The sequence below is a fragment of the Cucumis melo genome, chromosome 9 (genome assembly GCF_025177605.1).
Source record: "Cucumis melo cultivar AY chromosome 9, USDA_Cmelo_AY_1.0, whole genome shotgun sequence".
Taxonomy (NCBI): domain Eukaryota; kingdom Viridiplantae; phylum Streptophyta; class Magnoliopsida; order Cucurbitales; family Cucurbitaceae; genus Cucumis; species Cucumis melo.
This window is the reverse complement of record NC_066865.1, coordinates 21,044,769-21,110,985: the sequence shown is the minus strand read 5'-3', so window position 1 is coordinate 21,110,985 and position 66,217 is coordinate 21,044,769. Positions and strand designations below refer to the sequence as shown.

At 27.9% G+C, this 66,217-nt stretch overlaps 3 protein-coding genes across 4 annotated transcripts; all 3 read left to right on the top strand.

Moving 5' to 3' along the window:
* The first annotated feature begins 31,301 nt into the window (after window positions 1–31,301).
* Window positions 31,302–34,512, top strand: LOC103504624 (F-box protein PP2-A14). The gene is made up of 3 exons (XM_008468999.2): window positions 31,302–31,926; window positions 32,049–32,167; window positions 33,867–34,512. Exons 1-3 carry the CDS (start codon window positions 31,606–31,608, stop codon window positions 34,297–34,299), a joined length of 873 nt encoding a protein of 290 aa, XP_008467221.1. The 5' UTR covers window positions 31,302–31,605; the 3' UTR covers window positions 34,300–34,512.
* A 3,314-nt stretch (window positions 34,513–37,826) lies between these two features.
* LOC103504622 (F-box protein At4g00755-like) lies at window positions 37,827–42,323 on the top strand. The gene is made up of 6 exons (XM_008468998.3): window positions 37,827–37,994; window positions 38,346–38,499; window positions 39,327–39,740; window positions 39,835–40,013; window positions 40,315–40,433; window positions 41,520–42,323. Exons 2-6 carry the CDS (start codon window positions 38,373–38,375, stop codon window positions 41,800–41,802), a joined length of 1,122 nt encoding a protein of 373 aa, XP_008467220.1. The 5' UTR covers window positions 37,827–37,994; window positions 38,346–38,372; the 3' UTR covers window positions 41,803–42,323.
* A 3,009-nt stretch (window positions 42,324–45,332) lies between these two features.
* Window positions 45,333–54,081, top strand: LOC103504621 (probable transcriptional regulator SLK2). 2 transcript variants are annotated; one of them, XM_008468997.3, is made up of 11 exons: window positions 45,341–45,534; window positions 46,128–46,742; window positions 46,880–47,401; window positions 47,605–47,736; window positions 48,000–48,048; window positions 50,749–50,963; window positions 51,055–51,123; window positions 51,625–51,725; window positions 52,203–52,296; window positions 52,408–52,477; window positions 52,866–54,081. In XM_008468997.3, exons 2-11 carry the CDS (start codon window positions 46,545–46,547, stop codon window positions 53,831–53,833), a joined length of 2,418 nt encoding a protein of 805 aa, XP_008467219.1. In that variant the 5' UTR covers window positions 45,341–45,534; window positions 46,128–46,544; the 3' UTR covers window positions 53,834–54,081. The 2 variants fall into 2 exon arrangements, with proteins under 2 accessions (XP_008467217.1, XP_008467219.1); XM_008468995.3 differs by having other exon boundaries at window positions 45,333–45,534; window positions 46,128–47,401.
* The last annotated feature ends 12,136 nt before the right edge of the window (window positions 54,082–66,217 follow it).

The window sequence follows — 66,217 nt, the reverse complement described above, 5'->3', positions numbered from 1 at the left end:
AAAAACCACGGAGTAAAAATATGATTCGTAGCAATATTTCAATATTAAAAAAATTAACATTAGATAAATTCATAATAAGCTTAAAATTTTTACGAGTATATATATTGAAACCGGTATGAAACTAAAAGAAAGTGAAAGATAATTTTTTTTTAATTATTAGTTTTCTTACTTAAGACTAGTGTACAATTTTAGGGTTTTTTTTTTTTTTTAATTTTTCTCATATTTGATTTGATAAATATTAATTTTTTAAATTAAAAAGATTAGTTTTGCTATATGATCATTTTTCTAGTGAATAATGAAATAATACAACATATATTCAGGTGTTTTAGTATAAAGAATCATGAACCATATAAAGTAGCAGTATAACATTGTAAAAGAGGATTATTTGTTTTGATGTAACATGTTCTGTTTCACATTATCTGTGAGTCATACAAAACTATAATAGATAGTTTGTCCAAAATAAAACATATGACAAAATGTAAAAATGATCAAGACATATGATGGTTGAAGAGTCTTTTCTTGTATGTTTCCACATTGTATTGATATAAAAAAATTTAATTTACCTTTAAATATTTTTAAACAATTACTAAAAATATAATCTTAGATTTTTTTAAAAAATGATATTAACATACTATCTAATATTTACTTTTATATACTGTGTCTTATGTCTATCCACACAAAACTCGCAATCAACATTTTAATAAAAGAATTAGTTTGGTGAAACAAATCTCGATATATTTAGTAATACTCTACTCAACGTAGTATAAAGTCCAAAACATTCTATTGCTCGACTTAGATAATATACATTATTTGAAGATGCATTTTGGGTTTAGTTGTGATTTTTAAATTATTTTTATTTTTATTTTTATTGTTTTTCTTTAATTTGTTAAATAACATATTTGATTTGGGAATAGTAAAAATAAATTGGTGTTGCGTCAAATGTTTAACACTCTACTATCTAAAAAACAAATTGATTTTTTTATTAAAAAAAATATTAATTAGAATCCATTTTAATTCAAATTTTAAAACACATTCTACAAATTACAATTTTTTTATTAAGATTGCATAATTGACACACGGTCATAACTAATTTATATTTACAAACACATCCTACGATTTATGACATATCAAGTGTGTCCTAATTAAATTAGGAAAAAAATTGTTGTTACAAAAGAAAAACTAGTTTTCCCTTTGAGGAGGGCATTATTTTAATAAATATTCTAAAAGAACATTGCTTTGATGTATAATTTTTCAAAATGTTATATTAATATAATTTTTTCCTTTCAGAATGACATCTAAAATACTCCATGGAATCTAAGGATGACCATGAAACGAATGACAAATTTTTTAATTATTAAAGGTACATTTTTTTCTAAATAAATGTAAAGATATATTAAATTTTAGATTTTTCCTTCCTATTGTTTTCAGTTAAAAAGAAAAGAAAATAAAAATTAAATTTGGTGTAATTTTAATATAATTGCATTGATAAATTTATATTGTAATGAGTATGAATCACTACAACGTTTGTTTTCTATCTCATTTATTTAAAATTATGAATTTATCATATTTACTGTTATCATCGTCGCTAGACATAATATGTCATATTTATGGTTACTTTTATATTGTTTCTGTTACTGATCTAGCGACTGTGAGTTATGGGTCTACCACGTTTTCGTTGCGCGTCTCTGATTTTTTGACTATATAAATCTTTTTTTTCGATATATATATAAAGTTTTGCAAAGTTGTTAATTTTCTTTTCCATGATATTTTAAGTTTTAAATTTATCTTTAAAATGTTAAAAAATAGTAATAATTCAGTGTTTGGAAGGTTATAAAAATTTATAATTGAATTTTTGTGGGATTTTCTCAAGTTCTCAAGAGCTTCTTATTTAAACAAAATATATCAAATGAAATTGAAAAAGATATCTCATGTTATTTGAATATTATCTCAAAATGTCATTTAAACGTTAGGATATATACATAGCATATTTAAACATACTCATTAACTCCAATACAAAAAAGAAAAAGAAAAAATCAATCTATTTCTTAAATTAAGTTCTTCAAGCAAAATAAAATAATAAAAATTGTGGTACCATACTTTTGTTTTTATTAATAAACAAAACATGAGACAATTTTTAAATGGAAAATTATTATGGTTAATATCAATTCTATTTGATATTTGATGAATATCAATCTCTTTTATATTTTATTAATGGTTTTCTTTTTAATGTGAAGTTGAAAAATCCAACTTCTAAATTAAAAATTAATAGTTGAAGATCATATTGTATCAATTAAAATATAAGTTGAGTTTGACATTATAATTTGGTTTTACTTCCTCCCATACAAATAATAGATAAGTTTTGAATATATTAGAAATGATTATTGCATAACAAAGAACTGTTTATGTAAAAAGAAAAAAGGATTATTTGAAGAATAGTAGAAGAAAAAAATAAAAGAAAATAGAGATATAAGTGTTTGGGTGTTTGCTTCAATCGTTCATTCTCCATGTTGGCCTTCATTAATATTCTTCAAGATGGAACCACCACCGGTTGTTTACAAATATTACAAATCTGATTTATATTTGGAGAATTAAATGTGTTTAGGCCATTACATATTAATATCATCAATACAATTATTTTAAATAAATAAGAAATACTCAACTACCTAAAACATATGCTTTTAATTAGTAGATTAATGAATAAAGTCTAAAAATTTTGTTTGAATAAAAAAAAATGAAAAATAGTTTAGAAAATTTACTTTAGGTTGATTGTAAAATCGAGCGTAGAGACAGAATCGATGAAATTTATGACCACATAGTAAAGTAATCACAATCTCATCCTCCACGTATTTCGTTCTGCATAACCCACACCTGTATACCACAAAAAAGAAAAAAAAAGGTTAAATTTTAAAAAAATATTTAAAATGATAAAACTTCTGAAAATACGTACAAATATAACACAATCTATCTGCTATTAATCAAGATAGATATATATAGTGATGTTTGCTGTATTTTATTTATATTTGGATTCATTTTACTATTAAGTCTAATATACGTCTTTAAAAAGAATCTAATGTAAAAGACTAATATATTAAATGTGATGATACGTGATCACATTTAAAATTCTAAAATGCTAAAAAATAATTTTATTTTGGAATGATTATAGAGATGTTTTTAAGAGTTTTGATTTAATTTAGAGAGAGAGAGAGGGAGAGGGAAATGAGGAAAGGGTTACTTGTGATCTTTAGAGGGTTTGCAAAACCACATTTTCTTAGAACCACTTTTTGTGTATTTGGTGGAGGGTAAGAGGTCGAGAATGTCCACTTCTTTCTTTTCGCTTTCACTCTCACTTGATTCTTTCGTCTCTTCCTTTTTCTATAACATTCAAACAAAGAGAAATTTAATGATGATGATGATGATGATAATAATAATAATAATAATAATAATAATAATAATAATAATAATAATAATAATTTTTATATTATAATATATTAACAAGTGATTTGTTTCACGAGAGCTTAAGTCAACTAAGGATCAAAAGATCTCAAAGTTCAAAATCTATACCCTTAATTTGTACTTGATCCTTTTAAAAATACTCTTAGATATATACAAATAGGCAAACTTTATATATACTATAATCAAATTAAAAAAAGTTTGAGATATTATAGAATAAAAAAAGAAAAGAAAAACTTATGAAAAAACAAAAGTAAAATAGAAGATTATTAAAGAAAAATGTAACCTCGAATTGGGAGTGAAGATATGAAGGCCGTGGGTTTGCCATTGTTTATGTCTCACCTCTTAACCAAAAATCAAATGTTAATTTAACTTTTCCAAATTTATGGATTTTTTGTTTTGGTTTCTTTAACCTTTCTTCTTTCAGTATTTATATTGGAAACTAAATACTAAGGACCTGATTTCCACATGGGAATGGATTTAAGAGAAAACATATGTGGAATCAAATATTAAAATTATTATTATTAATGACAAAATTATATAGTGAGATATTGTTTTATTGCCTTTACGGAAATTTATAATTATTAAAATAGTTATGTTAATCACGTCCATATAACACACATCTATATCTATATTCATATCTTACGTACCAACCATTTAATTAGAAAGTACCAACTTTTTTCTTTTTTTTGGTCTCTTTTCATATTTATATGTGAAGATGCATCTTTTTTTTTTTCTTTTATCCATGATTTTTGTAAGGCTATATTAACAATGCATAATGATATATATAGTTACCATTTCCTATTTTACACAATATATATACCTTAATATTATAAGAGAATTTCTTTATATAGAATTTTTTTTCTACAAATCGAGATAGAAGATTTGAATCACAAACTTCATGATCAATTAAACTAAGTTTTCCTTAGGGTTTTGGGTTATAAAAATATATAATAATAAAATAAAGTAACAACTATTATCTTATTTAATAGGTTTTGTGTTTGAATGTTGCGCGCGTATGTATGTATGTATATATATATATGAATTTTAAACATATGCTTAAACAAAGATTTGGTGTTTTTCAAATCACGATTTTCTTTGGACGAGTACAATTTAAATTAATCAATATTTTGTTGATAAATTTTATTTACCTTTTTAGTTATTTTAGTTTTAAGTACAAAAATTTTAATTAGTAGATAAAAGTAAAAAGTAAAATGAAAAATAACATTTTGGTTAATTATTTTAAATGGTAAAACTATTGGAAATATTTTTATCAAGTGACTATTTGTTTGTCTCACTGTCTACCGCTATTTATCACTAAAAAATAGCTCACATGACGTAATTCAATTTACTAAATTGTTCGAACAAAAAGTTAAAACTTCAAATTTTCCTAATAGTATATTTTGAACTGAAAATACTTTAGTAAAAAAACCATGTCTCTTTTAGAATGTTTTATATGAGTGAAAAGATTATTTATTTTCTCCATCAATTTTTGACATATAATTATTTTTCTTTCAAATGAGACACGATCAGGAATCAAATTATTGATTGTATCATCCAGATCTTTTTATATCCAGTAACCCATTTGTTGTATTTCAATTAGAAAGAGAACTAAAAATCTTTGAGATTAGTTGTCTTTATTGTATTGATCTAATTGTTTTCTTTAAAAAGAAAAAGAAAAGAGAGAGAGAGAGGAGATTTCTACATTAGTTAGGTTGCATATCAACATAAAACTATTGGCACACACAACCTTTGCTTAAATTTTAATTAAATATATCATTGAAAAAGTTTTTGTTTTAATGCAAATTAAAGGTTTTAGAATAAATTGAAATATGATATATAGTGATTGTACAAATAAAATAATTAATGTACTTGTATACATTTGGTTCTAAGAAGTACGAATGATAGACTCATATATTCCAAGAAAAAAAACCTACAATAATATTGATTTATTTGAAATCTTAATTAACCATTCTTGTATTGTGTTGAAATTAATTAGTTTTGTTTAAATATGCTAGTATATATACAAGAGTAGCAAAATTTTAGATTTAGACCTTGATAGATAATGATATACTTCTATCTATTATTATCTATCAATACATTGATAGAAGCATATCATTATCTATCAATATCTATCAATATCTATCATAGATAAAATCTAAAATTTTGCTACTTTTTATAAATGTTTTATAAAATTTGTCATTTTCGATAATTTTCCTGTATATATATTCCTTTTTTGAAATTAGTAATTTAATGTTTTATGAAATATTTTGTTTAAATAAGAAGCTCGTGAGAGCTTGAGAAAAATCCCACAAAAATTCAATTATAAGATTTTATAACCTTCCAATTACTGAATTATTTCTATTTTTTAACATACTAAAGATAAATTTAAAACTTAAAATATTGTGAGAAAGAAAATTAACAACTTTAAAAGCATGATCCTACTAAAAGAAAAGATGAAGTGTATAAGATCAGCTCGAGGCATAGCATTATCAACCATGTGTCCCTAGCATCATTTAAACAAGTAAATTATGAAGAGAAAAGGTCAAGTAAATTATGAAGGAAGCACTTGTCCCTATCATCTTTACTAGTGCAATTCTATCTGATGAGTTGGTTTCTCCATGCTTGCAAAATTTGGAGCATCACAATTGAAAATAAAAAACTACCTAAGATTGCTAGAGAAATGGGAGATTATTTTTTCTATTGGTTTATCCTCAAGGTCAAGGCAAGACCTTTGTAATAGGGGCACTCTTTAATGTTTTGTTGAATTGGATGGCATCTTGACAGCCATGTGTGTTCTATTCTCCACAATAAAATGATTGTTGGTTTAAATTTTTGTCAAGATTATCCTCCTTATTTATCTATCATGAAAACAAATATTTGATATTAGTGAGAATTTTGACATCAAATTTAAGGTTGGATTTCGAATCCCCATCTTTTAATCGTGAGGAGAGGAATTAAAATATGTTGTGCTTGCGACGTGGCAGAGAACAAAAGGATTGTTTAGTTAGCAAGACAAAATATTTAATTTGGAAATGACTATGTTACAAAATATCCGATAATCATCGTTGTTGCTTGTAGAATGGAATTAGTAGGAGTTTTCCCATTTTTATCAAAGACCATTTAGGGGCAGTCTCCCCTTATTTAATATATAGGATGAAACTAAATTTTCCTATCAAAGTTCAAGTATCATCCATCTGAGTAAGATTGTGTTGCAAAGCACATAATGTTTTTCATCATTACTTGCAGAAGAAAACCAATTTCGAAAAAATTTCCCTCTTTTTATTAGAGATTATAAGAGTCTTTAAAGTTTTTCACTTATGAAGAGTTTAAAGTTGAAAGACTTTGAGATCAAGATCTAAGTTACAGGATCACTGTCTTTTATCGACCTACTTATTACCATCAGTCTTAAGGACTAGAGATGATGTTTTATTAATTTGTAAAAAAAAATTCTCCAAGGAGATTTTCAATGCAATTTAAAAGTCAGATTACGGGTCAAGTTCACTAATTGCCAGTTTTTGTGGAAAAGTAAACCTCCTATTTTATATGCTTTGACTTATTTTCTTCTTTTGAAAAGAATAATGTTAAAAAAAAACTATTAAAATAAGCATGTCTTATTAAGCATATACATGCATACGTGCATTCATCTTTTTGTTTTTAGTTATGATGGTACTTGTTTATCCCTGGCCTCTAGCATTTTATTTTGTCATGTGGTGATTGTATATCCCTGACTCTTGACACTTTCTGTTATAGAGGTGCTTGTTTATCTTGCTCTCTAGCATCTTATTTTTGTTGTGCTGACGCTTGTTTATCACTGGCCTCCAGCGTCTTTATCTTATCTGGAAGTGCTTATTTATCCCTGACCCTTGACACTGTTAATATGTTTGAAGTATTTTATTCCAACAAAATAGTAGCTACACCTTCGTCCACTTTCTAATCCTACAAAGTTATACGAAGGGGGGCATGATGTAGCCACCTAATTTTTTTCCGACCTTATCTAAAATCAATTTAATTGATAGATTAATTTTTGCCATAATTTGACTAATTTTTAGTTTTGTGATTAATTACCTTTTTCTTAAAATAAGCATGTCTTTTATATAGTATTTAATATATATAATTAGCATTTTATTTATTTATTTATTTTCTTTTTATAGCATTGATTATTTCTCCTTCATCTTTATCATTGCTTCTTTAATATGTTCTTGTCTTTTATATAATATTTAATATTTTATTTTATTCCCTTCTTTTGTGGTCAATTTAATATGTTATTACTAATAAATTTTTAAGTTTGTTAATATTTTAAATTATTTTTTCTTTAAAAGCATCCGACAATGGAATCTAGAAAATTTTAGGAGTATAATTTCTTAGAATTCTTGAGGTGAGGAAATCGATTCTTTGAAAGTTCGATATCGATCTCTAATATGTTTTTTATTAAAATCTTAATATGTTATTTTGTGTTTGTATAATTTATTATGATGTTTTTTTACTCTTATTTCTACTTATCTAACATTTCTATTAAGCCTCATTTTATTTTCTATTAAAAAATTTCAACTCTTTCTAATTAAGATTTCAATGTTTCAAAATTTTTCTAGTTTAAAATTCTCCGTAGATTAAAAGTCTTTCACAAAACTCCTTTTCTAAAACCACTAAGAAAATTTTTCTTTCAAAGTTATAACTTTTTATGTTTTCTCAAACGTTCAAAATTTAATCTATAATTTCATAAGGTTTTCTAATCAGTCTTTTCTAATAACTTATACCAATTTCTTTAAACAAAATCCTACGACGGAATTTAGAAAATTCGGAAGTTCGATTTCCTAGAATTCTTGAGGTAAGGGATCACATCTTTGGGAGTCCAAGATTTGATCCCAAGAAAAAAATATTTTAATTAATGTTTTTTAAACAAATCTATTTATTAGAAGGCTATTTCTATGACGGATTTTGAGAAATTGTAATAATTTCTCACTTTCTTGAGGTGAGAAGATTTTCTTCAGTATAGACTAATTGATGAAATGCTCTCCATTTATTCTATGAGATTATTGCCTCAAATATTGGAGTCATAAGGGGTAAAATAAGACATTGTCTTTTTTAAAGAAATTAAAGAATATTTTCAATTCAAGATTTGAAATTTGGTCACTGTTTTCTAGGTGCTAACACCTTTCTCATACACAAATGATTCCCGAACTAAACTCTAATTTTCGCAGACCATTTTTTTATGATTTTATTTTTAAATTGTTTACTTTATTTCATGTCCAATCACACTATAAAAAGGATTGGTGGCGACTTCTATTTTGTTTTAAAACTAATTTATTTTGAGGATGTCGGTTGCAACGCGTCGTCTCAGACATGTGGCGATAGAAAATTTAATTATAAAATTTCTTAATCTTCAGGCACTCAACTATTTTTTCTTTTACTAGAGGATAAATTGATTCTTTTCTTTTTCTTTTTTTACGTATAAAGGATAAATTTAAAACTTAAAATATTATGAAAAAGAAAATTAAGAAAATTTCAACACCGACTGAAAAAGGAGTTGGCTACAAAGGCAATATGACACACTTAAAAGGATCAATTGCTCTAAAAAAGTGTAGATGAATTAAAGGGTTGTTTTTGTAAATTTTTTAATGATTTATTTCTTATTTTTAGTAACATATTAGATAAGGATAGGAAATCAAACCTTTCAACGTAGTGATCAAATGACATCACTTCGATATCATTTATATATCATTAATTTTATACCTATCTATATATATAAAAGAAACTCATTATTTTTCTTTAAAGTGTATATAATTATGGGTCTCTCTCTCCTCCTTTGATTTTTGACAAATTTTATATATTTTATCATGGCATTGAGTTCACACCATGCAATAATGATAATTGATATCTGATATTATATAACTAGAGTTGTTTAATCACATTTTAATTGGTTAGGACTTTGGTAAATTTTATATACTAACCAACATACATTCAATTGGGACCTTTATGTTCTAATAATCCAGGCTACAAGTGTTTTTCTTTTCTCCAAGTACAACCAAGCTAAGTAAAAATATATAAAATTTGATTTTTGATTTTGAAATAAAAAAGTGTATGGCATATTATTGTTAATGCTCACCTTATAAGCGATCTAAGTGATGTCAAACTTAAAATTATGATATATTTCTTAATTTAATTATAGTAAAAAAAGATTAATCTTATTCATTTTCTATCGTTAAAAAAATTCTAAAATTCTATTATTTTTATAAATAATTTTAACAGCTTTATCATTTAAAAATGGGAGTATAATGTTTTTTTTATTAGCAAACAAAACATGACATAATTTTTAAATAAAAAATTATTATAGTTAATATACCTATCTCTACAACAATTATATTTGATCAATATAAATTTCTTTTATATTTTGTTAATGATTTATTTAATGTGAGGTTGAAAAATTGAACTTCTAAATTAAAAATTAATAGTTTAAGATCATGTATCAATTCAAATATAGGTTGAGCTTTAACATTATATAATTTGGTTAATATCAATTCTATTTGATATTTGATGAATATCAATCTCTTTTATATTTTATTAATGGTTTTCTTTTAATGTGAAGTTGAAAAATCCAACTTCTAAATTAAAAATTAATAGTTGAAGATCATATTGTATCAATTCAAATACAGGTTGAGTTTGACATTATAATTTGGTTTTACTTCCTCCCATACAAATAATAGATAAGTTTTGAATATATTAGAAATGATTATTGCATAACAAAGAACTGTTTATGTAAAAAGAAAAAAGGATTATTTGAAGAATAGTAGAAGAAAAAAATAAAAGAAAATAGAGATATAAGTGTTTGGGTGTTTGCTTCAATCGTTCATTCTCCATGTTGGCCTTCATTAATATTCTTCAAGATGGAACCACCACCGGTTGTTTACAAATATTACAAATCTGATTTATATTTGGAGAAATAAATGTGTTTAGGCCATTACATATTAATATCATCAATCCAATTATTTTAAATAAACATTACTCCACTTGCTAATAAGTTTCAAAATTTTGTTTGAATTAAAAAAGAAATGAAAAATAGTTGGGAAAATTTACTTTAGGCTGATCGTAAAATCGAGCGTAGAGACAGAATCGATGAAATTTATGACCACATAGTAAAGTAATCACAATCTCATCTTCCACGTATTTTGTTCTGCATAACCCACACCTATATACCACAAAGAAGAAGAAAAAAGGTTAAATTTTACAAAATTATTTTAAATTATAAAACTTTTGAAAATACGTACAAATATAACACAATCTATCTGCGATTAATCATGGTAGATATATGATGTTTGTTGTATTTTATTTACATTTGAATTCATTTTACTATGTACCTCTGAAAAAAGGATCTAATATATTAATTAAAAAGACTAATATATTAAAAGTAATATCATCACATTTAAAATTTTAAAATACTAAAAGGTAATTTTATTTGGAATGATCATAGAGATGCTTTTTTAAGAGTTTGATTTAATTTAGAGAGAGAGAGAGGGAAATGAGGAAAGGGTTACTTGTGATCTTTAGAGGATTTGCAAAACCACATTTTCTTAGAAGAACCACTTTTTGTGTATTTGGCGGATGGCAAGAGGTCGAGAATGTCCACTTCTTTCTTTTCACTTTCACTCTCATTTGATTCTTTCGTCTCTTCCTTTTTCTATATCATTCAAACAAACAGAAAGTTTATGATAATAATAATTTTTATATTATGAAATGATACATATGTGAATCTATTTTAAAAAATTTATATAAAAATGCTAATAAATAATAATAATGGAGTAAATTTAATATCGTTTGAAAATATGTAGACCAAAATTAAATATTTTTTTATCAAAAATAATTGATATATAAACAAGTATTTTGTTTCTTGCGAGACCTTAAATCAATTTAGGATGAAGAGATTTCAAAGTTCAAAATCTTTATCTTTAATTTATACTAAAAAAAACAAGTTTGAGATATTATATTTTGAATGAAAAAGAAAAGAAAAACCTGTGAAAAAGCAAAAAGAAAATCGAAGATTATTGAAGAAAAATGTAACCTCGAATTGGGAGTGAAGATATGGAGGCCGTGGGTTTGCCATTGTTTATGTCTCACCTCTTAACCAAAAATCAAATGCTAATTAACTTTTCCAAATTTATGGATTTTTGTTTTGGTTTCTTTAACCTTTCTTCTTTCAGTATTTATATTGGAAACTAAATACTAAGGACCTGATTTCCACATGGGAATGGATTTAAGAGAAAACATATGTGGAATCAAATATTAAAATTATTATTATTAATGACAAAATATATAGCATTAGATACTGTTTTATTGTCTTTACAAAACTTTATAATTATTAATATAATTATGTTAATCAAGTTCATATAACACATATGTATATCCATATTCATATCCTGTACCGAATCATTTAACTAAAAAGTACGAACTTTCTTTCTTTTTATGGTCTCTTTTCATATATTTATATGTGAAAATGCATCTTTTTCTCTTTTATCCATGATTTTTGAAACGCTATATTAACGATGCAAGAATATATATAGTTACCATTTTCTATTTTACGCGATATATATTTGATCTTGTTTTATGCATTCGTGGGAATTAAATTTTATAAGAGAATTTATTTTTCTATATAGGAACTTTTTTTTACTATAAATCGTGATATTAAAGAGTTGAACCATAAACTTTATAATCAATCTTAAGTACACGTTAATATGTCGATTAAACTTGGGGTTTTGGGTTAGTCTAATACAAAAATATTTAATTATAAAATAAAGTTATAAGTATTATCTTATTTAATAGGTTTTGTTTGAGTGTTGTACACACATATGTATTGATTTTAAACATATGTTTATCAAAAGATTAATCACAGACTTTATTTAGACGACTACAATTTAAAATTAGGTTAATTTTCATAAATATAACAAACTACTAAAATATTTACAATTGTGATAAAAAATTCATAGAGTTAATTAGCCATTTTTTAAATATTTTATGTTTGTCCTTCCGTCTTTTCTCTCCTTTCTGCTGTGATAGATTTTCTCTATTGTCTTTAATTTCTTCCTTTTCTCTTTTTTTCGCTGCAATTTTTTTTCTATCGTTTTTTTTCTTCCTCTTTTTATTACATCGTTTAGATTTGAGTAACCAAATTTGATTTCTTTTTATCATCTTTCTTCATTTTCTCTTCTTTTTTCGCTGGGATTTCTTTCCATCGTCTAATTTCTTCTTTTCCTCCTCTTTTTTTTTGTCATTTAGACTAGGTAAACAAATCTAAAATATTATGTATAAGGAATCTTGAAAAAAAATCGATTAGATTGAAGTATCCAAATCTAAACGATTGTATAAAAAAAATAAACGTCCGTGCACTAAAAGAATTAAAAAAAAATCATTTAGCTAAATCTAAACGATCCTATACCAAAAAATCTTGAAAAAATAAAAGATACAAAAGAATCTTAAAAATTTTCATTTAAATCTAAATGGTTTCGTAACCAAATCCGATAAACGATGGTGTAACCAAATTAAATAATAGTGTAACCGAATTAAACTAAATTTGACTATCCAAATCTAAACGCAACAAACAATAACCAAATCTAAATCAAATATATTACACGCATTGTTAAATTTGACGAAATATTTTTTGTATTTTCCATTATGTCGTGGGCTTTTTCCGTTTTGGGAATTATTCTATATGGTATAAATATTTTTCCGTTTTGCTATATTTTTAAAAAGACCTCTTTATATTAATTATTATTTTATTTATAAAATTTTACCTTTTTATTTATTTTAGTTTTAAGTACAAAAATTTTCATTAGTAAATAAAAGTAAAAAGTTGAAAATTAAATAAAAATGAAAAAAATATTTTAGTTAATTGTTTTAAATGGTAAAACTATTAGAAATATTTTTCAAATGATAAATGATAATAGTTTATCAAGTATTAGTTTGTTTCATTGTCTACCATTGTTTATTACTAAAAAATAGTATAAATTTTCTATATTTATAAATATTTTGATTCATTTTACTGTATCTGAAACAATCTAAACTTTTTAGCAATGCCACCTTAATTAATTAGAAATATAAGAAAAGGTATTTATTGAATTGAATTTAAACATCCACACTTCATCACAATTCCATAGGAAAGTAAATGACACCAACAATATTTTTTATTATTGTGTGTTATTACATTATTATAGTAATTAAACACTATAAAAAATCTCATTTACCTTTGATTTTAATAAATATTGATATCTTTGAACCGCTGCATTAAAATATGAAAAATTGTTCAAAATGAAAAACTAACAAAATATTTAGGACAAAATATTTACCTTCTATAAAAGAATAACTGTAACGAATTTTGTTTTTCAGCCAATTTTTCTATGAAGTTTAAATACTTTATTTCTTTTTTCTATTTTCCAAAAAACCCCTTTAAAACATTGTAACACTGTAATCATATTTTGAAAAGAAATTGTGTGAAATTGAATGATCAACTTCATGCAATTATATTTACATAATGTCTCAAATAATTTTTTCTTTAAATTTATGAGTTTTTATCATCTTTTCCAATTTTGAAAATACCAAAATATTATTCTTAAGTTGATTATTATTATTTTTTTTTTTTTGTTACTAAATTAGAACATTTAAGTTTAAGAAGAAATTGGCTAAGTTAGAAAATGAATGGTTTATATAAATATATAATTATTTGGGCGGTAATAAGGGAATTAATGTATACAAAAATTTGTTTCATTGAAGGAGAGGGTTAGCCCCCAAATTAACGTACGGCTTTTTTGTTGAGTGCTTTTACTATGGAGGGATGTGACATGGGGTGGCTTTATTTTACATGGATCCTTCAACTCCCTTATGATTTTCTTGCAAATAACATTGCTTTGTTTTATATAAAATATTAAGAGATAATTCGAAAGTGTCGATTATGGAATTCAATCATACTGATATTGTTTTAATACCCAAAAAAAATAAAAAAGAGATCTACAGATGTGGTGGAGTTTAGAACATTAAGTTTATGCAATGTCATTTGCAAGATATAGTGGCCAAAGCTACTGCAGATAGAATGAAAGGTATCTTTCCTCAAATTATTTCTGAATCTTAAAGTGCTTTTGTATATGGACAGGTTGATATTTGATAACATCCGGGATTCTTCACTATATTTGTAAAAAGAAAAAGGGATAACATGGATACGCGGTGCTAAAACTAGATATGAGTAAGGTATATGATCATGTTGAATGAGTTTTTTTATGCAAGCTTCAAGGATTAGATATCTTCGTCTATGGGATTCGATTTCTCCTGATCTATTTATTTATTTTATATGTGCAAAGTTTCTCATCCCTTATTTCTCACGGAGCTCTGAATTCAAACTTTATCGGACCTCAGATTTTTAGATTACGAACAATCACTGATATTTTTTCCATTTATTTATTGCCGATAGCCTTCAATTTGTTTAATTTGCTTTTTTTTTTTAGAGTCAAGCGTGAGGTTTATGGGTGATGATCAAAAGAATTCTGCATACTTATGAAGTGAAGTCTGGTTAGTGTGTGAATTTCCATAAATCTGCTATGTTGTTTAGTCCAAATGTGAATGAGGAGAAGAAAGGGGAGTTGGGAAATTTTTTAAATGTCAAGTGTTGTTAATGATATGGGGAGTGATTTGTGCCTCTCCTGACCTTTCTCTCGAAAAAAGAGTTAGGACCTTTGGTTTATAAGAGAAAGGATTCCGAAATGTGTGGTGTTGTGGAAGGGTAATTCATGGATCATCGATTGGTGGTAAGGTGGTCTTGCTTAAAGCTGTAGCACATTGGATATCTCGTATGAAACTACCTAAAAGTTTTGTGGTGACATTGCATCTTATATGGCTCGTTTTGGTGGGAGTCGTTGGTAGTGAAAAGAAAAATTCATCTGAAAAAGAATTTATGTCAATCATGAATTAGAAAGTGGGTAGATTATATGTTTCGACCTTCGTATTTGAAATTAAACTCTATTTTTCATCGTTTTTACTTTTTACGATTTCATTTTTGTTCCACCTTGAATTCAACATACATTTCAACGCTCCTTTAATTTTCAGTAATCCTGATTACATTTTAGCTCCCCAATTTTATCCTTAATTAAGTTCATTTGGACAATGTTTTCATAGTATATAATTTTCTCTCATTTAAATATGGTATTGATTTATTCATGTACATATTCATACTCTATTAAAGCATTGTTGTTCACGTAAATGTAATTCAATTTACTATTCGAACAAAAAGTTAAAAGTTCAAACTTTCCTAATAGTATATTTTGAACTAAAAAAAACTTTAGTAAAAAACAACGTATGTTTTTAGGATATTTTATATGAGTGAAAGGATTTTATTTATTTTTTCCATCAAATATGGGGAATCAAATTATTGATTGTGTTAATCCAGATCTTTTTATATCTAATAACCCATTGTTGTATTTCAATTAGAAAGAGAACTAAAAATCTTTGATAGATTAGGTATCTTATTGTATTGATGTAGTTTTTTTCTTTTTTCTTTCTTTTGTTTTTTTAAAGATTTCTACGTTAGTTAGGTTGCATATCAACATAAAACTATTGGCATACACAATCATTGCTTAAATTTTAATTAAATATATCATTGAAAAAGTCTTTTATAATTCAAATAAAAGGTTTTAGAATAAATTGAAATATGATATATAGTGATTTTACAAAATAAAATAATTAATGTACTTATATACCTTAACCTTAGGTTCTAAGAAGTATGAATGGAAAGAACTCATACATTCCAAGAAAGAAAAAGAAAAGAAAAAAAAAGACTACAATAATATTGATTTATTTTGAAATCTAATTAACTATCGGAGTTAATTAGTAATATGATATGTGTATATATGAGGTATTTTTAAATATAATAAAATAAATTAAAATATTTACGACATATAATAAAATTTTGAATTCTATCGATGATAAATACTAATAGACTTCTAATAGCTATTATTGTTTATCAATATGACTAATATAAGCATATCATTGTCTACTAATTCTATTATTATTAAAATTTGAATAATATTTTGTAAAATTTGTCATTTTCGACCATTTTCCTATCTATATTCCTTTTTAAAAATTAGTAATTTAATGTTTGACATTTTGACATTTTGAGATATTTTTTTTCAATTTCATTTGATATATTTTGTTTAAATAAGAAGCTCTCGAAAGTTTGAGAAAAATCCCACGAAAGAAAAATCCCACGAAAATACAATTCTAAAATTTTATAACCTTCCAAACACCGATTTTTTTTTTCTTTTTTTACTAGAGGATAAGTTCATTTTTTTTTTTTTACATATTAAGGATAAATTTAAAACTTAAAATATTATTGGAGAAAAATGAAGAAAATTGAAAATTTTATATAGATTAATATTAAAAGATTTATTAAGTCAACAAATCAGAGTGGCGCAGCGGAAGCGTGGTGGGCCCATAACCCACAGGTCCCAGGATCGAAACCTGGCTCTGATATAGATTGGGCTTCCGTATATAACATTTTTATTTTTCTTATTTTTTAAAACTACTATTTTATTTTTCTTATTTTTTAAAAACTACTCTTTTATTTTTCTTATTTTTTTAAAACTACTCTTTTATTTTTCTTATTTTTTTAAAACTACTCTTTTATTTTTCTTATTTTTTAAAACTACTCTTTTATTTTTCTTATTTTTTAAAACTACTGTTTTATTTTTCTTATTTTTTAAAACTACTGTTTTATTTTTCTTATTTTTTAAGGGGGCTTTTGCAAATTTAGCAAAATTGGTTTGATAAATTAGGTCCATATCACACTACTTTTAAATTTGCAAAAATGACAAAATTCAAGCCCAGCCCTCATTTGAAAAATGAAAAATTACAAATCTAACCACTTGAATTATCAACATTTTCATGCATCACTTGATATGTGGTTGATACGCTCGATGTGTGGTTGATATACTCGATGTATAGTTGATACACTTGATGTGTTGTTGATACACTTGTTATGCTTTACTAATAGACTCGATGAATTAAATAACACTTGATACATATCGTTGGTTTGATATACTTGATATGTTGTTGATATATTTGTTAAACTTTGAAAATATACTTAATCAATTAAGGACACTTGATGCACTAAGCATGATATATATTACATTATCGATACACTTGATTAGGTTTAATACACTTAATTGTTTGATACTTACACTTAATACACTACTGATAAACATTTTATACTTTCACCAATACACTCGACAGATTTAATACACTTGATGCAGTTCATATGTTTGATACCCTTGATGTACTATTGGTATATATCTACCGATACGTTCGATTGGTTAAAATACACTTGATACACTTGAGATTCTAATGATACACTTAATATACTTCACTAGTACATTTTGATACATATTATATGTTTGCTACATTAAGTTACATCATTCATATACTTAATAATACTACATTGAATTACATAAAATTTAAAAAAAAATGGAAATCATGTAGTTAGTATATCAACCAACTAATACATATAATATAAGTATATCACAACACTAATATACAAAAACTGATACAAAGTGGGAGAAAAACAATGATTGGGACCTTAAAAAGTGGGAGAAGAAATATGAGAGGATTAGGACATTAAAAACAGGAGAATAAATAAGTTATTAAATGGTAGTTTGAAAATAATAAAATATTTAAGATGGAATGTATTTTAAAAAGTGAGAATGTTGTCGTGTTTGAAAGCAACCATTTGAAAGAAGTTTGAAGAAATAACTTAGATTTAACAAAAAATGATTATCAAAATTCTGAATAAAAAATGGTGAAAAATAAAAGAAGAAGAAGATAAAGATGCCGAAAATGAAGATTGAACGAACGAAAGTTTTTTTTTTTTTAAAGAACCTAGAGAAAAACAACCGAAAAATAGTGTTTGAGAAAAACAAACATTTTTTATTATGAATACAAATATGATATAGAGGTTTACAAAAAAGAAGAAGAGAAAGTGGAAAATAAAACATCAAAGAGAGATGATTGATAAAGAGGAAAGAATGTAGGGGGCAGTTTGGGAATAATAAAAATTTTAAAGTAAAAAATATCTCTAAAATATTTTAAAGATTAAAATTTGCCATATTTGCATAATTTAAAAAGCTTGTGCCATAATTGTTAAAACCTATTCTCATAGTGCTACCTAATACAATTTTCCTTTTATAAAACTACTATTATATTTTTCTTATTTTTTAAAACTACTATTTTTTTTTCTTATTTTTTAAAACTACTATTTTTATTTTTTTATTTTTTTTTTAAACTACTATTTTTATTTTTATTATTTTTTTTTAAAACTACTATTTTTATCTTTTGTGACTAATTTTTTTATTTTTTAAAAGTACTATTTTTTATTTTTTAAAAGTACTATTTTTATTTTTTTATTTTTTAAAACTACTTTTTTTATTTTTTTTAAAAACTACTATTTTTTTATTTTTTTCTATTTTTTAAAACTACTATTTTTATTTATTTCTATTTTTTAAAACTACTATTTTTATTTTTTTTAATCTTTTAAAACTACTATTTTTATTTTTATTATTTTTTAAAACTACTATTTTTATTTTTATTTTTATTTTAAATATCCATTGAAATCAAACTTTTATTAATATTTCCATCAAAATTTATGTAAAATTAAGACTTTGATATTTCTCATGACATCACCATTTTAGACATTTTTAATGGAAGTACTATTTAGAAAAATCAAAATTATTTTTAGTTCAACAATATATGTTGGGATAAGAACTCCAACCTTCAACCTATTGATAGTACTCATGTTTGTTCAATAAATTTTAGCTTTGTCATTACATCTAAAAGAGGAGAGTGTTCAAATGATCTGACAATCCAAACTATTCAACCTAAATTGTAAAAATTGAGTTGAGTTAGTTTTAATTTAAGTCATGTTTGGTTGCATATTTTAGTAATATTTATGTTACTACAATTTAAAATTTTCAGATTGACCTAACCTAAACCGATTTTCTTGTATTATTAAAATATTTATATATTATACCTTAGGTATATTCTTTATGATATATTTGCAACAGAGATATATGTTAGAATTTTAATATTTAAGGTCTTAGTTTTCAAAAATTTGAGTATTGTCATAAATTAATAATCAAAAACATACTAAAAAGATGAAAAGAAATTAATATAAATAACGTTACAATCTTGCACTAAGTTATTTTGTGTTACAGTAGAAATGGAAAAAGAAAGCCTTTCTCATCTAACCCCGTATCCATTGCTTCACGATTTATCAAATTAATTATCAGTTAACTTTATCCTCTTTCTGTTTACTTATTAAAGATGAATGTAGGACTTTAAGAACAATTCAGTACATACATTACAAATTTTATTATATAAACCCTAACCCAGAGGTCCCAGGAATGAAATCTGGCTCTGATATAGAGTGGCTTCCAACTGCTCTTTTTTTTTTTTTTTTTTTTCTCTTTTTTGCTTTTTGTTGGGTATTACTGGGAACTTGAATGGTAACAATCAGGTGTAATTGTTATATTTTGAGCAAGTATACCTACTTTATTTGCGTATATAGTCATTTTTTAGAACAATATAGCCTTTCTTTTATTACAATAAAGGATAGAGGGTTCAAACTACAGATCTTTTAATCATTTGTTCAGTTTTGTGTTCGTTTTGTGTTCGTTTTGTGTTCGTTTTGTGCCGTGTACAATGTCGTGTATGATTTGTTTTTCCTTTTTACCCTATTTTCCTTGATTTGGCATCATCTCTTTATGAAGGATTACTTCCTCTGGGTCCAAATCCCTCTTTCTATTTTTATACACAAACTTATCAGAAAAATATGCATCATAATGATGTTCGTTGGAAGCAATCATTGAGATCTCAGCTCTTACTGAGATGACGAGCATCAAGTTGGATTGAAATCAATTCTTTCATAATTAAGTTTATTTTGCTTCATTTAAAGAGTCCAAGCATTCGGAGTACAATCAGATCTTTTGTGGTTAACTAATACCGACAATTGTTCAGAGCTTTTAGAACATTTTAAAGATGAAGAATATATATATAAAGAAGAAGAATCCTTCCAAGCACCGACAAACTTTACGAAAGGTTTAAAGAAACTCAAGTTTACTTTCAACTTTATGCTTGTTATATATATAAAAGTTGATAGTGTATCAATATTAATGGTTGGTCCATTGGTAAATTATTCTTTTACTTAATCCCTTTAAACCTAAAATTTTCAGACTATTTTTATTGAATTATAAAACCCTTATCATCAAAATTTTTAGACCGTCTCGCTAGTCAAATTTAAGAACTCAATGTAACTGTGGCTCCTCAACTCTGCTTTAAGCATCTTGACACATAATTTGAGTGTCGTAGATTATAGTACCTTGATGCTACAAATTTTAACGCGACTAGTAATAGGAGTCGACTGTAAAGCAATACCATACACTTAAAAGAGAATCAATAATGGTTCTAAAAAATGTAGATGAATTAAAGGGGTGTTTTTGTTCTTGTTCTTTTACTTTTTATTTCTTATTTTTCGTACCATAGTTATGGGTAGGGAATCAAACCTTTCAGTTCAAACATAGATGTTATGCCAACTAAGATCGCAGGGACAAATCTTCAAAATTTCTATTCTCTTATATAGTTATAAAATTAATGATATAAAACCCATTATTTTTCTTTAAATTAAAGTGTGTATAATTATGGGTCTCTCTCTCCTCCTTTGATTTTTGACAAATTTTATATATTTTATGCATGCATTGAGTTCACACCATGCAATAATGATAATTGATATCTGATATAATATAATTAGAGTTGTTTAATCACATTTTAGTAAGGCTTTTGCAATTTTTTTTTATATTCCAACATGCATTCATAAACTCATATATGATATCTGAGTTGTTTGATTAAGTTTTAATCTGTTAGAAATTTACCAATTTTTTTATACCAACATGCATTCAAATGGGACCTTTATGTTCTAATAATTCAGGCCACAAGTATTTTAAATATAAAAATTTGATTTTTGATTTTGGAATAAAAAGGTATAGGCAAATTATAATATTGTTTATATTCTCATCTTTACAAGGGATCTCAAGCTAATTGATTGATGAGATATTTAAATTTTCAATATGTTCCTTAATTTAATTATAGTAATTAAAAAATTATTAACCATCTTTTTTCTATTCATGTTAGTGGTAGATACTATCGTTGATAGATTCTAAAATCTTACTGTGTTTATAAATATTTTTAGCAGTTTTTTTCATTTGAAATAACTTTCCTTACTATGTATATATATGTGTGTGTTTGTGTGAGATTTTGTCCTCTTATTATGATAAAATTAAATATATTCTAGGAGTCAAAATGATTATAGTTGAACTGACCGATGATAACTCCAAAATTAGAAGTTGATAAGAAAATATTTATATTAAACTTTGATAGCTAAAAAAAATGCAACGAAATTTATTTTAAACTTCAATGGGACACACACGAGAATGGTTAATTAGATTTCAAAATAAATCAATATTATTGTAGGTTTTCTTTTCTTTTTTTTAGCTTGGAATGTATGAGTATATCCGTTCATATATACTTGTTAGAACCTAAGGTATATAAGTACATTATTATTCTATTTGTAATTGAGATCACTATAGATCATATTTCAATTTATTCTAAAACCTTTTAATTTGAATTAGAACAGAACTTTTTCGATGATATGTTTAATTAAAATTTAAGCAATCATTGTGTATTCCAATATATAGTTATATATGTTGATATATGCAACCTAACTAATGTAGAAATCTTTTTTAAAAAAAGAAAAAAGAAAAGAAAACAAGTAGATCAATACAATAAAGATACCTAATCTCAAAGATCTTTAGTTCTCTTTCTAATTAAAATATAACAAATGGGTTATTAGATATAGAAAGATCTCGATGACACAATCAATAATTTGATTCCCCATATCCCATTTTAAAAAAAAAAATTAATTATATGTCCAAAATTGATGGAAAAAATAATTAATTGTTTCGCTCGTATAAAATATCTTAAAAGATACATGGTTTTTTACTATAGTTTTTTTTAGTTCAAAATATACTATTAGGAAAATTTGAACTTTTAACTTTTAATTTATTCAACAATATAGTAAATTGAATTACGTTCATGTTAGCTACAACGTTTTAATAGAGTAGGGTACGAACATAAACAAATCAAATACCATATCCAAATGAGAGAAGATTATACGATCGAGACTATGAAAACATTGTTCAGATGAACTTAACTAAGGGCACATTTGGGGAGTTGGAATGTAATCAAGATTACTGAAAATCAAAGAAGTGTTGGAATATGTGTTGAATTCAAGGTGGAATAAAAATGAAATCGTAAAAACGATAAAATAAAAAAAAAGAAATAGAGTTTAATTAAAAACTATCAAAAACAAAATGAATTTAATTATATTATAATTCGAACTCAAGACACTCAATTCAAACATCGATTTTGAATTACATTACAATGCATTCCAATCTCATTACGGGTGTCCAAACATTCCCTAAAAAACTTATATTTATTTACTATCTATAATAAATAAGGATCATTTTTCTTTTCAATTGCTCAATCATAGTATGCTTGACTTATGACAAACTTAAGCTAAGTGTCCATCTAAGGATTTTCTCATAACAAGTTAGATTCTAGATAATTATTTCCTATCAAATTTATCGAAGATAAACTTAGAATAATACAACAACCTAAGAAGAATGCAATGCAATAATTTATCCCTAAAATTATCCTAACTCGTGGTTTCATTTAAAATAACAATATTAAAAAAATACAAACTATTTACATTTCATAACAAAAATTTACTATTACACATGATTTGTTTATTGGTTCGTCCACTTGGGCATTTTCTTTTCCCGACAACTCTGCTGCTATTAAGTAAAATATAGTTGTATATTTGGGAAAATAATGATTGTGTATATATGTGTAAGGTAAGGTGATGTGAATGCATTACACGTGGAATGGATATTGTGAAAAGGTGACATGGTGGATGTGTTGTGGTGAGTAAGTGCCACGTCAATAGGATAGCAGCAAAACTCAATCCATATGAATGAGTGGATGTCTACATATTGTCCCCTAAAGAATAATTACAAATATAACTTATTTTCAAATACAAAAAAGGGTGGTGACGTGTCTGCCCATTCAAAATCCAGTCACAACTCATGCATACAACCCTACATTTACATTATTATTATTATTATTGTTGTTGTTGTTGTTGTTGTTTTGTTGCTATTATTATTATTATTATTAAGCCCTATGGTTCTCCTTTTTTTTTTTCTTTTCTTTTTTTGTCTGTCTGTCCATTACATTATATTTTTTTTCATTGTTAGTTTCGAGAAAGAAAAAAACAGATCACAATTTAAAATATTTTTCCTTTGCTTCTTCTAGCAATATTCTTGAATTCTCTGACTAATTTTCCATGAAGTATTTGTTTGGAGGATGGACTAAAAAAATATTTAAAAAAAAACTCATTTTTTTAATTTATTTTTTGAAAATAGTTTAAAATATATCTAAAAAGTAGTTTTGACTGGCTTCTAAATATTCTAATTTTTTCAAAATAATTTATTTTTAAATTAAATATTTGAAAAGATAATCTAAATACACCATAAATTTTCTTATAGATTATGAAAATTTGGTATATAATCTTCTAAATGAATTTGTCTAAAACAACCTCTAATATATATTAACTTCGTAACTAGAGAATCGAAAGAAATTAAAAAAAATAATAAAAAAACAAAAAAATTGCATTAGGAATTTCAAAATAATAATAAATGTGTTTGGTTTAACTTTACGCACGTTTATTTTTAAAATAAATTAATATAGAAAAACGTAAAACATTTGATAATCACTCAAAATAACTTTTGAAACACTTAAAATTTAATTTTAAGTTTGACTCTTTTCCAAAAGAGTTTAAGTAAAATGATTTTTTTTAAAAAAAAAAGTTTTATTCTTTCTCTAGTCAATCCAAATAAATTAATCATAAAATTAGGCTTAAACCAACTTGTTCTTTTTCAAACAATTAAATTAAGATAGAACTTTATTGGAATGCCTTTGAGTTATTTGATGCTTTAGATTATTTTTTTCTTTAACCAATCCAAATAAAATATATTTGTCATATTTATGTTAATTACATAATTTTACTCTAGCATTTTGAAAAGTGTTCTATAAAAATTATTTAATTATAGAGGTACCTATATTCTGTGTTTTAAATTATTTTCATTAATAAAGAATATAGTTTTTTTTTTATAATGAATCTTCTATGAAGAAGTTAAAAAGCAATAAAGGAAGAAAGTAAAATTTTCTAAAAATGAAAAACTAGATGATAATTACATTTTTCAGAAAAAACAAAAAGAATTTGGAAACATACACACCTTACCAAAAGTAAGGAAATATCAAATAAGAAAAAAGTGAGTTGGGGTGTTAGTTTTGTCAATAAAGGATTTTTTTTTTTTTAATACCAAACCAACAATAATACTTAAAATTTTCTTTTTAGAAAATCATTCTAAATAGAAAATTGCTAAAAATATTTTCACATACTCAATAAGTTTATCACTAATAGAATATAAAATTAAGTTTAAAATATTTTCATATAATATAAAATTAGTTAAAAAAACAAAAGTAAGTATATCTAAATTGTTGCCCTTAATTGTAAATATAGACTGTGGGATATATAACATCAATTATTATTGACTTACTATTATATGTTGATGGGTATATAACAAGTTTATAAATCAACAAAAAAAAAATCAACATTATTTAAAATATGAAAAGTATACATTTTATTTATTAGGCAATAAAATTATAAAATCTTTATGAAAGTTTCAACTTTCTTTAAGTCTCCATCATTTTCACACATTTATATTTGTCACTTTTCAAATTTAATTTGAAAATGATTGATATTTTTTCCTTTTCCTTTCTTTTAGGGATGAAAAAACTAAACTAATATATATGACTAAAAGCATATAGAAAAAAATTCACAAATATCATCTACATATTATATTATTTTATCTCTTCAAACTTTTACTTTTCATTTTCATCTATTTTAATCAATACACTTCTAGTTTATTCAACTTTAAATGATACGATTAGGCCCGTCACATGTTATTACACTAATAATTGACAATTTTAGTCATTATTAGATGCTTTTTTAGTGATTAAGATTGATTTCATTCACTACAAAAAAAAAAGTCACAAAATATTACAGTGGTAATTATTACGATGAAAAATGAATACATGTATTTTTAATTATTTCATTTCTAGAATATTGAGAAGAGAATCAAACTTTTAGTATATTGAATTATATTCATTTTTACCAATTTTTTAATCATTTTAAATTATTTTTAGACCGTTCTTTAGCCAATCTTCTTTTATGTAACACACAATATATGGTTACATAGAAATTATTAGTAAATATAAAGAATATAGTCAAACCATGATTTTAAAATTTTAAAAATTCAGAAAATAAAATCAAACAAAAAAAAAAGTTAAATTTAGATCTTATTATAAATCACCCATGTGTCCAAAGTCTTATAGGCTACTCACTGCTAGTTGGAAGTAAAGTACAATAATTGATTAAACTTTGGCCTAAAATAGTAAAATAAATAAACATATGAAGCACAAGGTCCGATTATTTTAAATTAAGATGAGATTATGATTTTGTCTTTAATGAGGTGTTGGGGTTAGTGAATAACGTGAATGTTAATGCATCATTATCATTTTTTAAATCACCTTAATTAAGGAGTATTAATTACTTTATTAATATATTTTTATTATTTTATTTAACCAATTACCTTTTTTGCCTTTTCTTTTCTTTTCTTTTTTGACTCATGTGGTGTTGGGACTTATTAAAAATTTAAATATAATTTCCTATTTCTTTTTCTTTCATTTTGGAATGGATACTAAAATATTATTTTAAATATAATGTAATGGAGTGAATTATAATAAATAATTTGGGAAGTTTTGTATGAATACATTAAGAAGTTTGTTTTTGGAAGATATGTATCGAATAATTGAGATTGTATTCGTCGTATTTTTAGAAAGAAAATTGTATTTGTCATGAGATGTTAATAAAGAAGATGTGTAAGTCAAGAAGATGTGCAAGTCCTTCACCCACATAATAGGAATACGATAACAACATGTGACCAATAATGAAAAATATGTTAATGTTGGTGTTCAATCAACAATCGCCTTTAATATTAGAGATTGTACATTGCCTACATTTTTTTTATTACCGACATTAAAGGGCCAATGTGCTGAATTTCATATAAATTGAATATCATAATGTGAATTGATATAAACTATGTCTTCTTGTGTGGTGAGATTAAAGGCATTTGTCAACCTAGCTCAAGCTATCATATTTATCGGTCAAACTAAGCTACATTAGTTTTGTTTGTCAATTAATTAAGTACAGCCAAATTCACTCTATTATTATAATTGCTTAATTAATCTTAAAATAATTAAATGCAATATTTGTTACACGAGCTTTTCAGTATTGAGCTTAATTCATTATGCACATTTGAAATCAAAATCCAAAATGTATTATTTGTCACAAATGTAGACTGAACGTGACCTATTGCACAAATGACGACATATTGTGTTTACTTTGGTTAAGGTTATGGTAAAATTTATTGCATTCTTCTTTAGTTTTTTACATTATTTCCCTTGTATGTATGTTATTTCCAAGCAGCTTTTACTTTTCATCGATCTATGAAAATGGGTGAAATGTTTTCTACAATATGAAATTAATTATATAAGTTCCGATTCGACGCTTTTTTGTTTTTGAAAATTAAACTAAATTTCTTAAGAACAAAACGTGATGTATCTAAATTTGGTAGATCATTTACTCAATATTTCAATTCAGATATGCATCCGCTTTTAAAGTTTGATTAATCTCTTGAATCCAGCATGGGAAATAAATAAAATCAGATGATTATTTAAGTTTGTTAATGTATATTTCTTTGATAGTTCCATATATCAACTTCTACCTTATCTACTTTTATAGATGGTTTAAAACCTAAGGCCAAGTTTTGAAAAATAAAGAAAAAAGAATGAAGTTTTTAATACCTTATTCTTGTGTTTTGGAATTTGACTAAGAATTTAATTACTGTTCTTAAAGAAATATGAAAATCATTGGTAAGAAACGAGGAACATATGAGCTTGATTAATTTTCAAAAATAACAAAACCTCAAAATCAAAATGGCTACAAACCCGAGTCATAATCTTTCAATTTGTGATTAGAGCAATAATTAGTTGCGGTCTAAGTTACACTTAACTTTTGTGTTCCCACATTTTCTACCACACAAAAAGGAAATTATAAAAGAAAAACGGTTTTTTTTTTTTAAATTGCCACATGATAACTATTTATTGAACTATTTTTGAAATGCAACAAAGTAAGTATCTACAAGGGAGCATCCAACTTTTTGTGTTGTGATTGGGAGTACCCAATTACAATATGGGTGGTTAGCCCTAAATAAGTAAATAGTTCTCCATATTGCTAAGAGGGAAAAAAAAATGAAAAAGAAAAGTGTGTAATTTTTTGTGACCAAATTGTTTTGCATTAAAGTGTGATTTAGATTTAAAAGATGATGTATCTTGATTAGGATGACCACTCTAGATATGCAAATAAATTTTAGAGGAAAATAGCCTAAAGAAATAAGATTGTGAAATTATTATAGCCATCAAATTCAAGAACAAAAAAAAATGGTAGAATAGAATCTAAAAAGTGAATTTTGAAAACAAAAGATTTATTGTAGAGTTAAATTTAATATCTAAATATTAGTTCAAAATATAGAAAATATATTGTTATTATTTATGAATGTGTTTTATATTAAAAAAATATTGTATGATTATTGTATAATTTATAAAAAGAAATAAATATTTTGATTTCATTTTAAATAAGTTAAAATAATTTAAGTTCGGTGGTTTCATGATTAGAATTAAAGAAATTTGTTTTAAATGGTAAAATTGTTTAAAATATTTTAAAATATAGTCAAATGACATTTTCAGTGATGGACATTGATAACATCGATCAATGAATGATAGTACTTTACTAGGGTCAGTTAGTATTTTTTATGGATAAAAAGTGATTATGTTATTTTTATAAATATTTTAATTTATTTTATTATACTAAAAAATGACCTTAAAATTTTTTATGATTTTCATAAGAAAAAACCCATAAAATAGAAGAAACTACGACAAAAATATTGGTGCATCTTAGATTACGTTCTTTAGTTCGTTAAATTGTTTTTTCTTTATGATTACATGGATGGAACTTAAAATAACAACCATTCTTTCTATTTGTCGTGTATTTTATTTTTTATTTTTTTCTAGTGTAAGATTGGTACTCTAAGTTAATTTACTTATAATTATGTAGAAGTTTAATAGATATAATTTCACATGATATGAACCATTCTAGATATCAAATTATGGATTTAATTTTATTTTAATGATTTTGATGAAATTTTACTGTTTTTTCTCAAAAAAAAAATTATACTTTTTATGACATTTAAGTAGAGATGTGATTTTGTCGTTTTACTATGATGCGTAGGAGTTTTTAGCTTTTGAAATTGGGAATGATTTTTTTTCTCTATGTTGATGATGAAGATTCATCACTAACTTTTTATAATTTATTGATCTAAGGTTACTTAATCAAATTGTTTGTGGAGTACTGTTATTTAAAACGATGCATGTGTACGGAAGTTATAATTTTTCGATCTTGTCCCATGGTCTTCGGTCACAAGGTAACCCTTTTTCTAACTCTCTCCTTCATGTTGTGTTGAATTAATTTTCAAAAATTTTAAATTTTGTTGTTAGGAGTTCGACGAAAGAATATTCATAATTTTCAATATTAACATTAGCTAGGGTTTTCATATCAATAGCAATCACATACTATTTTGTGGACAAAACTTATGAAGATCGTAGATTGAACACTCAAAGTTTAAATTGATATAATTATTTGATACTTTTAAAGTATTAATTGATATATATAACCTAAAAATTACATCGAAGGATGTTCGATATTTTTCCAAAAAAAATTCTGTCTACCCCAGCTTCCAAGAAGTCTATTTTCACTGTTATATATATATATATATATATATATATATATATATATATATATATATATATATATATATATATATATATATATTAAGATATTTGCAATTGGAGAATATAGATATTTGCAAAACTTATATATCACCATAAGATATATATGAATATAATAGGTGCCTAGGTGGGGCTAATTAATTACAAAAGAGGTCCAATTTATTGGAGGATAAATTACTCTAGATACCCCTTGTTTATTTATTTATTTGGGTTAAAATGTGAACTTTTTTCTCCCCCCTCATGATCATAAGGACTAAATAATTATATAAAGATTAAAATAAAATATTATTGACAATTACCTAGATAATCATTTTAGTTTTTGGATTTTTAGACCATGGTTGATATAATGTTCATTTTTTTTCTTTGTTTCTTGTTTTTTTAACTAGAAATATGAACTTATTTTTTAACCAGTTTTAGACTATCTTGTTTTTTTTTTTTTTTGTAGTTTAAATAAATTTTAATTATATGGTATAGAAAATATATAACATATGTGCATTAAGAAAGAATGTTTCTTAAAAGTTTAAATATTATCTAACAAACAATATTATTGAGATTGCTTATATTTATGATTCATATTTGATTTACAATTATATGTTACTGAGTTTCATTTGTCTTAAATGATGTTTACTTTAGTTCTTACGTATATTGTGCTTTTTGTACATGTTATGCTTGGAAAATATTAAAGTAAGGTTACATAGATGTTCAAATTGTTATTGTTTGGATTCTGGAACTAGGAATAAAATAGTCAACAAACAACAAATTACAAAGAGAAGAAGAGTGAGACTAAAAGAAAGATGGAGATTGGGTCGACCTCGACCAAGACAAGGTTGAGCCCATCAATAACGGCTCAAGGTTAATAAGTCCAACATTAAGCTTAACTAAAAAGGGATGAAACTTAAAAAGTGATAAGTAAAAAATGTTATTGGGTCAGTTGACCTCGACTCAAAAGTAATTCATAAATAGACAACCTGATTGAAAACCCTAGTCGAATAAGGAATAGGAGGAAAGTCAAACCAATAAATAAGACAACAAGAGATCGAACACAAATGGAAGGTAATTAATTAGTTTATGTATAGAACCAAATACTCTTTACTTCTTTCATCCTTCTGACTCAAGCATCGGAGAAGGATTGTGGTAATTTACACCACACTAGTATGTTCATATTTCTCTTTACTTGCAAACAAGCTCTCTTCCACTAAAATACAAGTTTACCATTGATGTCTCATAGAGATCATCAATAATTTCCTTGGTCAAAATTTGACATCCAACACAAATGAATAAAAAAAAACATTTCTTTAAAAGAATAATAATTAAAAGTCATATATATTGCAAAATTTTAAATCTAAGTACACAAAAATAAAATTATGATAAGTAATATATAAATATACATATTAAAAACTTTGAATGAAAAAATATATAAATGTACGAACTGCAAATTTTAAATTAAAAAAATTAATATAATAAAATAAACTAAAATATTTACAGCATATAGCAAAATATGATAGACACTGATAAATTTTTATTACTGTCTATCAATACGACTGATAGAAAACATATAGTGTCTCAATATCGATGAAATCTAAAATTTTTTAAATACAAAAGAAAAGAAAAGGAAAATGGATAGAGACGCGTAGGGTCTAAAAATACAAATTCCTCCTCCACCAATAATAATAATAATAATTCTCCCTCCACCACGGAAAAAGAAAAAGAAAAGAAAAGAAAATTCCATGCACTTTTACGTAGACTACCTTTTTCTTTTAATTACATTCTTCCCCCTTATTAACATTTCATTTCTCCAAAACCCCTCCACTTTTTAAATTTTCCTTCTTTTTCTCCCCAACTTTCCCTCAAAAGAAAAAAAAAAAAAAAAGAAAAAAGAAAAAAAGCATTGCCCATTATTGTTCATCATCTCTCCCTCTTAATTTCTCTCTACACCATTTACAAATACACAAACACACCCCTTCTAATTAATTAAATCCCTCTTGATCCTCTTTTATGGGGGCTTCCTTTGCCAAGGTCTCCACCAATCTCCCACCTTCATCGTCTTCTACCTCTTCTCCTCTAGAAGACATCCCCGAAAATTGTATTTCCATTGTCTTCATGTACTTGGACCCTCCCGAGATCTGCAATCTTGCTTCTCTTAACCATGCCTTTCGCTCATCTTCTTCCGCCGATTTCGTTTGGGAATCCAAACTCCCTTCTAATTATATCTTCTTGCTTCATCGAGTTCTTCAACTTCAACAATTGACCGCCCACCCTAAGAAGGAGATCTTCGCTACGCTTACTCGCCCATCTCTATTCGATCACGCCACTAAGGTAAATTTCATTTCATTATTATATGAGATTATTCCAACTTTTTCTACCCCCCCCCCCCCCCCCCCCTTTGTTACAAATAATAAGGTTTTTTTTTAATTATTATTTGTGTTGTAATTTTGTAGGAGTTTTGGTTGGATAAAAAATCTGGGGAAAATTTCATTTCGATTTCATCTAAGGCTTTGAAGATTACTGGGATTGATGATAGAAGATATTGGAATTATATTCCAACTGATGAATCAAGGTGAGGAACAAATTAAAATTACACTTTTTTTATATATATAATTTGTTTGTTTTAGAAAAAATAAAATAAATAAATAAATAAAAGTTTTTTGGAATTTGAAAAACGGGGAAAGAAAAAATAATAAAGTGTGAAAGGGCATTTAATTGGAAGAGGAAAGATAATGACAGATAAGGACTTTTTCAAAGGTCTGTTGGCTATGGAGAGATTGATTATTCTATTTTATTTTGCTCGTGATTAATTATTTATTTTTATACTCAATTTCTTTTCTTTTATTCTTTTTCTTATTTACTAAATTTTTTGCTTTTTTTTTTCTTTAGTTTTTTTTTTTTTTTTTTTTTTGCAAGTTGCTAAAGAAGAATTCTTCCTCTCTTTTTTTTTTTTCTTTTAATTTCTTATCATTTTTCTTTTTCTTTTCCCCTCCACAGATGCTGATGGGTCTTAATTTTCAAAAAATATAATGGAAGAATGGATCGTCGATGATTATTATATTATCTTTAGAAAATTATTTTTTAATTAAATATCTTTTTTTGTTCTTATATTTTAAATTTTATTGAATTTTGGACCACATATTTTAATTAGATATATTATTTTAGGTAATGAAAAATTAAAAAATATAATAAAATATCACAATGGGAGGGACCAACAAATTATTATCTTGTAAATATTTTATCCATTTTGAAATAGCCATTTTTTGTTATCTTTTTTTTTTTTTTTTTTTTTTGATTAGACAATTAAGTTGAGATCAAAATTAGTTGAATATGCTCCAAATGATGGAATATAAATGGTTCTTTAACCAACTTTTTTTCTCCTAGAAAAAAATATTTATTCAAACCTTCTTTCGTAAAATTATAATTAAGTTTTGCTTATTGCTTGTGAGTTTTTAAATTTTAGATTTTGGTGAATCTTTTTATTCCATTTTTTTTTTCTTTTTTCCTTCCATTTTTAATCTCTAGTTTATAGCCTTTTCTTTTTGGAAGAATTGTTCATATTTGGATTCAAATTATTATGTTTTAATTTGTTAAATAACTCATTAAAATATTAGTATAAAACTCCAAAATGACCACCCTTTTATCCCAATTCCAAAAACTATAAATAATATCCATTAAATAATCTTTTTGTTTTCCATTTTTGTTTCTTGTTTTTTTTAAGAACTATCTAAAAGACGTAAACAAATTTGGCAATCATTACCTTTTTTGTTTTTTTTTTTTTGTTTCTTATAAAAGAGAATTAGAATTGGAAATGTGTTTAGTACTAATTTCATCTTTCTTGTTTTCTTTAATTAAAATAAAATTTTAAAATGAAAATATTATTTTTACAGAAAATATTGTCCTTTCTCATTATTAGAAATTTAAAAAAAGGTTAAATTTCAAATTTAGTCATTTGATCCCTATAATATAATTAAAATTTAGTTATAAAATTATCAAAATCATGGACCATAAATTTGACTATTTACTGGGTTTTAAAACAATAAAGAAATAAACTAGACTTAAAAAAAATGCAAACCATTGCAATAAATAAAAAGAAATAGACTTAATACTAGAAAAAACAAAATGGTTATCATCAAACGTAACCTTAAAAACTCTCGATTGAAAAGTGAATATAGTTAGAAGTTTGACTCTCGAAAAATTCCAACCCTACGATCTATTGGATATATTTAAGAGAGTTTTTTTTTTTTTTTTTTCCTTCATGTAATTGACAGGTATGGGTCAGTGGCATATTTGAAACAAATTTGGTGGGTTGAAATAGGAGGAGAATTGGAGTTTGAGTTACCAAAAGGAAAGTATAGTGTATACTTTAGGGTTCAATTGGGGAAAAGTTCAAAGAAATTTGGGAGAAGGTTTATAGATGTTGGTGAAGTTCATGGATGGGAACTTAAACCAGTGAGATTTGAACTCTCAGTTTCCAACAATAATAATAAAAATGGCCAAAAGGTTTCATCTGAGTTTTATTTAAACCAATTTGGGAAATGGGTTTTGTATAAAGTTGGAGATTTTTGTATTGAAAGTCCTAATTTTGTAGCACAAATTAAATTCTCTATGATTCAAATTGATTGTACTCATACTAAAGGTGGCCTTTCTGTGGACTCTGTCTTCATTTGTCCTCATCATTTTAAGCCCACCTTTAGTTTATGATCATTATATTCATAGGGTTTTTTTTATTTTTTTATTTGTTTATTTTTATTTTGTAGATCTCTCTTTTGGAAATAGTTTTTGGCTGAGATTTGTTGTTTTTTTTTGTATTTTTGGGTTGAGTTTTGTTTAGTTAGGGTTGTATGAAAGATATATTGGTTGTACAAAAATTCCTGAGGAAGAATAATGAAATGGAAAAATATGTTCTTTTGTGTACCTTTTTTTTAGCCTTTTTGTTGGATGAAATGCGTAAAATACCTATTTACTAATTTTTAAGGGTGTTTGCATGTTTAACTTGTTGAGTTCATAAATTGATGTTAGATGACTCAACTTCAATATTGATCGAGGAATTTCATTTTTTTTTCCTCTTTCTCTCGTATTGTTGAGAAACTCCATCTTACAACTCTACACTTCAAACATAAATTTTCTAATTCCAACATCTCCAATATATTATCTATATAACTCTACATACAACTCATTCGAGTGAGTGCTCCTAAATATCTATAAATTTGCTTTTTATAAGTTTTTGTAGGAGTGTCCATTGATGTTTGTGTAAAATTAGAACTTTGCTATTTCGGTCAAAATCAGTATTTTAAACTTTGAGCAATTATAATTGATGGTAATTTAAGGAATAATAACTAAGTATATAACAATACTTTTTAAAAAATTGCAATGATAGCAAAATTTATTTTTAATAGACTTCTGTCGCTGATAAAATGGTCTATTAGTGATAGACTAATATTTGTAACATGGTCTATAAGTGATGGATTTCTATCATTGATAGATTTTGACAGATTTTACTATATTTATAAACTTTTTAAAATGTTGTTATATAGTTAATTATTTTGAATCTAATTGCTATATTTACAACTATCCTTAAACTTTCAAACTTTATATCTGCATCTGATAAACTTATATTGATATGGGCTCGATTGGGCTTCATAGATAGTCAAACTTTGCTTCTGGGCTATACTTTGTTTTGGCCCATCTCACTCTATAAGGAGCAAAGAGTATACAAATCTATCTCTTATATTATGGATCTAATTGTTTCATTATGGTAATATATAATGTAATTAAAACACTTTTATGATAATCATTCAGAACTTTGTAAGAAGAAATTGGAGTGGATCTAGATCCAATCCAAAAAGTAGAAGCTTGCTCTAATCAAATCTCAATTCACAATTTTTTTAGGTTTGCTTATTTAATTATTTTGTTCTCCAACTCATAAGATTTAAAAATTTTAGTCCATTCTAAAAAAACAAATTTTTAGAAATTACCTTTTTCTTGTTTTAAAAATATTAGTAAAATGCAGATAAAGAATTAAGAAATGTAAGAGATGGAAGGAAAATATTTATAGGTTCGACTTTCAAAACAAAATAATAACAAAATGGTTAGCAACTTAACTAAAATGATGAATAAAAACATTTTTTCAATCATTTTTGTCTAACAAAGGTCAACTACATATGACGATGGAGCGAGGCCGAGTTGAGGATGCACTCTCATTCTCGTCCTTGTGGTGAACTTCAAATTGTAGATATAAAAAAAACACTTGATAGGTCTATCAATAGATATTTTGGAAAAGAAATGTCAACTACAATAAAATTGGATTTCATAATACTTAAAACCGATCACAATTAAAACACGACAGTTATTTTCAGTCATTTGACTATCAAATCTCTCTAATTGGAAATGAAATATTTAAAAACCAAGAAAGTAAAATAAGTTATTACTTATTTATCAAATTTTTAATCTGAAAGTGAAGATTTTACTTCTTATTCCTATAATTTGGAGTCGTCGTTCTATGAAATAAGTTAATTTGGCCATACTACTATTATTTCCAATACTTAAAGAAAAAAAAAGTCGACTTAAGAAAATGAGAAATATATTAAGATTTCTCAAATTCATAGAATTCCTAATTTCCACGAACGAAGAAGAATGAAAATATCTTAAAACCAACAATTTCATATATATTTTTTGAACTTTCATTTTCTCTAATTAAATATACTATATGTTAGCACGTTAAATATGATATAATGTTATGTGCCACTCTCGTACGTTTAATTTGCTAAATTATTACGTAACATAAATATAAAGTCGTGAACTTATAAATAGTCAACTAAAGCCAACAATCCAAAACTTGTCTTATTATCAATTTTCATATAAAATTATCATCAAGGTGTGTAGAAATTGTTGGTGTTTTTCCCCTTTTTTTTCTTTAAAAACTTAATTGTATGTATCATAATAGGCTGACTTTTTTTTTGAAATAATGATAAATATGTTCACATTAATTACACTTTCCAAGGAATTCACAAAACTTTATAACTTAGCAATTTCTAACAAACCATATTGAGAATTTAAATTAAGAATAGGAATGAGTTATCAAAACTACGTTGTGGGTCAAATATGGCTAATAAGATAACGAAATATGGAGAGAATGGAAAGTAATAATAAACCCTTTTTCATTCATAGAGGTCGTAGGCATCTGTAAATATATATATATATATATATATATATATATATATATATATATCAAGTCTTTTATATATAAAATAGTGAGGTAGGTTTATAACCTTAATAATAACAACAACCACGACCATGGATACTTCTTTAGTTTTTTTTAGATTTTTCGTCTAGTTTTTATTTAGTTATTGAATTTTAAAATGTGAGATTTTATTGTTAATTTTTTTCAATTTAGTTTTTAAGTTGTAATATTTAAATCTTGAGTTTGGCTTTAATGTAGTTGTAGGAGTAAGGTGCAGTCGGTCGACGTTGATTTTCCAACCAAATGACACCAAACTGGTTATAGTTTGTTCAGTAAACTGTTCAAACTAGTTCTGACCACGAAGAAGTACAAAACGACCATTGGTCAGTCAACTGGTCAATTTAAATTTTTAAGATCTTTAATGTAGTCATTAAGTATCAAAATATTACAATTTTACTCTTGAATTTGAATTTTGTTCTTAGTTGCGTCAATTTTTTATTTAATATTAAATTCACAAATTTGGGTAAAAATTCGAAACTATCCGGATCATTATTTTAAATCATCGATTCATAGTATTTTATAGTCTTTTTTTTTTATCATGATTTGACATTCATAAAACATGTTTAATATATAACAAACGAAACAAACCTTGTGTATGAAAAATATTTTAAAATATACATATAAATATTTCCTTTTAACGTGATGGAATTGACTTTTTAAAAAACAATTTTAATAAATAAAGAAAAGTAATTAAAAATGATAAATTACTACGTTTATAAAACGAAGTAAAATTTCATATTTTATAGATGGTAGATTTGGATAGATATTTATAAACTTTTAATAATACAGGTAAAAAGTTATTATAATATGAAATTTTGTAAATATTTAAATTTATTATCTAAAAAATAAAACTAAAAAGAACTTATGGTAAGAATGAAAACTCTATAAATACATACCTTATGTGGTAGGGTCAAATTGTCACACATGTCGAACTCAAAAACAGATATAGAAAGAAAAAATAAATCAATTAAAAAAAGAACATTAGAATCTAAATATATTAAATATTTGTTTGATTCATTCCTTCATTTATCAGAGCAAATTATATGGTTTCATCTCCTCTCCCATATCTCCGACTCCAACCCCAAACAAATCCTATTCCCATTCTCATCCCCTTAAGGTTTTCATTCCCATCTCTTGTTTTACTTCTCATCAAAAGGTATGTATTTTTCTTTTCTTCTTCCCCCATTTCTTCATTTCACCCGTCAACCCAATTTTCTCTCTTGTAAGATAGGCCTTTACACCTTAATTTGCTGTTTCTCTTCAATATGATTGCATTTTCTTCCAAAAGATGTCATTTTGTTGAGTGGGTTTGTCTTTGATTTGCATGATTGATGGGGAAGTGGGTGTAGGGGGGTTTTTTGGGTGTAGGAGGGATTTTTCTGTTTGTGATTAATTGGTGCATAATAGGATAAACATTTTGGGTATTTATTTTGGTATTTTGTTGATATATTAGGACATATTCCCACTATTTGTTCCTGATTGAGTTTTCAATTTTGAATGATTTAAGGGTTCGGTGTAATTACCCACTGGTGAAATGAATAGTAGCTGCGATTTCTTACAACGGCTTGGGGATGATTTATCCTTCAAGATCTTTACCCATTTGGATGATCCATCTGACCTTGTACGTGTTTGCTTAGTCACAAGTTCTTGGCGTCAGTTTGGTAATCACTCACTATCTCTTCAATACTCAGTACATCAGATTTTCTTTGCTCATTTTGGCAACCGGGTGTTATGTTGAATAATATGTTGTATTTAGGCATCTGTTTTTCTTTCATTTATATGCTCTTAATCGTTAGGCAGAGGTTGTAAAGTGATACTCTTTCTTGGAGGAAGTTTCTTTGAAATTGTTTGATAAGTTGATCACATGGTAACAGGGTATTAATATGTTGGGAGATAATGTTTGGTTTGGAAATTTTTTATGGTTTTAAGGGATAATATCTTTATGGTTCCTGCAATCACAAGACTGTATTCTCTGATTTGAAGTAATTAAAGCATCGTTTAGAAACCAATTCCTTTTTGTTTTTTGGTTTTTGAAAATCAAGCCTATTTTCTTCAAATTTCTTACAATGATTTGCATATATTTTAAGTACAAGAGTTGAATGCTCAGCCAAATTCCGAAAACAAAAACTTGACTTTTTTAGTTTTGAAACTTTGGCTTGGATTTTGAAAACCTTGGCAAAAAGTAGAGAAAAAGTGAAGAAATTTAGAGGTGGAAGGAGTGTTTAAGCTTAATTTTGAAAAACTTATAGCTAAAAACAAAAAACCAAATGGTTACCAAACAGGGTGTAAGTTAACCTTTATGAGGATATGTAAGCGTGTCTTGGGACTCTCCTTCATGCATTTATTGAACCTAATCTAACTATCTAATAATTGCAACGTGTAATTGTGGTCCTAGAACCTATAGCATCTAGTTTGCCACATGTAAGATTCGTTTGATTTCAAACTGTTTCTTTCTTGTCTCTGAATGTTCTGTTAAATTTTTTTGCAGTTATTGAGAATAGTCTCAGCAAGCAGCTCTGTTTGAGATTGTTTCCTGATTTATCTGGTGCTCCCCATTTTATTGAAGATCAGGGCATGATTGATATTTCAACCATCGGGTCTAGCAGCGTTACGAAATGGGAATACCTACAGAGGTTCCATCAAATCTATTTGCTCCTAGCTAAAAGTCTTAACCCTGTCTCTAGAACAGATTGCATTGCAGTGGCTATTGGTGCATCCTCCACTGATAATAATCCTATAGAAAGTATCGAAAATACACTGGAACCTGGTGATAGGTTCCACAATCGAGCGTCCTATTGGTCCAGTTTAGGTTCAAAAGATCCTGATGTTCCTGAGACCTTAACATATGGGTTGGTCTCCAACCTATGTGTTGTTTCTGAAATTCATATTCAACCATTCCTAGGTTTATCCCAACTCTGCCCTATGAATGATTAATTACACGCATACTTTTGGACTTGGAACATCTCTTAACTAACTGATAATCATACCTGCATCAGCATATTTTCAGGATGGCTTCCCTATATATTCATCAAGGGCCGTTCGATTTAAAATGGGGCATCAAAGGGTTTCTGTAAACTCGAGTACAAACATTTCAAATGATTCAGCTGTTGATTATGATCCAGAAAGTGATGATTTTATTTGGACTTATGTCTCGCCAGAATTTCCAATGACCCAAGTAAGCTAAAATATGTTTATTCACATTTTGTCATGTCATAATGGAATCGTTATGTCATGTATAGCTAATTAGCTTTCATTATTCATCTTAAATCCTCCATGCATTTTTCCAAAAGAAAGTCTCATTTTTAATATTGATCTTTTGCGATTTAATAAGCTATTAAATGCTTCCTCTCGCTGACAGTTGATGAAGCATGTTCATTCCTTGGCTTTGGCATCCAAATTCTGGGAACTTTTCTTTTTTATGAGTTAGCATGTTGTTTTTGTACCTTATGGGTTTCTCTTTTATTGTATGATTACAGGAAAATACACTGCAAATATTTAAGCTTCCAGAGCCTGCTTTCTGCGTAGGTGGGGTTCTGCAAGTTGAACTCTTGGGCAGAGTACAAAGACAAGCGACAGATGGATTATATTACTTATGGTTAGTTCTTATAAAGCCTCAAAATTCATTTTCCTTTTAGTAATGGCACATTCTGGCGTGGGTCAAAATTATATATTGTTGATACTTGATATTAAAGTTTTCATCTCTGTGACTTTACATAATGATTTAATGAAACGGTGGTGATATGTATATGGTTAGTATATGAGAACGGGAGATTCACTGAAAATGGAGTTGTATTTGCTTTTAGAGTTTTTGAATATTGGATTGTAATTGAAAGCGTACAAATTGGTGTAGTTATTAGTTGAATATTAGTTTGAATTCAACCGTTGTTGGTTAGTTTGGAGAAACATCAAATTATACCCTTAAGCATAGAGCTGAATTTGTGATTAAAAAGTTGTAGGTAGCCCATGTCCCCATATTGAAAGTTTAATTTAAGTGAAAAAAATGTAGGATCTTTCTATTAAAAAAATTTTGAACTCAGTTTCTCAAGTAATAAAAATTTTGCTTCCACTTGCTGATTCATGCACACCAAAACTGATTTAGAACTACAATTGGCATTTGAGATGGGCCTCTTTTTTTTTTTTTTCTTTAACACCTGGACATTTTATTGCTCATCACTGAAGAAAGCATGGGTACAAATAGAGATCCGGATATGATGTGACATGACACAGTGTCTCTCACCATTTCTTTAAAATCTAAGAAACAGACACAGTGAGGATATGTTTATTAAAATATGCATACAAGAAGGAAATTCAAAGTTAATGGGTTTATGCCTCTTAAAATTTATTACTTTTATAATAGGTGTCTATTTATTATACTTAACAAATATTTGATGTGTTTGTCTGATATATGTTGGACTTGCATTGATCTAGTAACACATCTATTGCACTAACATGCGGTATGTGTCTGACACAAGTGTCCAGGTGTTGTGTAGTACATGCAATTGTTAATTGACCTAACGTGCTTCTTAGCTTGTCATAGAGACATTTGGACTGAATTTTGCTCTATATTCTTAGTAAATCCCATTTGTACAATTTCTGGTGCAATTCGACTGTTACCTTCTTTCCCCATCTTATTTTGTACTTGTATTTATCTTGCTCCATTGGTATTGAATGAATGATACAGTGTCTGTCATGTCGAAGTCGTTGGTCGACCACTCTTGCCTGAATACGACGTGGATATAATTGACCAGTCAGGAAAGTGCATTTTGAAGTATTTCCCCAACCTGCATGAGTCCTCATCTACTAGCGGAGAGATGGGTCATTCCCATGGTCGTGCCATTACCTCTAGATTTGTTCGGAGAGGTGTCCACGAATTGGAGCATATTGTCTGGCATACATTACTTGGAGGTGGGGTGTTTGCTGACGAAGACTGGATTGATGTTTACGAAGAAGTTGCTGGAAGGTAATCTTGGAAGGGTTTTATGCTTGATCCAGAACCAAGTGAAGTGAATTTGGTGGTGGAGGCAAGTGAGTTTTTTCTTTTATAGGTAGCCTAAGGGTTGGGATGAATGGGTATAAAATGAGTGAATGAGGAAATCCTTCTTGTTGGTATGGTTTATCTTAATATTTTTGGCTGCTTGGGATAATCCAGGCCTCAGATGATGAATGGCCATGAAGATGCTATGCAAGGACGACGGTTGTAAGTATAAATAATATTCCAACTTCAATGTTTGTGTCAAATTTAAGGCCTGTATAACTCTTCTTCTGAATCCTGTTGTGGATTTGTTCACTGGCTTGGGGTTCCATTTAAGAGGAAAAGGGAAAAAAAAGACGTTCAAATCTTTCTTTTCTGCAGGAAAAAAAACGAAGTCCTATTTATATATTTTGTTGGTTACAGTGAGAAATATAGATGTGAGTTGTTCAAGATTTTGATAAAGGAAATTGAATATGTGTAATAAAAGTGGAGTTCAATCTCTATATTTGATTATTTGATTCTCTCTTGAAAGCGTGCTTTACTCTAGAGATAAACCAAAGTTGCATGTGGATGTTTATGAAGTTACCTGTGGAATGTCTCTATCTTTGGAAGACTTTAGTCTTCAATAATTGTTCTTAGCTTTAGAATTTAAGGCATTGTTTGATAATACTTGTGAATTCTCTTTATATAATCAAAATCTTAACTATTAATTCTAAAGTTTAATTAAAAAAAACTTCCAACTTTTAGAGTACAAATTGAATATTCTTCTTATGCTTTTGTTTATGTAACAGGTTTTTAAACTATTATAAACTACATTGTATTAAGCATAATTGTTTAAGCTTTGAACTAGTCTTAGCTTTGGGTAACATTAAACAAAAAAAAACTATGATCTTATCGACTTTTAACTACAACTTTAGCCCGGGAGATGAACACGAAACTATAGCCCCCATCGGCTGTAGGAGGGACCTTAGCCTTATCTTGCAACAACAAGATTTTGGATATCCTCAAAGTTGTCAATGTTCTATGTGATTCTATTGAACTCAGCTTCTTCTATTCATCTTCAGTCATTATCCTTTCATCTCCAACACTTCCTTCAATGATCCATTACTTGACGTTATAGAGTAAAATGTTTTGTATGGAGAAAAATATAGTTTCTCTCTGCATGTTTAGAAGTTATTTAGAAGTTGTTAAAATCACTATTTTTATTATGTTTAAACAAAGCATGTATTCTATTGTATCGTTGAAAAACATTTTTGAGTGATTTTAACTATTTCAAAGTCACTCTCACACATATCACCATTGTCTCTATTCTTGATTTTTCATACTAAAGAATCAAATAGGTAAATTTTGAGATTCTTTTGGAAGATAAGTTTTATAATAGAAAACTTCATTTCCTTTGCTAAAAAGAGGGGAAAAAAGTAAAAAAGAGAAAATTTCATTACACTTTAGTCCTTTCGCGTAGTTTATAAAATTATGTCATGGTGTGGGTGTAAAGCTCTAGGAGAGACTTGTCACTACTTAATTTGGTCACAATTTATAAAATATTCATGAGTTTTAGACTGTTGGTTTAAATTGTTGTCGCAATCCAAATGGACTAGTAGGGTGATTTGAAAACATCATTGAAATGAACATCACACTATGACTTTGGCTGTTTTCACGATTAGTGAAACGTCTAAAGTTTAAGAAGGAATTCCAAGCGATATAAAATGTGAAGGGTATTTCGGATAAGCATTATTCTAAGATTATAACAACTATTTATTGCTACACTAAATACTATTTTGTATTCCTCAATTAGTTATAGTTAATATAATTTCAAAACTCTTATCTTTTACCGTTTTTATTATTTTACATTTATCTTTTCTTTTTTTGTTACAATGTTTACTATTTTTTTCTTAAAAAATAATAATTTTCATCTAAAAGGCATATTATTATAACTCAAATTAAATAATCTACACTCTAAATACAAACGATCGTGACCTAACTAAATTAACTTAGGATTATAACATGTTTTCTTTTTGTTCCAAACACCCTATTTGTTTGCAGCACAATTCCTCTACTTCCTCTTAGATTTTAAATATATCATTTCATTGTAAACTTTTAAATTCATCCTATGCTACTTTAATAATATGTATGTATACAAACTTGAAATTAACAACATCAAGATCCACTTCAAAATTTATGGATATATTTCATATTTAGCACAAATGGAATTCACAATTCGATTTTCTTTTGTCGAAATCTTGAAATTGAAATTTCAAGATTTTGATAGGCTCAACCATTCAATAATAACGAGATTTCGATTATTCTAATCGATATTTCGATCAAAGTTTTTTTTTTTGTTGTCTCTATGCTAGCTCAAGGAAATTCAAGGCAAGTTTTTTTTTTTTTTTTCATTTTTTACCATACAAACCTTTTTATTTTCAAGAAACTACATATTTTCATTAAAATATTTTCCATTGATTTTTCCTCAAACTTGATTAATGTAAATGTTATAACATTCCTTTTGATTTCTCTCAACTATCTACTTGTAGAATTCCTTTTCCTATTATGTTGTGTTATGGTGTTATGATTTTTCTATTTTTATCATGTTATGATATGCTATCCATACTATGATTTTTCATATTTTTATATCCAAATGCATTTTATAATAAATAATTTAAAATTATTTTATATGCAAATATTTCATGTCTTCTAATTTTTTAAAATTAATTTCCAATATTTAATATTTTGTTTATGATTATTTTTAAATATTTTTCTCTCCTATCAATATTTTACAGTATACATCCAAATGTTAGAAATGACTATTAACAATGGTCAATTGTATACTCTAATTCGACTACCATATTAATGAATAATTTCATTAATAGATTATAATAATTTTCATCAACTTCCATCAAATTTCCTCAATAAAACCAACTAATCACAAAATTAATTAAACAAATTAAAAGTGGGATGAACCAAATTAAGAATTCACTTATGTGATGGAAAGAGACCTTGGAGTTGAAGACACCCATAGAAGAAATTAAAAAAAGAAAAAGAAAAAGAAAAAAAAAAGTTAAGAGGTATAATTATGCATAATTTCATCTTATTTTCAAAGAAAAAACGAGAACTAGTGAAGAACCCACACGTGTCCTAACCTCTATCGCTCGTGTCACTCGCACGTGTCAATCTGACAGTCTGTCACTCTCTCTTGACTAGACCGTCGATGAGGCAAGTTCCACTACGCCCAAGCTCACATGAACTCTTGTACCGAACAAAACCAATGATATACCACCACGTCTCACAGTCAAAGGAGAAGTCAAGAGGCGGCAGAAAGGCGATAATGTTTAGGAATAGAAACGGGCGCAGGAGATGAATGCTAGTAAACAGTAATGAAGGTGAAATGAATCATGATCCATCATAAACAACACATGAGATCAGCCAATGATTTGGCGCCACGTGTTTGACGATCTTCCTTCTTACAACAATGGGGATGAGAACCGACTCCGTTTCAACACAAATCTTACCGTCTGTAGTCGGTTTCACAAGGCTGGCTACCGGAGAATCCGGTCATTTCGATCCCGGCGATTCCCGCTATGTATATAACTTTCATCCCCTTTCTTTCTTTCTTCTTCTTCTTTTTCTCTCTCTCTCTCCGATTTCAATTCTCCGAATTCACAGCGAAGCGAAAGGTTTTTAGCTTCCATTACTTGTCTGGTTTAAAGCCTCTTTTCCGGTTTTCAAGGTTGGTAGTCAAACTCTCTTCCTTCTTCTGTCGTTTTTCCTTTAAATGGTCTTATTTAATTTTGTTGTTCCTTCCGGTTTTTTTTTTTTTTTTTTTTTTTTTTTTTTTTTTTTTTTGTCTAATCGGTTCGGATTTGGATCCTTGTCGCCTGGTCTTTCTTTTTGCTTCTTGTTCTTGCTTGATCTTTTGCCTTTTCTTCGATTTTAATGCTTAATTTTAACTTCAGCTATGAATTTTGGGAGGTGCAGCTCTCTCTTTCTGTTTCTTTCTTTCAAAAATTGAGCCTTGATTATTAAAATTGGTGTTTGATTTCTGAAGAGGCGTGCTATATAATTTCGTTTCTGTTCCTTATGGTTAAGATGAGCGAGAAATTGGGTGTTGAAAGTTGTTATTTTGATTACGTTTTTTGTTTCCCATTTGAGGCTGGCTCTGCCACTTGTGAAATGTTACTTATATGTGGGGAACTTTTTTTTTTTTTTTTTTTTTTTTTTTTTTTTTTTCTTTTTGAATTTTTATAGTGGTTGTTTGTGGGTTTTCATTTCTCTTTTTCCTTTTCCTCTGCTAATGTTGTTGTTATATCTGTTTAACCTTAGGGACTTCTGGATATTGTTGAAATAGTGACCGGGATAGCAGATCGCAGGCACATTGCAATCTGGGGGTTAAAAATTTGTAGGATGTGTGATTTTTGATTGATAACTTTAAAGAACGAAGGGTGGGTCTTTTCTCTATATTTTTAGTTGAGTACTGAACTTCGCTGTTGTTTGATCATGTGTTTTTGAGGTTCACGGATGTCTATGAGTAAGTTTTGGGGTTTCTTCTCTATGGATTTAGTTTAAATATCATATTTTGTGGGGTCAGAAATATTTTTTAGTAGTGATTGGTGAAGAGACTGGCTTTAGAGAGCTACTTGGACGCTGGCCACCAAGGATTGGTGCCCCCAATGGCAGCTTCTCGGGTGGCTGGAGGATTAGCGCAATCTTCCTCAAGTTCTGGGATTTTTTTCCAAGGAGATGGGCAGTCCAAGGCTACCGTTAAATCTCACTTGGGCTCATCTTATGGAAACTCATCAAATTCAATTCCAGGAACTGGCCAATCAAATTTGGGTCCAGTTTCTGGGGACACAAATGGTGTCTTTAATAGTGTGGCAAACTCGGGACCAAGTGTTGGGGCAAGTTCTTTGGTTACAGATGCAAACTCTGCTCTTTCAGGTGGGCCTCACTTGCAGAGAAGTCCAAGTATGAATGCAGAATCATACATGCGATTACCTACATCGCCTATGTCTTTTACATCAAATAACATGAGTATCTCAGGTGCATCGCTCATTGATGCATCTTCTGTACTGCAGCACAATTCTCAGCAGGATCATAATGCTTCCCAGATGCACACCCAGGCACAGGCCCGGCAAGTTTCTTCAGGTGATGCATCACTGTCGAATTCACAAACCGTTCAAGCTTCACTACCCATGGGTGCACGAGTCTCTGGATCTCTCATGACAGATCCCAATAGTTATTCTCAGTCACAGAAGAAACCACGTTTGGATATTAAGCAGGATGATTTTCTGCAACAGCAGGTTTTACAACAGCTACTGCAGAGACAAGATTCCATGCAATTGCAAGGTCGTAATACGCCTCAGTTACAAGCAGCATTGTTTCAGCAGCAACAGAGACTACGGCAGCAACAACAAATTTTTCAGTCTTTACCTCCTTTGCAGAGAGCTCATATGCAGCAGCAGCAGCAGATACAGTTGAGGCAGCAGCTTCAGCAACAGGCAGTACAGCCTGTAAATGCTATGAAGCGGCCTCATGATGGTGGTGTATGTGCTCGGCGGCTAATGCAGTACCTATACCATCAGCGTCAAAGGCCTGCAGTGAGTTCATCTTCTGCCTTTTTCTTTTTTGTTTATTGGGGTTATCATCTGCATATTTATGAAAAAGATGTCTTCTTTAATTAATTTATATTTACTTTTAACAATCTCAGGTAAATATTCCAAGTTCTATTTCACATTCTCTCTTTTACATGCACTTTCTGTTAGCCTAAATGTCAACTATTTTATTTTATGGCTTCTGATAGGATAATAGTATTGCCTATTGGAGGAAGTTCGTGACTGAATATTATTCTCCTCGTGCAAAGAAAAGATGGTGTTTGTCATTATATAATAATGTTGGACATCATGCACTTGGTGTTTTCCCTCAAGCAGCTATGGTCAGTTTTGCCTTACTTTGATATTATTGTGGGTTTTTATCTGTTATTTGAGTTTCCTACCTGTTATTTATTCTCACCATGCTAATTATGACATTTGGAATTTGGTTAAATTTTTTATGAAAAGAACCTTGTTGTGATGTGTAAAATTGGTCATTTTAGAAGCTGCTAAAATGATGTCTACAAATTTTATTTTGTTATTCTAATTGGATAGTCGTGACGTTTAGCTTCTCTCCCTGAATCCTCCTTTGTGATCTATATTTCAGGATGCATGGCAGTGTGACATTTGTGGATCAAAATCTGGACGGGGATTTGGTATGATACTGTTAACTTTCTTTATATTACTTTTGGATAATTGAGTTCTGGTGTGGAGTGTTTAAAATTATGTTGGATGCTTGAGGGGCTGTTGTGAGGCATAACAGACTATTTTGCTTGGATTTCAGTGGCATCTTTATTGAAACAAAAAGGAAGTAATTATTGAAGTTGTCACAATCAATATATTATTTTCAAACAAAAATGCAAATTGCAGGGTTTTTCTTTTTTCTTTTTTTGGTGAGAAACCGAACTTTTACTGAAATGTAGCGAAAGAATTCCTAGGGTGTACACAGAACAAGTCTGCTGCTATCTATAAGAAAGGACTCCAATCCAATAGAGTAACACCAAGTTGATAATTACTAAAAGATCGATCAACAGAAACCCATGGATAAATGGCACTACCACTTTTCCAAAGCCTCATCACATAATCTCAGGTTTACCAATGCAAACCTCTGGCCTTCCTTGATTTTGGGACAACCTCCACCCTGCTCAATTTCTTTCTGAAGGAAACTCCTCATAAGCCCTTTAATAATATAACTTACTATAATCTTAAAAAGTACGGACACAACACTACTTGTCCTACACGTCAATTTCTATAATAATAGGACATGGAGACATCTGGGACATGTTTGTTTCTTTATGATCAGAAGACCATTTTGATCGGAACATCCACAACCATATTAAACAAGAAAGGAGAAAAAGGGATCTCCTCGCCAGATCCCCCTGGTTGCAAAAATCATGACTGTCAGCCTTCCATTGATGAGAATGGTGGAGTTAACTGGTCTTATACTGTTTGAATTCATAAACAACCAAAATCTTTCTTTTTGGCAGTACTTTATTAGAAAAATTCCTGGCACACCTCTTTTTTTTTTTCCTTTCTGTAGTCCTAACTAGTCTTATTTCCAATCCATACCTACTATAAAATTTGTCATCCGCTTGCAATGGTTTATTCGCCATTGGAGACAATAAAATGAAGTCTTAAATCATCGGTTCACCCAAAAGCTTAAGTTTGTAAATAAGTAAGGGTAAATTTAATATAATATCTAACAATCCTCCTCACTTGCGGGCTATTTCAAGAAGAGCCAGGCTAGTGGAAATGAATATTAATTGGAGAAGAAACAACAATGCAGGGGCTTGAACACAGAACCTTCTTGAACCATCTTAAATCACTAGTTCTAACCCAAAGGTTTAAGCTCATAGATAAGTGTAAATTTAATATGATATCCAACTGGAAGCACTTTTTTACTTTACCTGCCAAAGCTTTTACAAGTATCATGAACAAAGTCATAAAACTTATTTTCTTGGAGTTCACTCTATTTTCCGTGGCCTGTTAGGCACACATAGACCTCGTTTATAGCCATATTAATAATCTCTTCACATAAAACCTAAGAAGTATTGACACTTTAAATTGGCTAGTGTCGGTGTCATGCACGAATGGTACACTTGTTTTTTATGGAACATTTGTTAGTGCAATTGATGTATTCGGCACTAGCCGTAGAAAGGCGAAGTAGGCTCAACATTTGTTCGACATGCATTGAATACTTGTTGAGCATACTAAATAGACATATATATGACAAAATTAAAGAATCTTGCTCCCACGCTTCACTACCTTCCCACCATCCTTAATCAGAAACTCAATCAAATTTATTCCTTTGGCCTCTGCAATACTCAGATATGAATTGGTTGGTTGGCGTTAGTGGTCAATGAGGATTGTGAGTTTGATAGAAAACTTTCAGGGAATAGATCGACTTCACGATGGTCACCTACCTAAGATTTGATATCCTACGAGTTTTTTATGAGATTACATGAGGTGTTTGCAATTGGGCTTGGAGACTCACAAATATAAAAAAGATGGAGAGAATAAATAAAAATACTTTGACTAGTCGTGTTGACATCTCATCCAATCGTCACCATAAAGATTCCACTCCTTAGAGCATCTTTCTGGCCTTTAAGCCTCGTCAAGAAGTGGGAACTCACCCACCTGCCTTCTACCTTTGCTCTTCTCCACAAGACAAAAGAAGAGTTGAAAGAGAGTTGGGACAACCACATGTTTTCAACTGTAAATTGGCATGGACCCAGACCACATTTTTAATATTCAGGATAATTAGACCATCTGAAGTAGTTTTAAGCCCTCTAGCTTGTCTCAAGAATCTCTCCTGCCACCTCTGGGTGAAAGAAACTGTCTACAAAACATCACCCTTTAGATGGTTTCCTTATATAGTAGTTTGACCTCTATTACGGCTGGTTAAAATAGTTTGACCTCGATATAATGTCTTCTAATGGTTGATTAAAACAGTGGACAAGGGTTGGTTTAAAAATTGACCTGTCACCATTGGAGGTTAGTTTGGGGAGAGTTGACCTACAGAAATTTCTTTTTCCATATCAAAAGCCGCTATGGTTGCTTGTTTGGATGTTGGAATTGTAAAGTATGTTCATTCCTTCTGGTTTCTATAACCTGTTAGCTACAAAGATTCAATCGTTCTAAAAATAGCTTTGCAGAAACAATGGCTTAGAAAGTGTACAATATAATGCTTGCAATTTTATGTTCTGTTTAGTATGATTGTTGAGTTATCATTTTGATATACAGGCAATGACGTCTGGCCCCATTTTGGATTGAAGTTAATGTCTTGTATTTCACATTTCTAATTTGTCTTTGCTACAATATAAAGCATAACACACCATTTTATGTGATCGTTTCAGAGGCTTCCTTTGAAGTCCTTCCTAGACTCAATGAGATCAAATTTGGCAGTGGAGTCATTGATGAGCTATTGTTCTTAGATATGCCACGGGAATTCAGATATTCATCTGGAATTATGATGTTAGAATATGGAAAAGCGGTTCAAGAGAGTGTGTATGAGCAACTTCGTGTGGTTCGTGAGGGACAGCTTCGTATCATATTTACTCATGAACTGAAGGTTACCAGAATGATTATGCATAGTTCTCTAAATCCATTTAAGAGTGAACCCCTTTGTACTAAAATATTTTGGTAACTGGATTATACTTCAGATATTGGCATGGGAATTTTGTGCAAGACGACATGAAGAACTTCTTCCTCGTAGACTGGTTGCACCTCAGGTATTATTTTGTATATTTTTTGTTTCTCATGTAGGGCAAATATATGCTAATAAGATTCTGATCCTAACTTCTCAGAAGAAAAGATATTCTGTTACTATCTAGGATTTGCCAGTATATGTGAAAGAAAAATGTTAAATTCTTGAAACAAAGTTAATATGTAATCTTGACACTAGAAATGATGATTTCTCCTTTAAAGAGACTTCCAGCGCTCTATTTTGGAGTTGGAATTTATGGGTACTTTTTTCTGCTTATTTTCCAATATATTTATGTTTGGTTTTGTTTTTTGTTTTTTATTTTTTTCTTCTTTCCTTTTTTACAACTGAAGATTGAGTAGATAAAATCTGTTTTTTAATTTTCTTGATTAAATTATTATTCTTCAATCAGTTTTTTAGACGTTGGCATCAGATGTTGTCTTTCTGCATGTTATTTATGTTTGGTTGATGTCATATATCCTTTTTAGTTGTAAACTGATCCGTTCAGTGGACAAATGTATAAATACAGGTAAATCAATTGGTCCAGGTGGCACAGAAATGCCAGAGCACTATTGCTGAAGGAGGATCTGATGGGGCTTCTCAGCAGGACTTACAAGCAAATAGTAATATGTGAGTTAATCAAACAGATAGTGAAATCCATCTTCTTGAATCCTGTCTGTTTCTCTTTGTAGTTTGCGCCTGCGCTCACTTTTCAATTTTGACATCTTGTATCATGGTTTTATAGACTTTCAAGTCCAAATACCAAGTAATCACTTTGTTCTATTTACCTCTCTCTGTTTTGATAAAAGAGCACGTAGTAGAGGAAGATTTGTGCTCGTGGTGGATACTTTGGTTTTTTTTTGTTAATTAAGTTGTCGATACAATACTGGAATGCCTTACTTCTTCTCTTAGTCCATCAAATACCATCTAGGAGTGTTTGAGAATTTATATCCAAGTAAATGGGACTTGAGGACGTTGACTGTCTGCCTATCCATTATGTGGTTGCTATAAATGGTGGCTGTTTGCACTTTTTTGCTCTTGGAAATTAATGCGTCACCTTTATCAATTCTAACGCGTCAGAACCTGCCAATGCTATCCTTCTTTTAGGGTTTTGACAGCTGGGCAGCAGCTTGCTAAGAGTCTGGAGTTGCAGTCGCTGAATGATTTGGGGTTCTCTAAAAGATACGTTAGATGCTTGCAGGTGCATTATCACGTAGTTTTACAAAAGAGTATCTGCTCTAGACTTTTCTGCTTTGCTCTCATTCAGTTCATTTTTTATTTAATTGCGCTCGTTTCTTTTCGTCAAATACAGATATCAGAGGTTGTCAATAGCATGAAAGATTTGATCGATTTCTGTAGGGAGCAGAAAACCGGGCCAGTTGGTAGATCTCATTCTTTCTAAATTCTTTTTCACAATTAGCTCTTGTTCTTCATGAATAAGCATTTTATTAACCTTACAACTTTATGAGCATTTTGTACTGTTCCGTGTACATTTATTTTTTGTTTTGGAAATATAATCTCTTGGTAAAGAGGGGTCAAGTTCTTATGATTCATATATATTAGATTAGCATTGCTTTAGCATAATTCAGAAAATGGCATTCGGTGTAAACATCTCAATTCTTATGGTTCAGGTCACATGATTATCTCCTGTTCGTCTTTTATTTATTTAATTTCATTTCTCGCTTTAGTTGAATTAGATTTTTAAAACCGCAATTTTTTCTGCTTGCTTTTAGTGTCTTAGCTTTGAATCTAATTATAATACTTTTATAGAGGGTTTGAAAAGTTATCCTCAACACGCCACAGCGAAGCTGCAGATGCAAAAAATGCAAGAGATTGAACAGGTTGCTAATGCTCAGGGTATGCCAACGGACCGTAACACCCTTAGTAGAATGGTCTCTCTGCATCCTGGGCTGAACAACCAAATGAGTAGCCAAAATCAACTAGTCGGCAGAGGAACTTTGAGCGGTTCGGCACAAGCTGCGTTGGCGTTGTCTAACTACCAGAATCTCCTAATGAGACAGAACTCAATGAATTCAACAAGTTCACATGCACTCCAGCAGGAGACATCATCGTCATTCAATACTTCAAACCAGAGTCCTTCATCAAGCTTTCATGGGACAACCGCTATAACATCGGCACCAATGCAGAACTTGCCCAGCAGTGGTCTTTCAAGTCCTAATTTGCCTCAGCAACAATCTCAAGTTCAACACCAACTGCATCAGCGGCCGAACACCAACAACTTACTTGGGCAGAGTACGCAAGGTAACAGTAACAATAATCAGGCTATGCAACATCAGATGATCCAGCAATTACTCCAGATATCTAATAACAGTGGGGGAGGGCAACAGCAACAGCAACTGCAGCCGCAACAGCAACAGCAACTGCAGCCGCAACAGCAACCGCTTTCTGGATCAAACACAAAAGTAAGCGTTGGTGGAACTTATACAGGCTACGGAGCCGGCAGCTCTTCTGTGACGGCTGCAGGCACAGCCAATGCATCTTGTAGTAACACACCGGCCCCAAGCCGAAGTAATAGTTTTAAAAGTGCTTCAACTGGTGATGTATCAGCAGCAGCTGGTGCTCGTAGCAGCAGTGGGTTCAACCAAAGAAGTGCAGATTTGCCACAAAATCTTCAATTGGATGATGATATAATCCAGGACATAGCCCATGATTTTACGGATAATGGGTTCTTTAACAATGATCTTGACGATAATATGTGCTTTGCCTGGAAAGGTTAACTAACTTAAAAAACAGGCCTAACAATTTGGCTCCCACCCCCTTGGGTTAAAGTGGAGAACTTATATATTTTGTACAGAATATTTGGGATAGATATTTTCTTTTTTCCTTTTACTTCTTCTTTTTTATTAATTTTTTGGGGGTTTCTTCACAAATGAATGTTGTATTTGTCTTGGGAACGTGCTTTTCTAATTGACTCATTAGGTATTTAGGGATCTTTCTGTATGGTATTTTTATATTTGTTTTTCAAGTGTCTCAAACGTGTAATTTCTCTGAGTTAAGACTTAGAAAGATCAGCTTTAGTTTCTCATTGAGATGAATATGATGATAAATTCGAACTTTATTCTACTCTTACTTGGCTCTTCATCCCTTATCCGAAGGATTTCACATTATATGAACACAGTAAGGAAGACGCGTTGAGATCTGTTATGGCCACAAATAATAATAATAATAAAAAAAAAAAAAAATCTAGCTGGGACTCCAATTTTTTCATGTTTTGCTATCTCTTCCTAAACTTTATACGACCATGGTTTTTTTAATTTTTATGATGTGCTAGAAATTGAGTTACTGTCTGCTCATTTCTCCTGCAGTGAAATAAATGACTACCAATTAAACATTAGATTCTAAACACTAAATGGGCTTCCATGCTGAAGTCTATTGAGACGTTCTAGTTTGTTTCTTGAATTCTAAAATCACTTGGTGGATGTTTGTCCTGCAGTCTAGACGTGCAATTGTGAGAACTGATTCAATGCTAATTTTCCCTTTAACTTGCAACGACACTGCTATCGATAAGCTATATTTGTATAGCACTGTCCTCAGGAATCCATCTTTGACATGAAATCAGATATGGTGTGCAATGATGGAAGGGAATACTCTTAACTAGACTTGAAAATTTGGAATTCTGTTTAACCTCATCAGTCAAGATTGTATAATCTTGAAAATATATAGACAAAGTTCTGTAAACTTTGGTCTATAGATTGGCATATTTGTGTATTAACCATGGAGAACATTAATGAAAAATCTTACTTGTATTGTGTTGCAAAGGGCGTTTACATATATACATACATATATATATATTTTCAATAAGTTGTCAACATTCCATATTGTGATCTTTCATCCTACATTTTAGTGAAACCTTTTTCATGCATTCTTTATGCCTTTACTTTTTTTTATTCCTTTTAATAACTAAAATAGCTTAAATTGTCGAATGATATTACACGATGAGTCTTTATTTTTAATATATTACATAAAAGTCTTAAATCAGCTAACATTTTTCGCAAAAGGATGGACAAATTTACCTTATTACCCAAATTTCATTAATCTTGAATAATATTTTCCTTAATTATCAACCAACATATTTATTATATCCATTATAACTTAATTGTTATTACATATATATTTGTATTTATTAATTAATATTTATTAATACTATAATGATTTAAATATGATATAAATTATTATATGTAATAATTATCCTAAAAAATAAATATTTTCAATTTCATGCCCAACTAAAAGTTAATTTCTCACGATCATCAATTCCGACACCGGCATTCTTCTTCGATTTCTATTACAGACAAAACTTTGTTCTTTTTTCTTCCCTTCCGATTTGCTTCTTGTGATACAGTTAGCTTTTTTTGTTTCGTATATTATTTATTCTTTTGTTTTGTAGTATATATTTTTTTTCCTTAAAAAATGTGTTCTTTCTTCTTCCGCATATATTCCGGTAATGTTCATTCTATTTTAATTTTTCACATATGCTACTGAATAATATATTTATTTTTTGTGATTTGTTACATATATATTACTGCATATATTCAATAATACATACACAAAATTTTTTCTCACATTCTGTAATTTTTTCTTACTCAATTTAACAAATTGAAAACACAATCTTTCATTCATAAAATATACAAAGTATTATTTCATATATATTATTCATAAATCAATTTAACATATCATATTTTTCGGTAAATGTATGTCAATTTATATGTATTATTGTATATACGAAGGGGTATATACACACTAAATAACAAAATCGATATATCATATTTTTTGAAAACTGTATGTCAACATATATTTATAAATTGCATATATCAAGTGATATATATCTAAATGCAATATTACGGAATCGAAGTTTAAAACGTTTTAGAAAATCTACGATGTAATGAAGTAAGGAAAAATATGAGGAATTGAGGAAGACAACTAACCAAAAGTATGAGTGTAACAAAAAAAAAAAACTGAGAATCGATGAAGAACGAAACCAAAATTGGTGATGAAGGAAATAAGATTACGTGAATAAAGAATCGGATGTATCGAAATTGAAAGAAGGGGTATATATATCTAAAAAAAAACATAACACATAGATCATATATATTTGTCAATTATTGTATGTCAATTTATGCATATTATTGTATATATGAAGGGGTATATATTTAAAAAAATTACACATATCATATTAATCGGTTACTGTATACCCTAAACTAATTCACATAACAGACAATTGAAATTCCTTGGGAACTGTATGTAATAAATATATGCATTGTTATGAAGTGGTATATGTCTAAACCAAATATTTCGGAATATAACGATAAACATTCTAGGAATACTACAATTTAATGGAGTACTGAAAAATATAATGAATTAAGGAAGACAATTAACCGGATGCATGAGAAGGACGAAAGGACGAAATAAATTGAGATTTTGTGAATAACGAAATCGAAATTTAATAACGAAATCGAAATTGGTGATAGATGAAATATAAGGAGATGAAGAATGAAACTGGATGGAATTGGTGAAGAAATTCGATAACTTTCCGACGGAGGATGTATCGGAATTGGTGGAGAAATTAGATAAATTGCAGGCGACGGATGTAATAAAGAAGAATGACTGTTTACAATGGAGATGAGAATGTAAGAGTTATGCGGCTGATGAATAATTAAGAAAGAGAATTTTAGAAATTATTTCCATAATCAAAAATATATTATTTAATGATAATTTAAAATAAATTATATAAGGTAACGTTTTTCATTAATAATTAAGATTTTACCTTAATTAAAATCATAATAAAAAAGTTATAATTTACGCAATAATACACAATAATGATAAATGCAGTGTAAATAAGGTAAAATATATTTTTGAGTTTTGAATTACCTATATAATTAATGTTAATCATAATATTAATTCAAATTAGGAATTCACGTACTTGTAGGATAATTTTAATCTTATGATTATTGTTATCATTGTTAGAGATGATTATAGATCGATGGATAAGTAAGTAATAAAAAATATGGCTCAGGACCAATAGAAGATCACAATGGGTCAAGAAATTGGAGTTGGACTGTTGGGCCTAATTCCCCATTCAGTCTTGACCAAAGCTTATTAACTGTTGCATAGGGTCTGCTCAAACTTTGAGCCATGAATCCCACCTGAGATTCAATTCGGTTATATAACTAAATTTCGAAAATTAACATGAGAAGATCTAGGTCAATCTTCTATGTTAATATATGATTATAGATTCATATGAGATAACTTAAATCATACTCTTAAACTTTCTAATTTTAACACTCTTTTACTTTCGAACTTAAGCATCAGAGTGTATGTGACAAACACCACACTAATGTACACGTTTTATCTTTTACAAGCCACGTTTTTTGAGCCCACCCTAAAACTCATCTTAAATCCTACAGGCTCACGAAGAGAAGAAATTTTTTTCTCTTATAGAACTCAAGACAACACTAAAGAGAAATATTGTTCTCTTGAAATTCAATTACTTTATAACTTCAATTTGCATCTATTGATTTGATTTTTTACTTTGATTACTAATGAAGATGAAAATGATTCCTTTGTATCACACTCAGGATATAGTTCTCTTAAAAGACACAAATAAATGAAGCACATGTATGCACACCGTTCACGTACTTGAATGATCGAACGATTACACGTACATCATAAACTCCATGTATTAGAAATGTACTATCTATTATGTATCTCGCTTGCACACCTCTACTTCAAATAAATTCACCATTGGTGTCACATGAAGATGAGAGAGCTATCAACAAATACTATTATTGTTCCTAATTACCTAAACAAAAGAGTATAGGAATGAAATTGAAAAAAGCACATGGTATGTTGCTCAAAATTCTCAAAAGGCAATATGTTGTCCCCATGTGCTAAAATGGGTCAATGGCCCCAAACTAAGGGGATGTGTGATAATTTGGCCCAACTTCATGGGGCTTAAATTGAAGTATATTATTATGTGTTGATCAAGAGATAAGATTTTTGTTTGGATTATTTGGAGTTTCCATGACACTGACTTTGTCACAAAACAAAATGGTTTTTGTTTTGTTTTGGAGTTTCCCCTTAGCGTTGATGACAACTGGATCACATGTTAGTGAACAAAATCAGATTATGACACCCAAACATAGCATACCCCATTTTCTGTTATTGACTTTGGTTAAAGCTAAAAGGGCCAAAGGGACTACCAATCCTATGGTTTCCCTTATCATTATTAGCAATGTTTATATGATCTTTAAGAACTTCCAAACCCAAATAGACCCACCAATGTGAAGGTTCATCCCTTGATGATCATACCCTCACCCTCACCTTTCAAAACTCAAAATTAGAAAGGATAGATAGTGTTGGCCAATTATGGATATTATTGGATGGACATACTCTCCAATTCTCATTCATCTACCTATTTACGTATTATATTTCCTTTTTAAATGTTTAATAAAATCGAAATATTTAAAGGTTTAATATTGTTTTTAAATAGAGTAAAAATGAACGAATATACTTACAAATATAGAAAAATATTATAGTCTATATATAGATTCACTAATTATCTATTTTATCATAAATACAAATAGGTACACATTCTAGTTTATTAACTGTTTATTGAATATATTTTTAATAGTTTTGTTAGAGGAGAATGAATGATTGTCGTAGGATTTTTATTTTTATATTATTTTTCCAATATAACATTATATTATACATGTGGAGGTTAGAGATTCAAGGTTGTTTTATTTTCCCCTTCTTTTTCTTTCTAATAATTTACTTTTTCAATTTCTATCTATATTAATGTTTTGCTTAGTTGAGTTTATATATGCTAAGGTTAACATACTTTCTCTCTTTTTCTTTATTGAGGTATTAACAAATTTTGCTAACAGATATATATTATTGGATTAATATGATATTTTCTTTATGTAAAAAGATATTTATAGTTACAAACCTATGTGTTGAGATGTTGAGAGTTTCACGTTGAAAAAACAAAAATGATCCACATTTTATAAGATAGATGAGTTACTCCTTTCATTGTTAATTGGTTTTGCGATGGAATATCATATTATCAAACACTACCTAATATATAAATCGTAAAACTGATTGGTTTGTAGTATTATTTATTTTTCAACTTTCCACATATAACATTTCAAAATTATAGCATGAAGTTCACTCATTCGATATTGAAACAACAATATATTAACTGCTACTAAAATAATGTATAAACTAAATACTCCAAATATCAAGAACAGTTATATCTAACACTTTAATAATGTATACTTGTAATCAAGGATTAAACTATTGATATCAATGTCGATATTGGAATTTCATTTTTATGGATTTATCCACCAACATATTGATAAAATATCGATATCGACAAATATTTCTAAAAAGTTACAAAATTTATACAATTTATTTAGATTAATAATTAATTTTTTTTACTCCAAAACTAATCGATGAATATAATAATCATTACTATTTCTATTCATATTAGTTTAAATAGATGACAATTAGTTATATGAACATCTATGAATTTACACGAAGATATTCGCATACCCACAAATATTTTAATCTCGCAATAATGTAAAAAGTAAACTTAGGTGGAAACCTTTTTATGACCTAAGAGTCAATGTTTTTATACATAATGTCATTGAAGATCATAATTTATTTCATTTGTAAGAGATAATAATTATTATCTTCTCTCTGTCTTGTCTTCCTTTTAGCATAAGATCTCATATAATTGAGAAGATGAAAAGTCATATCATTTGATTGTAAAAGCATCCATTGATTTGAAAGGTAATTAAGAATGGCCTCCTCCTTCACCAACTTCAAGCCATATTATTTTGTTCATAACATCAACAAACACAATCACAATATCATACTTTTACATGTATGAAATGTAGGAAAATGAAACATGCACCAAGGTTAACGATATATATATTTTCCGCTTTATAACGATATTAAGTTATTGAAAATATTAGAAGGAGGAAGGGTTGGTTATAATAATTCAAGTTTGGTAGGTCTTGGGAATTAAGTTATAAACTATAAGAACAAAATTTTTATTGACATCAAATTTTTATATAATAAACTTTCAAATCAAAATCATATCCAACTTAAGTTTAAAATAGACAATATCATATATATATATATATATATATTAATACATGCATGTAGCTAATAATTATATATATTGACATTGTCTCGATCATTTTGTATTTATTATATAATGGGTTGGCTTGATAGAAACACATCATATATAACATTGAAAAATATAGAAGTTAGTGTGAAAAGTGAGATAGAAATCACGTCAATGTTTCGTTGAGTGATTATTGAATATATACAAAACATGTAATAAGACAGGAAGCAATTAATGTATATTTTTGTGTTCTCATTTTCCAAAAGGAACTATTTGCATCATAAAGTCACTAGACCCCCTTCCACCCTCCTTTGATAATGCCCTTTTTGAATACCACATTATAATTTACATTACATAATAATAAAACAATAATCATTTTCTAATTCAATAATTGTAAAGGAGAATCTATTCTTTCTTTCTTTCTTCTTCTAGTGCATCTAATTATTGACACCATTTAAATTTTATTTTAACACAATAATAAAATCTCTTATAATTATTTTAATATTCACCAAACACTATATATATGGGGGTAGTGATTTAAAAAAATTGTAGCTCATTAGTTAGTTGACTTTTGATTTCATCTCATCAGCTATCTAATTTTCAAAGAATAATGTATACTTATTGTTTGTATGTGTTATGTAAAGTAATGAGTTTATTTGTCTATAACAAGTTTCATTTGGATGTGAATTTAAAAGTCGGTGATTCGATTATGTATCTCTTTAATAATTAAATTCATTAAGAAAAAAGTTGAGGAAAATTAAAAGAGAATAAGATAGATTATAAGAAAACACAAAGAAATAAAAATAGAAATTAAATTGAAGACACAAAATTGATTTAATTGGGATTTGGGTTTGGTTTGTGTTTGCCGACACTCTTCCAATAAACCAATTAGACAGCTGAAAAATTAGGTCAAAAAGAAGGTTCCCCACTTTTAATCACATTTATATTTTCATAGATAAAAAGATGTCCAATTTATATATAAATTTGTATATATATATATATATATATATATATATTTGATGGCTTACCTTTAAACAACTTTCTTTTGTCTTTTTCTTTTTAATAATTTTTACAAAATTATGTTTGTTTTACATCAAATATATACATATAGATATTTTATTATTGGATTTTCTAATTTAAATTACTTTGTTGCCCATTTTGTTTTTCGTTTTTAGGTACAATAAAAATAATGATGATGGAGTGTGAAAATTTTAGTAAATAAATTTGTTTTATATCTATGTTTTTGTTAGTGGTATTATTCTAAAAATGTTCTTGAAATTTAATACATTCTCAAGAGCTTAGAAATGTTTAGTGTTTATTTAATGCATAGCTATTATAATTAATATACACAAAACTAACGTAATGAAACTTCATAGTGTTCACCATCTTGATTGAATATTTGTTAATTAGTTTGATAAAATAACCCAAATAGAAAAAAAATAAAGCATTATGAAAAGAAAAGAAAAGAAAAAAAGAGCAAACCCTCATGACATTGATCTCTTTTGCCATTTTGTGGAAAGGGTGTGAGTGAAGGGAATCAAATATTACTTTTAAAAGTTAAATTTTGATTCTAATTAGGAATTCTTTCATCAAGAATCAAATCCAAAATATATCCTAACATTTTAGATCCAAACCTTGAAATCTATTCATAATTAATAGTTATTATCTCTATTCTAATCAATGTATTGATCAAAATCAAACCTAAACTTTGGAAAACTAAAAAAAGAGAAGAGAATTTAGAAAATGATTTTTGTATTTAGAACTCAAGAATACAAATTATTATAAATAATAGAAAGCGAGAGAGAAAATAAATTTAATTTTAAAAAATAAAAAGAAAAATTCTTACAAATAGCACAATATATATATATACATATATATATATACACACACACACAAAGTATGGTGAAAAAGATTTAAATTGACCCAAGAGAGTTGGATGATTTATTATATTTTGTTATTTTTGAAAATGCTCCAAATAAAAAATCACAAATACAACACATTTACCGGTTAATTTCTAGCATATACGAAAAGATGTTTGTATTAGAAGAAAATCTACCAACCAAACAAGTTAAGCTATAGCTATCCTTGAAATAGAAAGAAAAGGAAACTTGGGGTTTTTTTTTTCCTTGTTGATTAAAATTGGAAGTTGGATTTTTGATGTTTTAAGCTTTAAGCCAAAATGTATATAAAATATTCCTTAAAACAAACGTATCTAAATAAAGAGACATTTCATCTCCTCTCTCATTTTTTGGTTTAATTTCAAACATTTTTTATTCTTCAATTTAAAGGGCAGATTTTCCTTTTCTACTTTTATAATATAATTAAACATCTTCTAATCTATATATACATTAGTTGTTAATTTTATTTCAAACAAAACTTAATTAAATGAATATTGGTTGTTATTATATAATCTTAATAATTTAATTACCCTATAATTTTGTTGTTGTTGTTGTTTACTTTTTTAATAAATTTGAGAAAAAAAAATTATTAAGATGCACTAATTAAATAATAATAATATGGTAATTATGGGGAAATATATTATATGGTAGTGGGTGAGCCAAATATTTGGTCTTTTTTCTTGGAGAGAGAGACCATCAAATGAGTGATGATGGACCAACTACTTCATTTTCTTCATTTTTTTTTTGTATCTTTTTTCTTTTTTTGTCATAAATACTTTGGTACAAATTTCTTCCCAAATTTTCTGATTTTGTACTTGAGTGAAGTCCCTATATATCTTTATTTTAAATTACCTATCTAAATCATACGTGGTATCAATTACTTATGATCTTTTCTAACGATAAAAACGTGTATGGTAATTTTTCAATAGATATCTCTAATATATAATAGTTTACATGTTGGATACACAAAGGCAATATATGTAACGATATTTGTCTTTTGTTGTCTTTTTTAATAGGACAATAGAAGTGGAAATGACATAATTTAACTCACATTTACACACACTTTCTTATGGTTCAATAAACTTGTAGCTACCCTATTGCTTCATATGTATCTTAGTAACATAATAACATAAAATATATTTTGCATTTTATTTACTATAATTTAACCGACTTTAATTTAAAACTATAAACTAAATCTGAGAGGACAATAAATGATACCACAAAATATAAGTATATAACATTAAAGTTTCTAATGACAAGCTGCATTTATACTATATAGAACTAATAGTTTAACTACTCATGCTTTCAAAATATACAAATCTACAAAACTTAGAATATCAAGGAGTTAGTAGTCGAGCAATTAAATCGCGGCTAGACAAAGAAAACTCCAACCAAAATCAACACTTGAAGAAGGGGTCAAGAGTTAAGGTTACCTCCCAAACCTTTGTGAGGTTTCAAGTATAAAATGAGGACTTGAGAGTAGGTTGTGTGTAACATCCCAATTTAAAAAAAGAAACATGAATGAACTGATTGATATCACATCTGAGAAGGATTTTGAGGACATAAAAGTATGGTTAAGATAAACTTATAAAAATATTGAAAGTTACTATCTATACCAACAAGGTGTACATTTCTTTCGGTGACTCAATTATAGGAACTCCAAAATTAGACTTGCTTAGCTTTGAACAATTCTCTATTGTGTGACTTCTTACAAATTTTCCTAAGAAGCACGTGGGTGATGATAAATCATGTTGAAAAGGATTAATGTAGATTTGTCTAAGGATAACTTTCACTCTTAAAAGTCTTTGAGATAAGTAAGAATGACGATGTCAAGTTGCAACAACATAGAGGAGTGTTGGTGCAATTAGGCATTGGATTTGAATTTCAAATACTAAGCTTGGGGTATTACATCGTGACACACCCGTGTCCAACCAAACGAACTAGTTAAATATGAATATTTCGTAAAAGTAAAATTGGAAAATATGAAGTTCCAAATTTGTAATAATAATAACACCTATTACTAAGAGGGTTTGGAAAGTAGTAAGATAGAAGGGCTATCAAAGTAGGAAGCATTGATGCATAATTTGACAAATCATGTGGGAATTATATAGACACCCAAAAAAATAATTTTGCTTCTCAATCATTGTCTTTGCTAATTTATATTTAATAGTGAATGGCAAGACATGTTCAGTTCAATGTCTTTTTTAGGGGACAAACTTTCAATATTCTCTGTGGGAAAGCCTTTCTTTTTTTTTTTTTAAATAAAGAAAGGACTTTGCCCTCTAAAGTAAGGGTACAATGTGTGTTTGTTCGCAATGTTTTCTTCCCTCTACCTTTATTGAAATTATTAAACGTTAGGAGTTTTAAATTTGAAGGTATTTGAATCGATATATTCAATCACAAATCTCGATTACTACTTGGATCAACACAACTTTTTAGTTGTTTATTCATCAAGCAATGAAAGGTGATAAAGAATGGCAAAAGTCGCACTTTTACGAGTCGTATTCGATAAGTGGAAGTCATGAAAAAGGTAATATTAGTTATTGGGAATCTAAATTTGTAGTACAAGTTATTAATATAACTCATATGTAATTTGATAATAAAGGTTTGCGTTAAAGTTTGTATAAGATAAATATTAAAAATTATATACCCAAAGAGAATATCACATTTAATCCGTAGATCATATAGTTATTTATTTTAAAATTTATAAGTTGAAGATTGACATTTTAAAACTAAAAGTTGAAAGTATGTTTAATTTGTTAATCACTAAAAGGTTTGTAATTAAAGTAAAATAACATTGAAATAAAAATTTACTGTAATCTACATATTTTTTAATCAACATATTGTTTTGAAAATAAATACTATTATATTAAGAAAAACATTGACAAAAGTACTTCTCCCAAGAGCACATTTTTCTATTTTTTGCATTAATGTTTAGTAGCTTATCCAACTCTGTTTTGCATCCTTTTCAAAAAATAAATTCAGTGATTAATTATAAATTTGGTCCTTTGAATATAATGGGAATTTAAGGACAAATTTTTGTAACTAAATTAAACCACAATTTAAAAATATTTGTAAAAGGCAATTTTTTTAGAAAATGCAAAAGTCACCCATTAAATATAAGAGTTGTTCTTTATACCTTCATTTTATTTCATGATTCTTCTTAAGCCTACAAAACTTTAATTGTTAATTATTGATTTTACTCAAAAAAAAAAAATAGTTATCTAATTTATACCTAAATGAATAATTCAATATTTAATTTTGTCTTAAATTTTTTGGTGGCTTTAGATTTAAAAATTGTTGTTTTATTTATTGAATTTATTTCAACTAATAAATAATCCCTACACACACCCAATAATGCTAAAAGAATAACCATCTATGAAATTGTTAAGTTGGTAAAAAAAAAATTAATGAGATTTTTAATTGAAAAGAAAAACTATGAAATTGTCAATGTCATTTCATGAAAATTAAAATATAAGGGATTTTCAATTCAATTAATAAAGTAATATTATGATATCATATATATATCAATTAATTTTAGTGTATATCTAGATTATGGTATGGAGATAAATTACTGTATACCAAAGATGAGCTTTTCATTTTAATTAGCATTTCACCCGAAACCCACTGTTTTTTTGTTTGTATTATTGTATTAAATGGGTCGGTCACTATGACCCCAAATCAAATATAATGTAAAACCATTCTATATGAAATACATATAGTATATGTGAGTGTGAAATTATCCACACACATATATATATATTCTTATGATTGAACCAAAATTTTGTTGGGATTAAAGAGGTGCATTTTCAAGTGTTTCAGTCACAAAAAAAAAAAAAAAAATTAAATAGCATACACGATAATGAAGTTTTACACAATACATTAGTTTAGAACACACACTTGGAATCAACTTCTAAAAAGAAAAAAAAAAAGAATCGAGTGGTTAAGAGTTAATTTCTTCCTAATTATTTATTTGAAAAACTCTAACCACCTACACATCAGCGAGTTTAGCCACTAGTTCTAGTGGATCGTCGTCAACCAAGTTTTGCCAAAAGTTATCACCTCTAGCTAGCAAC

Bases quoted from the DNA above. Each gene is read 5' to 3' on its own strand.
- LOC103504624 (XM_008468999.2), top strand. From the start codon at position 31,606: ATGGGGGCTTCCTTTGCCAAGGTCTCCACCAATCTCCCACCTTCATCG. The intron at 31,927-32,048 runs GTAAATTTCATT...GTAATTTTGTAG, and splicing joins TATTCGATCACGCCACTAAG to GAGTTTTGGTTGGATAAAAA. The intron at 32,168-33,866 runs GTGAGGAACAAA...TGTAATTGACAG, and splicing joins ATTCCAACTGATGAATCAAG to GTATGGGTCAGTGGCATATT.
- LOC103504622 (XM_008468998.3), top strand. From the start codon at position 38,373: ATGAATAGTAGCTGCGATTTCTTACAACGGCTTGGGGATGATTTATCC. The intron at 40,014-40,314 runs GTAAGCTAAAAT...GTATGATTACAG, and splicing joins CAGAATTTCCAATGACCCAA to GAAAATACACTGCAAATATT. The intron at 40,434-41,519 runs GTTAGTTCTTAT...TGAATGATACAG, and splicing joins GATGGATTATATTACTTATG to TGTCTGTCATGTCGAAGTCG.
- LOC103504621 (XM_008468995.3), top strand. From the start codon at position 46,475: ATGGCAGCTTCTCGGGTGGCTGGAGGATTAGCGCAATCTTCCTCAAGT. The intron at 51,726-52,202 runs GTGAGTTAATCA...TCCTTCTTTTAG, and splicing joins TTACAAGCAAATAGTAATAT to GGTTTTGACAGCTGGGCAGC. The intron at 52,478-52,865 runs GTAGATCTCATT...ATACTTTTATAG, and splicing joins GCAGAAAACCGGGCCAGTTG to AGGGTTTGAAAAGTTATCCT.